At 39.3% G+C, this 67,265-nt stretch overlaps 2 protein-coding genes and 2 long non-coding RNA genes across 4 annotated transcripts; 1 reads left to right on the forward strand and 3 right to left on the reverse strand.

Moving 5' to 3' along the window:
* Nucleotides 1–4,126: 4,126 nt before the first annotated feature.
* LOC148731595 (uncharacterized) lies at nucleotides 4,127–12,741 on the reverse strand. The gene is made up of 3 exons (XR_016001588.1): nucleotides 12,700–12,741; nucleotides 10,191–10,277; nucleotides 4,127–6,621 (listed from the first exon to the last, which is right to left on the reverse strand). It is a non-coding gene; the product is annotated as an uncharacterized LOC148731595 (long non-coding RNA).
* A 13-nt stretch (nucleotides 12,742–12,754) lies between these two features.
* LOC148731596 (uncharacterized) lies at nucleotides 12,755–29,050 on the forward strand. The gene is made up of 7 exons (XM_088760954.1): nucleotides 12,755–12,955; nucleotides 13,715–13,778; nucleotides 18,166–18,314; nucleotides 18,413–18,483; nucleotides 21,676–21,716; nucleotides 21,798–21,875; nucleotides 22,478–29,050. The coding sequence occupies exon 7, from the start codon at nucleotides 22,491–22,493 to the stop codon at nucleotides 27,777–27,779; it is 5,289 nt and encodes a 1,762-aa protein (XP_088617080.1). The 5' UTR covers nucleotides 12,755–12,955; nucleotides 13,715–13,778; nucleotides 18,166–18,314; nucleotides 18,413–18,483; nucleotides 21,676–21,716; nucleotides 21,798–21,875; nucleotides 22,478–22,490; the 3' UTR covers nucleotides 27,780–29,050.
* Nucleotides 29,051–43,235: 14,185 nt separating this feature from the next.
* On the reverse strand, nucleotides 43,236–50,846 carry LOC148731597 (uncharacterized). Its single transcript, XR_016001790.1, has 3 exons — nucleotides 50,818–50,846; nucleotides 50,010–50,114; nucleotides 43,236–43,773 (listed from the first exon to the last, which is right to left on the reverse strand). It is a non-coding gene; the product is annotated as an uncharacterized LOC148731597 (long non-coding RNA).
* Nucleotides 50,847–53,195: 2,349 nt separating this feature from the next.
* LOC148731598 (uncharacterized) lies at nucleotides 53,196–56,919 on the reverse strand. Its single transcript, XM_088761346.1, has 4 exons — nucleotides 56,595–56,919; nucleotides 56,021–56,176; nucleotides 55,168–55,479; nucleotides 53,196–53,500 (listed from the first exon to the last, which is right to left on the reverse strand). Exons 1-4 carry the CDS (start codon nucleotides 56,872–56,874, stop codon nucleotides 53,334–53,336), a joined length of 915 nt encoding a protein of 304 aa, XP_088617472.1. The 5' UTR covers nucleotides 56,875–56,919; the 3' UTR covers nucleotides 53,196–53,333.
* Between the last annotated feature and the right edge of the window lie 10,346 nt (nucleotides 56,920–67,265).

A 67,265-nucleotide genomic window follows, 5' to 3' on the forward strand; every position in this document is an offset into this window, starting at 1 on the left:
GATAGGGTCTCAGGCTAAATCATAGTATATAGCGCAATGGTTGTTGTTGCATCCGAACTCTTGGGGATGTCATCAAAAATTTTGGAAATATCTTCGGAAGTGTTCGGGTGTCCTCGGATATGATCGAGTCACTTGAAAAAACTCATACGTCTTTGGAATTTTTAAAACGTCCATGAAAACCTATGGGTGTCTTCGGGTACAATCGGGCCTCAAGCTTATTGTAGTGGAGAGCGTAAGAGATGAGGCTGCATCAGAGCTTCTCGGGATATCAGAAGTTTTTGCAACATCCTCGGTAGTCTTCAAATATCTTTGGATATGATTAGGTCCCTTAAGATAAATCCCACGCTTTTGCGGCCAGTTTGAATAGACGATAGATTTTATTCCGCGGTATCTCCTAATTTCTTAAATTTTCCTCAAACATTGGACAGTGATAACTCTTATAAACTACTATTTGGTTTTCAGAAGAGTCTTAAATGCATACTTGTTTTTGAAATCAGATCAATGTTTAAGGTTCTCGTCTCCTTTGATGCAAGACGAGGAATCTAAACATTTCTTCGTTCCACTGCCGGGCTTCAAAAGTAGCTTTGGCAGAACAAGAACTCACCACTTTTGAACTTGATAAGAAAGTTATTCGGCAAGCTCGGTGAGTGTCAAGTTTATTTTCGCTATTGCATAAATAGCGCTATCTACTGCGAGGATCGTGCATCAAACGTATCTAATACCGCAGTTCAAAATATAAGAACTTCTTATATTCATTGCATCTCATTAATAAAACAATATAGTTTATGTTCGTGGGCATACCTATGTTTTAGGCCCAACTCAGAGTCATTTCAAATTTAGGCTCAAGAACAAAAACTTTATCACCAATATTCAGTATCATCGAGGAGGGCGAGTAGAAAAAAAATACTTTAAAAAAAGGACAACAAAACGGTCTGATCAATCACACGAGCGAGCGGGTTAAACTATAATTAGAGGATTGTGAAAGTGTAGTGCGATCATCCGGGAGAGTGTAGTCATGAGAAGGACTGTTTGTCGGTGGTGGTGACTGACGTTTTGACAACCTGTGCGGAAGTGATCATCAGATTCAAGTGTACAGTTGTTGTCAGTAGAATGTTGTTAGTCCAGTTTATGTAAAATGTCGCTCAGTTTTTCCGTGATGTTATTGGCTGTAAGACTCACGTAGCTTAAAGGTTTGAGATACAGCGGACATTCGTTAAAAAAAAAATGATTTTATAGTACTTTTGCTAAGGTTGGGCTATAGTGCACTGATATGTTTTCTTCTGCTCTCTTGAAAAGTAAGAGATGCCGAAATTTTGGCCAAGCATGTAAACAGAGAGGTATGAACTTCGCTACTACGATAGTATTCCTTCCTTGTTCTCTGAATTTACTGACTTATTTTCCTCTTTCCCAGTTGAAAGAAACGAGGGAATCAGAAGAATAGATGAATAAGAAGTGAGAAAGCTTTTAACGATTCCTAGTTATCTGCGTTCTGTGTTACCTTCATGTCGCAGCTCGAAGGTTGGATAAGGTGATCTACTGGATAATTGTGACGGCTTGCATCTGTGGGTATACGTTAACTACCCTTTGAACAATGGGGCCCAGATCTTTCTTCATTTGTTTTCTAGATATTTCACTTGACGATTTTCCAGGTGAAAAAAAAAAAAAAATTGTACAGATGACCTTCATGACTCGAGTTCGTAGCCAATGATGATGCTCCATCTAAGATGAATTCAGCCTCAGATGCAATGGATGTTGCGTGAAGTTTTTGTCGTTTATTTTCAGTCAGCAATGGTAATGTTGTCAGGCTACAGAAATTTTCAGTCAAAGTTCTTGTTCGGAAAAATTATCTCGAAATTGTCTGTCGAACACTCGCCTTACACCGCCTTACATTCGCCTTACACCGTCTCCCGGTTAGCTCAATGAAAAGAGCGCTGGACTGTTGTGCGGGAGGTCTAGGGCTCGAGCCCCGGCCGGACCAACACTCAGGGTCTTAAAATAATTGAGAAGAATTTGCTACCTTTCTGTAACATCAAGAAATGGTCAGATATTCTAGTTTTCTCGGATAGGGACGAATAAATGAAGGTCACGTCTCCTGTAGGGTTGGGGTAGGAGACGTTAATTTCCCACACACGAGATTACTGTGTGATGGATGTCCTCCCCTGGGGTGGGATGGGTGGGAGGGTGGACTAGCACGTATAGCTTGTATGTTCTTTTCTAGCCCCTCCCCACTGCAAACTAATGCAGTGAAAATGGAGTAAATAAATTGACACTCCATTTTCAGTTTAATAATCTGTACTGTAAGCAGTTTAATAATCTGTGTTGAAGAAAGACCTAGAGAATCTGCTTGCGATGAGTACGACGTTTAAAGTTGTACAAAAAGAAAGCAGTAGAGTAAACCAAACTTTACGTGTAAGTTGCGGAATGTAACACTTTTATTCGTCAAATGAATTTGGTGTCAGAATAGTAAAGCCCAGCACTTCCTCAAACAACACGGCTTGTGGATTTGTAAACATGCTGGTGTGCAGTTAAATTTCGGTGCGCATGCGTCGCTTAGATCCCTATATTTTGCACTTTCTTTTAAAGGTTCAAGAATGGTGGACTGAGCTCAGCCAGGGCAGTTGAATCAATCACAAATCAATTCCTTAAGAAAGAAGCATCAACAGAACATGTATTGGAAAGAAAAATTAGAGGAAATTTGAAGTTCGCGAATATAAAAATGTATACAAAATCGTTCCCCTTGCTATTAGTACACATGCATTATGATTTATTGCTTGTTGTTCTATTTCTTCAGGAAGAAAGAAAAAAAAAGGGATCGGTAGGTGTTCCTTTATTAAATCCTCTCTTGATTTGTAATACTAAATAAAGTTTAACAAATAAGTCACTCACTATTATTTACGCTCTCGATATTACGGTGAACGGAATAGAAAACGAGCCTATTTTGACTGGGACCCTCAAAAAACAAAACCAAAACGTTGAGTCCTTGGACCTCTAACTTAAGAATGACTGCCTCGTATTTCTCCTTACAGTATCACCCCCGAATTATGCATTAACGTCACAGGAATATAGGAAATGGTCACCATTTGGAGAAGCTCTTGAAATTGATTGTTGAGCAAATTCTCCTTGACAGAGTCTTAAAAAATGAATAGAAAACAGTATGGAGAATATGTATTCTGATGTTATAGTTTAAAAGGTTAAAAAAGCTATTCAGAGCCAAGGTGAATATCAATGGGTAGCCTAGCCTTCATTTTATGAACATGCGCAGTAACATGTTTGACAATCTCAAACATTTGATCTAAGAAGTTCAACCGGTTTTTCTTCTCTGATTTCCTCTTTGAAATAGAAAAGATGCCGAGCTAAAATGTGCAATCTCCAGGCTGAGCAACGAAGGCGGTTGGCTTCAATCTGGTGTAACAAATTTAATGAACAAGATCAACGAGCATAACGATCAAATAGAAAAACTGCAGACTGCAAAGGGTAGGGTTGGAGATAATGCAGACCAGCAAGAGATATCCATAACTAAAATGAAACTGAAGCTTGGCAAGGAAAGTGAATCAAATGTCAAAAGAGCACTCTTGAATTAACCCTTCGATCCCTAAAAGTGACTAACTTCTAATTACATTTACAATATTTCCACTCTTGAATCAAATGTTAAGGTCACGAGAGTGAAGAAAATGATCTCAAACAAAAGAAGCACTTGACTGTTAACCAAATTCTTCCCGTGAGCACAAGGAAATGAATAGATAACCGATGTAGGGATGTAAAGTGTTAGATATCAGAAAATCATCTCCTCGTCGTAGAACGCGTTTGGTGGGAAAAAGCGCGCTAACAGTCGTTCGATTGACGTCTGTGCATGTGTGAACGTTGCAATGGCTAGGAGGGGGGATTTCAAGGAGTCAGAACCAAAATATCTGACATCTTTGAGGAGTTTTAAGCTAATAGACAGGCCAATGAGTCACAGTTTGTTACAGCCACATAGCGTTCTGGCAAAGTTCAACTGGATACCCTTTATTACATACGCTTTATGTTTAAAAAATCTATCTAGTTCTCTTTTTCCCTAGTATTTTTTTTCCTTTTACAGACCTATTTGAACCTTTCGCGCTGTTTTAGTCTCACGATTACTTTTTTTTCACTCTAAGTGACAATTTTGTAGTTTATGTATATCTTTTAGATGGAAATTTCAATGAGAACAATAAAATGTAAGTGACATTTGATATCGTCTTTTCCAACATGCAGGAAACGTTATAGATAGATCATAAATGTTACGCTTGTCATCTGCCCTAATTCAACTGAAATAGAAAATGGAGGCCTCATTATTATTGCCCAGAGGGGAAAGAGGGCTAGAATATTTTCGATGATCACGGTTAAAAATTCACCTGACTTAGTCCTTCCCATAGGGCTCTGTAGTATTGGAATGACCCTCAATTTCCTAACGTCCCCCCTTTATATCCCGTTAGCGACCAATGATCCCCCTCTGTTCCCTCTAAAAACTTTATGCACCCCTTAAAATCCTCCTCGCCCTCCCCTGGTGATATATAGTAACGGGTCCTTAGGCGAGGGAAAGATTGGGGATGAGTCTGGTCTCGCTCTGAGGTGATATGGTGTGACCATTACTTTGACCGAGAAGGACAGGTTTTAATGTTACAGCTGATTGTCTGACTGCTTCAGTCCCCACGTTGACTCATTTCATGTCTCATTTATCCACAGAGTTCGTCAAAAAAGCGACACGCAAATAAACGGAAATATCATACAGGTAAATTTTCTTTTTTTTAAAGTAACCCTGTCAAAAATACTAAGCATTTTGGTTAATATTCGACTCCTTAAATAAGGTACGAGGTTATCCTTTTTCAGCCTGTTACTTACCAACGTTGTCGGGCTCGTAACCTTTTAGAGGGCTGATGTGAATTCATTAATGGCAACGACTTTGTTTAACGCGTGCGTAACTGTTCTAAATCTTTTAGCTTCAGAGTTTATAAGAACTTTTTGAATGAAACATTCTTTCCCATTTTAAATTGTAGGGCCTGGAATACGAAAATTTCTGATGAACAAAAAGAAAGAGTGAGTGATAATGTTAATTAGAAAATGTTGTTATTTATTATGAGATTAGAGTCCACTCGTTATTGATCGCAGTGGAGGGGAAATTTGGGGGATCACATTTTTCAGGAGGACGGAGAAGGAGTCAGTCGTCGCTAGAAGACTGTTAAAGTAGGGCGATCAAAAATTGACTGCCAAAGAGGGGGCTCACTGATATACTAAGGCCTCAGAGGGGAGGGGGTGGGGTTACCTTCTATAATGTCGGCCGAGTCTGCTGTAATATCAGCATGTGATTTTTTAAATCATGTCATTCAGTACCCAGTTTTAGCTTAGGAACTTTTGACACGCCCCCTGAGATCTGATGTCATCCGTGCTTTAGCGCGGCCGTAATTCATTTCATCATAAGCAACAGCATAATAAAGCAGCGTAGTTAATCAAAAACGCTGTTGCTTGTAAGCAACAACGTAATAAAGTAACTTTACTTAAGCGCTAAGGAATAAGTAAATTTTGTTACGACACGGCATCAGGAGCGAAACATCCTGGTGAACTTTGGAAGAAAATGAAGACTCCTCTTCCTAACTTTGGCATAAATAAACTAAGTAACATAACTCTTGTTGAGAACGGTGTGGTCACGACGGAACCCAGGCAGGTGGTGGAAATGTTTAATAGCTATTTCGCCAATGTAGTTTCAACAAATCAACGTGAAAGTGACTTCAACGATCATCCAAGTGTAAATCTAATCGCTAGCAAAATGCTGCTAGATTAGTTTGTCTTCCAGCCTGTAAGCTGTGGCTGTGTTCGTCAAATCTTAGACAATCTAAATCCCCGGAAGGCTGTTGGCGTAGATTGAATTTCACCGCGTCTCTTAAGGCTCGCTGCTCCCATCCTAACTGAGGAGATAACACAGCTGATCAACCATCTGATTATGAACCAATCATGGCCAACCGAATGGAAGAGTGGGAACTTGACACCGGTATTTGAAAAAAAAAAGATGAAGATACACGCAAAGAGAATTATCGTGCTGTTTCCATTCTTACCGCCATTTCTAAAGTGTACGAGAAGATTATGTTTGACCAGCTGTACGGCGCTTTCCATGAACATCTTTCTCCGAATCTATCTGGGTTCTTGAAGAAATACTCTTTTTGCACCCCACTCTTGAAGATGACTAAGGACTGGAGGCGAAACCTTTACAAAAGGGAGGGAGTTATAGCCGTGGCAGTGGACCTGTCCAAAGCATTTGATTCTATTAACCATAACCTCCTTTTGGCTAAAGTAAAAGCGTATGGCTCCTCTCCGTCTGCATTAAACTTGATTTCTTCCTATTTGTTGGGGCGAAGACAGAGAGTTAAGTTGTCCGGTGTTTGCTCCAACTACTCAGAAGTAATGGTGGGCGTTCCCCAAGGGTCCCTCCTCGGACCGCTGCTGTTTAACATTTATATAAATGACTTGAACTACGCCATACCGGATATATCTCTGAGGTTATACGCCGACGACACAACTATGTATGCCTCAGACGTCTCGCCCATGGTTCTCGAATTTGTAGTGAATAATGGTCTTGAGCGGTCATCGTCGTGGTTTCGAGAGAATCATCTGGTGATCAACAACACAAAGACGCAAGCATTACCCATTGGTCCCTGTAAGTAAACAACTCACACAACCTACGTGGCGAACGGATTCTTGTACAACCCAGAGTCAACACTACTAAGCATGGGCTAAATACTTTCAGGTACTTTGGTCCAAAAATCTGGAACTCTTTAATTAATGACTTAAGAACTTCACGAACACTAAAAGAGTTTGTAACACGTATCAGGAAAATTACTTTTGACGTATGTAATTGTACCCTTTGTAGCTCTTAGACTTAATGTAATTCTTACCCTGGATGTAGGTTTAGTACTCTATCTTTTCAGTAGCATGTATTTAGTTATATTAGTGTATTTAATAATGTTATTAATTGATTGATTAATTAATTAATTAATTAGTTAACCTTATATTTTACTTATCATCTCTGAGCTTTTCTTGTAACTTTTTAGTATTATATTTTCATTTATTTTCTACTCGATTCATTAGCTATCTAAGCTAGGTGCCTGACAAGCTCCATAAATTTCGAGTATAAATAAATACCTGGCCATACACAGCTCTGTCATTGAGACACTGCCATCTATCAAAATACTTGGCATTGAACTTGATAGTATGCTATCTTTCAAGGATCACATTACTAAACAGCTTCAAAAGGTATACGCTAACAGTGGCGCACTTAGGAGAATCAGGCGTTTTTTCCCTGGCAATGTTATGTTAAGGCTCTACAAAACTTTCATTCTCCCTCATTTTGAATACTGTTGCCCTCTCTTTCTTGGATTGGGGAAAGTGCAAGCGAATCGGCTAGAAGATGCCAACTATTATATTCTTAGATCACTGCTGGGTTATCTCAAGTCTACCCTTTATGATGAATTGCTGCGAATCTTGAATATGGAAACGTTAGACCATAGAAAAAAACAACAATACCTTATTCTGTTATATAAATATTTGCATAACGACGGTCCCAAATATATCAGGGATTTTTGTAGTTTTAGGAAAACTATGTACAATTTGAGAGGAACCGGCATTAATTTGTGCGCACCTAAATTTAGTTTAAATTTTATAAAAAAACTTCCACTTATATGCGTGCGCAGCTGTGGAATGGATTACCTACAAGTGTAAAACTGGCCAGTAATATGTATATGAGAACGATCCTTCGCAGTAAAGCACTATTTGAGCAATAGTGAAAATCAGACCTGAAAAAAATTTCAGGCCTGTACGGGATTCGAACCACTGACCTTTACTGCGAAGGATCGTTCTCATATACGTCTCATAACCGCAGTTCACACATATGTTTCATATGTTTGTTGTTGTTCGATTTATCATCTACGGGTTTATATCGAATTAATTTGATGGCCTGCTCCCATTTGGCTTGTTAGCTCAATTGGTAGAGCGCTGCACTAGTATCGCAGAGGTCAGTGGTTCGAATCCCGTACAGGCCTGAAATTTTTTTCAGGTCTGATTTTCACTATTGCTCAAATAGTGCTTTACTGCGAAGGATCGTTCTCATATACGTCTCATAACCGCAGTTCACACATATGTTTCATATGTTTGTTGTTGTTCGATTTATCATCTACGGGTTTATATCGAATTAATTTGATGGCCTGCTCCCATTTGGCTTGTTAGCTCAATTGGTAGAGCGCTGCACTAGTATCGCAGAGGTCAGTGGTTCGAATCCCGTACAGGCCTGAAATTTTTTTCAGGTCTGATTTTCACTATTGCTCAAATAGTGCTTTACTGCGAAGGATCGTTCTCATATACGTCTCATAACCGCAGTTCACACATATGTTTCATATGTTTGTTGTTGTTCGATTTATCATCTACGGGTTTATATCGAATTAATTTGATGGCCTGCTCCCATTTGGCTTGTTAGCTCAATTGGTAGAGCGCTGCACTAGTATCGCAGAGGTCAGTGGTTCGAATCCCGTACAGGCCTGAAATTTTTTTCAGGTCTGATTTTCACTATTGCTCAAATAGTGCTTTACTGCGAAGGATCGTTCTCATATACGTCTCATAACCGCAGTTCACACATATGTTTCATATGTTTGTTGTTGTTACTGGCCAGTAATATGAAACTTTTTAAGAAGCTATTGATAACATTCAAACCTAGCTGCTTCTCAATTTTATACTTGTATTTAAGTGACTCTCAATTTCATCGTACAAACATAATTTTTAATCTTAATTTTAAATTATTTAAGCTATTGCTTCACCATTTTATACCTGTATTTAAGTGACTTTGAATTTTACTGTACAGACTTAAGTTTTAATATTAATTGCTAGTTATTTTAATTTCTAATCAATTAGGTCTCGACAGTATGTATTACGTTTTTTAGCTTCTTAATTTTACAGGCACGTACGTATTTTGAACAAGCTCTATGAGCTCCTTGACGCTACGTGGGTAAATAAAGTATTAATTGATTGATTGATTAATTGATTGATCGATTGATTGATCATTGCACTAGGCTGAAAAGGATTCATGAACAAAAAAAAACAAACAAAATTTGTGCGCTGATTAAAAAAAAAAAGAAAGTTACCGAGCGGAGTACGAAAGGAAAGAAAGGATTGTAGAGGTAAATATTGATCAAAGTAGTTAAGAATTTAATTTCATCGAGGTTTACAAAATCAAATAATTAAGGTGCTACGCTAGTCTCGTTTCTAAGACTTTAAAAAACGAGGCGGAATGTCAGGTAATGCTTTGCGCGCGAGCAAAAGGCATGACGTGAAAGGATCTGCCTCTAGATCGAGTTAACCTGTGTCACAGTCCTAATTCATTACTTTTAGGCAAATAATAAAAGTAAAAATATCGACAAAAACAGTTAAGCTTGTTTACCCTCTCCTTAGGAGACAGATTAAAGTATACCCTGAAACAATCGCACTAGACTATGTCTTAAATTCCTTCAGTATTACCTGTTTAGACCGACATGGAAAGAAAGGTAAATATTAGAGGGTAAGAAAACTTTTCTATTCTTTAGGCAAAATTCAGAGTAAAGAATAGAAAGGAAATATTGCTAATAGGATAGTCCTTCGATACAATGTGTTTGCCAAATGATTATATGTCAATTTAGGGTCATTCATCGAATTTTTTGTCAGTAAAGGCCCATGGTTTTTATACGATAAACAAAATGTCCATGATCCTTGTGGAAAACAGTATGACAATCATGTATAAAATGCGCTTAATCCACCCGGCAACATTTATGTTCGTACCTAATAAATCTTATAGTTTTACGAGGCCTTGTTCACCTGGCGCAATGGCGATTAAAATCATCAAAAAAGTGAGGTGGCATTAAGGCAACTGCATCGACTATTTTAACCCCTTTACTCGCACGATCTGTGGAGGCGCGGTGACCTCATGGTTTGTACGCTCGACTCTGGATCGAGTGGTCCGGGTTCGTGCCGGGACATTGTGTTGTGTTCTTAGGCAAGGCACTTTACTCTCACAGTGCCTCTCTTCACCCAGGTGTAGAAATGGGTACCGGCAAAGTTAATGCTGGGGGTAACCCTGCGATCGACTGGCATCCCATCCAGGGGGGAGTACAAATACTGCTTGTCGCTTAATGCTACAGAAACCGGAGTTAAGCACCGACCTAATGGGCCACTAGGCTCGCAAACAGACTTTACTTTACTCCCACGATCTGATGGTGAATTCTCCCCTGTAGCTGTTACACGTTTCCCTGTGAATTAGTTACAAGAATTTGGAGTTAGATCAAGATAACAACATCTTCCTAATAAGTTTGGTATTCTCATTACCTGTTTCCTGGGTAACATTTGAAAAAAATAGGGAAAAGTTACCTGCTAATCAGTTCTTGGGTTTTGAGGGTTGAACTTTTGTATACCCTGATTACAATCCCATCATGACAATACATGCTACTTATTTGTTTGAAAATAACAGGTAAATCAAGCAAGTGTGAATGGTGTTTCTTAAGGGCTGCATCATTGCTACGGTAACCTTTCTGTAAGGAAAATTACAATAAGAAAAAACTTATATCGATGCTAAACGAACAAACCATTGGGAAATGGACACCAGAAAGGAAATTGGAGTGTATTGAGACATAGCAGTGGGGAGGGAGGGTAGGGTCAGTAAATATCAAGTCAAGCATTTGGCCCTGCTCAAAATTCTGCCTCAGAACTTACAATACAATACTTTTTGATAGATAACTCGAGTCTTCCACCTTACATCATCGACATGAGAGGTGCTTAAAATTAATAGAGTTTCTGTGGTAGTAAAAATTCTGATTATATCACTGTAATTTTGGGGAAAAGATTAGACATGAAGATGACGCAAGGAAAAATCCCCAAATTATTAGTATAAAGTTGAATATAAAAATATTTTAAGTCACTCTTTACCTTTAAAAATATTTGAATCAAAGGATCTTTTGTGATATTAAGAATTTGACGGGACTTAAAAAAATCAGAGATGCTTAAGAAACTCAGCGATATTTAACAATTATTCCACCACCACGCGTTGGATATGAGATGATAGATAGCCAACGAGGTGTGTAGCGCCGAGTTGGCTATAATCATCTCATATCCAACAAACGCGAGTGGAATAATTGTTTTATTAAAACGCTACATTAAATTATTCAATTTTATTACATTTTTAGCACCCTTTCAATTTTAAGCTTATGCGTACGCTTACCATATCGTAGTTTATGATATATTGGGTCATATACCATAATGGCTAAGCCAATGAAAAGTCTTGAATTGCATTATCGAATGATCCAGTTTTTAATAATTAGAGATATCTATAACTTTTGAGGTCATCAGCCTCGAATTCCACACTTATGGCAAGCGAAAGAAGTTTAAAATATGATACAGATCAACGGTTCAAAGCACATTTAAGCGTAGTTTTTCTCACTGGGATAATGATGACCAAACATCATAACAAATCAAGTGAATTTAATTAATAGTTGTCAGTAAAACAATTGATATAGCCTGCAGGGTCCAGCTATTTAGAGACGTCATTAATGTGTTTGGTGTCGAAGCCAGATTAGCTTTCGCTTTCATGTTCACCGGTGCTTTTTTGATCACGGAGAGCAGCCTCTATTCTTTATCGCAAAAGGAGTACTACTATCTTGCTATGAGGTGTCTGAAAGTTTGACAACGGTAAGATGACTTTATTTCAGTTACACCTAAGGATAACCAAAACTACAACTGCTTTTAAGCGAGGTTAAATTAGTTTGAATTAAACCAAAAAACTTTCCGTCCTAAGATGGATGCGACATTCGCTTTAAAAGATTTGACGACTGTTTGGAGCAGAAAGATTAGCCAGCTCAGCAACAACGTGAAGTTTCACCACGCTTTCTTGTCCCATTCTTGAAATATCGTTTTGTGAAAATATAAGTGATGCTATTTTGATACGCTTCACGATTTTATGACAAGATTTACTGAGTGTATCAACCTATTGGATGAACTCGAATGACTATGGAAAATAATTCTGAAAAAGGCTTGAATAGACTGCGAAAAGTATATTTTCTTTGCCGATAATAATCAAAGTCCTGTCCCCGTTCCGATTTCAAATTTTGCAACTATTATGATCCACCTCAATTGTAATCCTTGAGTGATCACAGGTGAGTTTGTTTCAAGTCTCACCAAGTGAACGAAGCGAACTGCAGCAAAAAATATTTCAACGATACGTGACTTGCTCGGGCTCTTAGTACCGGTTCCCTCGCAACACTCTTCAGATTTTTCATTCGCGCTTACATCAAGCTAATCTAATCTGCGGTTATCGTGTCAGTTTTGCGCTTTGTTATTATTCATGTCTGCAGACTACGAGAAGAACGTCCATATTCTCCTTGCGTCGGTTTTTAATAATTTAATGTAGCGTTTTAATAAAACAATTATTCCACTCGCGTTTGTTGGATATGAGATGATTATAGCCAATTAAATCTCTCGAGGTCTCTTGTCCTGTCTTGCTTAGAGACGTGATTAATGTGCATGGCGACGAAGCCAGATTAGCTTTCGCATGCGAGTTCCTCAAGTGTTTTGTTGACTACAGAAAGCAGTCTATATTCGTTACTGCTGATAAAGTATTATTACCTCACGAAAAAAGTTTCAAGAACTTTGACAACGTGAAGCAAACTTTAATTCACTTACCTGAAAGTTATGCGTAGCAAATACAACTCGTTACAAACTAAGTGAATTTAGTTAATAGTTGTCAGTAAAACAATTGATATAGCCTGCAGGGTGCAGCTATTTAGAGACGTGATTAATGTGTTTGGTGTCGAAGCCAGATTAGCTTTCGCTTTCGTGTTCATCGGGCACTTTTTTGATCACGGAGAGCAGCCTCTATTCTTTATCGCAAAAAGAAGCACTACTATCTTGCTATGAGGTGTCTGAAAGTTTGACAACGGTAAGATGACTTTATTTCAGTTACACCTAAGGATATTAACCAAAATTACAACTGCTTTCAAGCGAGGTTAAATTACTTAAAATTAGACCAAAAAACTTTCCATCCTAAGATGGATGCGATACTCCCTTTAAAAGACTTGACGACTGTTTGGAGAAGAGAGATTAGCCAGCTCAGCAACAACGTGAAGTTTCACCACGCTTTCTTGTCCCACCCTTGAAATATTGTTTTGTGAAAATGTAAGTGATGCTATTTTGATACGCTTCACCATTTTATGACAAGATTTACTGAGTGTATCAACTTATCGGATGAGCTCGAATGACTATGGAAAATAATTCTGATAAAGGCTTGAATAGACTGCGAAAAGTATATTTTCTTTGCCGATAATAATCAAAGTCCTGTCCCCGTTCCGATTTTAAATTTTGCAACTATTATGATCCACCTCAATTGTAATCCTTGAGTGATCACAAGCGAGTTTGTTTCAAGTCTCATCAAGTTAACGAAGCGAACTGCAGCAAAAATTATTTCAACGATACGTGACTTGCTCGGGCTCTTAGTGTAGGTTCCCTCGCAACACTATTCAGATTTTTTATTCGCGCTTACATCAAGCTAATCGAATCTGCGGTTGTCGTGTCAGTTTTGCGCTTTGTTATTATTCATGTCTGCAGACTACGAGAAGAACGTCCATATTCTCCTTGCGTCGGTGTTATTTCTTACTTATTCTCTTTCCGATTGCTTAACGCACGCATTTTTTTGTTTCAGTGTTTCTATTTGTGTATGTTGGGAGAAACCACTGGCATCGATTTCATGTGAATCACATTTGGAGGTAACTATCACTTAGTGATAATGAAAATAATAACTATTATTTTACATATATAGCGCATTACGATGCGCTGTACAATAGTCTATCGGGATGGTACAATAGCTAATGATACATAAGGAACTTTAATATAATGTGGAACAGGGAGGGAGGGGGGGTTGGGTAAGCTCCGTCGTACCCGCCTTCTCACTTTTTACGCTATGTAAGGTTATTACACCCACATTAACGAAGAATTTTCCAAACTTTTGTTAAGCGAGAGAACTTTGAAAAATAATTAAGATTAACGTGTCAAGGCACATCCTAGTGTTGTTTTGCTGCGGACAGATAATGACCAAGAATCAAACCAAAGCGAATTCAATAGTTGTCAGTAAAACAATTGATATAAAACCCGCAGGGTGCAACTATTTAGGGATGTAGATAATTTGGTTTGCCTCAAGGCCAAAGAAGTTCTCGCTTTCGAGTTCGTAGAGCGTTTTGTTGACTAGTTTTTGTTGACTGAAAGGAGCCTATATTCTTTATCGCCAATGATAAAGCACCACCTCACGAAAAGTTTCCAAAACTTGACGGCAATAAGTACCTTAGTTTCACTTGCATGAAAGTTATGACATGCAGATAAAACTCTTTTCAAACGAAAAATACTTCCTAGAGTTCCTATATAGGAAGAGAAGGAGCTTCATGAGACCGTAACAAGATGAAATTTGACCGTGATTTCTTCCATCTTCCTTAGCACAAATTCCCATAAATCAGTAAAAATGTTGTTGATGTTATTTTGATACGCTTTGTAATTTCCTAATCTAATATTCTGAGTTTATCAACTCAACAAAAGAGCTCCTATGTTTGGTTGGACACCAAATATCAATGCTTCAAAGCAGGTTGCTTGTTACTTCAAATGGATCTCTTAGCTCAAGTTAGAGAAAGTCTTTACCAGCTTTATTTTCAGTTTACTTCTTCCTTTAATTCAAGTTGACTTTTCTTCAACGATGAAATTTTGTTTAAGCGAGTGCAACGAAACGTAACCAGGAAAAGTAAACTATTTCCACTTAATTGACGTAACCACAAAAGCCTGTCTTCATTACTTCAGCAAAACAAAAGCAGTTCAAATGGCCCGTTGATATGACGTCATGATCATTTGATCAACGCTTTACAAGTATTGTGCGGCCTTTCATATAAAATCTCTCGAAGTGTCTTTTAAATTTCTTTATTGTCTTCTGGATATATAAGCCTCCTCTAATATGGTGATTTATCATTGGCGCACCCGCCAATAACGTAGCTCTATTTTCTGCCTTGAAAAGCACACACAACCCACAATTGATCTATTTGCGAATTCTCGCAAAAGAAACCTCAAGGAACAGAAAACTGCAGGAACATAGTCATGGTAGCACTAGATGCAAAAGGCTTACAATAACTGCTTTCGCTAGTAGGAATCCAGAGTGTCGAACGGCGAAGGAATTTTCTAATGTCCGTTAATTAAACGGGTCAAAGTACTTTAAGTCTATTATTTTGCAGTAGGGACCGAGGGACCGAAAATCATAACAAACTATACACAAAATTCAAGTTAAAAAAAAAAGAAAAAAATAGCAAAAAATATTAAAACGATAAGTGAGTCGTGCGGGCTCTCGGTGCGGGTCCCCTCGCATTTCATCCGCGCCGATAACAAGCTAATCGTGTCAGCTTTGCGTGTTGTTATTATCCATGTATCCAGACTACGAGAAGAACTTTCATGTTTTCCTTGCGTTCGTTGTCTTTTCTGCTTTTTCTTTCCAGTCTCTCTTTTCAATTGCCTTTGGCACGCATTCTGTTTTTTTCAGTGTTTCTATCTGCGTACTTTTGACAAACCACTGTAAATCGCATTCGGAGGTAACTATCACTTAATAATAATGATGATTATAACTTTATCATTTTACTTAAATAGCGCTTTACGGTGCGTCTAGTGAATACCGATAGTCTTTCGGACTGGCCATGGCATAGAAGAAAATATTACTTGAAGAATTGTAATTAAATGTGAAACAGGGAAGGAAGGGAGAGGAATGGGGTTGAATCACTATCACTAGTCGTTCAGACTATTGTAATGGACTTTTGTATGGCCTTCCTAAGTCGCAAATAGCCAAATTGCAACCTGTGCAGAAAGCTGCGGCTAGACTTGTACTGAGTTCAAGTAAGTATTTACATATTTCTCCTGCGCTTTGTCAACTTCACTGGTTACCAGTACAACATCGTGTTCATTTTAAGATCATAATTTTAACATTTAAAGCTATTCATGGATGGGCGCTTTTTAAATGTAAGCTGAAACCTTATTTATTTCATGCAGCTTTCTCAAAGTACCCTGTCTGACATTAATTTTTATTAGTATTACTAATTAAGTTGCTTATTAAGATCCTTATTCCTGATTAAGATCCTTATTATGGATATTCCAAATTATTCTTATTTTTAACATGCATTGTTAAGATTAATGTACATGTACTTAGTTTTATAAATTTGAATTTGCTGTAGTATTCTAAGTTATTAAGCGCTGTTGATCATTGAATGAAAATAGCGTTCTAGAAGTTATTAAGTTATTATATTATTATGAATAAGCTCCATCTTTTCCTCCGATCTTAATTCTTTACACTAAGCAAGGTTATCGCACTCACGTTAGCGAAGAATCTTCCAGACGTTTGTAGAGCGAAAAAGGTTTGAAAAATGATTAAGATTAACGGATCGCGGTACATCCTAATGTTATTTTGATGCTGTAGAGTGCATTTACTGTAAAAAGATGGGATGATAACTTGGAGAAAAGGAGCTTCATGAGACCGTAAGAAGATAAAATTTGTTAGTGATTTCATCCATCTTCCTTTGCATAAATTCCCATAGATAAATGAAAATGGTATCTATGTTATTTGATACGCTTTGCAATTTCCTTATCTGATATTCTGAGTGTATCAACTCAACGAATGAGGACACGAAAGAAAACTGCTACAAACTTCTCAAAGCTGAAGAGTTTATGGCGGAAGATACAGCTCTATTCCATAGTTATGGACCTCCTGCGGCGCATTAGCGTCACTTCAAGAGTTCTCGCAGCGAACTAACGGCATTATTTTTACTGAATCTTTTCTGTTTTGACTCGCACGACGCACCTCGTGGAGGAAAAGGAAAGAAGGAACTTTATTTTAACTCGGGTTGTATAGGCTGATTAGGCATATTAGCAATACATGCTAATATGCCAAGGAAACTAAATAAGTGCTTAAAAATCCCCACCGTCATGAGGCAGACCAGTGGGCTATTTACAGAGTGCAGTCGAGGAGTTGAACCAGGGGCAACCGAGAACAAATCCAGTGAGAGGGAGGGTGGAGGACTTGAACCCGGGACACCGGATTACAAGTCCAGCACCCTAACCACTTGGCCACGCTTACCACGCGGCCGAAAAGGAGGGACTTCTCGTAGTCTAGATAACTGCCTCCGTTGTCGAAAAGAGTAATAATTTTAAAATTCATTAAACAAGCGGTTCAAAGCGCCTCAGATCTCTGTGTTATTTTGCGGTCGGGAGTGATGGACCAAAAATCATAACAAACTATACACATAGAGAGGTAAAAACGAGCGATATAATATCCCGACGTTTCGGCGACTTCATGACGCCATTATCAAGGGTACAAATGAAAATAAAATTAAAAAATGCGAGTTCAGGAGTTACAACTAATTTACATAGGAGAGGTAGCTACACAAATACTTTAGCACGGATAGAATCCGTTTGCACGTTCCAACTCGGTGTTAATTGTTTAATGTAAAGCATCTCGTTGACAAGACAATCGAATTTGCTCATGTACTTCTTGAGAACTTTGAAACAGCTAAGAAGGTCCTCAGGGACAGCACCTGCGTGGTGGATGTCGTCGTGCTTGCGTACTGAAGATGACGTGCTCTTATGGCTATCCACGTGGGCATATAAATGCCCGCGTGTGTAACCAACATAGCTCCCTGTATCACACAGGTTACATTTAAATTGGTACACTACGTACTATTATCACTAAATTATTACACTACTACTACTACTATTAGTACTAAGTACCACTGTTACTAGTTTTCCAGTATTATAATACACTATACTATAACATAGTAACACAGATTTTACTTCTTCTAGTATTGCAATTAGCTTAACCAGTTACTTATTTATTAGCCACTTTTTATGAAATTTATCTCAAGTATTATTCTTCATACACACATATTTTTCTATTTTAAACTTATTTTTAACCTTTACTTTGAAGCCAGTTATATAGGGGAGCCAGTTATATAGCCAGTTAATATTTGAGATCTTCTGCAATCCCATAAATAGAAGTATAGAAGTATAGAGGGTATGTTGCTCTTCATTCGTTTATATTGAAGTTTTGTCGCTTAATTCACTTTGTTTTCACTTCCGATATAGATAAGAACGTTTCGATTGCAAGCAATCGGCTTGGAGTCTTCTTCGTGCGAGCCGATCACGATCCACAACAAAAGTGAAAAGATCCTAAGACAAATAATAGCATTAATCAGCATTATTTGTTCCTCAAGGCACTGGGACAAGCCTTGCTGGTAAGTACATTGTGTCTTTATGTAATTTAGTTGTTTCTGTGGCGGACCAGGATTGCTTATTATGAAACTGAAACGAATTATCTACCGTTCCCTTTTAGACAATAACGAGAGATATCAGTCTTCGCTCGGGATAGAGGATCACGTACTTCCTTGCCATTCAGTATATTGGGTATGTTTCGACGATGATGTAAGCTTAGACTGGAAAAACTATATTTCTTTGCCTATAATCGTTAAAGTCCTATCCCCGTAGATACTTATGACTCAATCGCCTCAATTGTAAATCTTGATCCTCTATCAGACTCTCACAGCCGTGTTTATTTCAAGTCTCATGAGGTTTACGAAGAGAACTGCAGCAAAAAATATTTCAACGTCAAGTGAATCGCACAGTTTCTCAGTGCGGGTCCCCTCGCATTTCATCCGCGCTGATGTCAAGCTAATCGTTTCAGTTTTGAGCGTTGTTATTATCCATGTATCCAGACTACGAGAAGAACGTTCATATTGTCCTTGGGTCGGTTTTCGTTTGTGCCTTTTATTTTCAGCCTCTCTTTTCGATTGCCTTTCGCACGCATTCTGTTTGTCTCAGTGTTTCTATCCGTGTACATTTGACAAATCACTGGCAACGATTTCATTGCATAGAAGAAAATATTACTTAAGGAACTGTAATTAAATATTAAATGTGAAATAGGGAGGACCGAGAGAGAGAGGGGGGAAGTGGATAAGCTCCATCTTTTCTCCCTTTCACTTTTTAAGCTAAGTACGAGTCATTTCACTCACGTTAGCGAATAATTTTTCAGACTTTTGTAGAGCGAATCAAAGCGTTATTTTGCTGCGGACAGATTATGGAACAAGGATCAAACCAAAGTGAATTCAATAGTTGTCAGTACAACAATTGATATTAAACCTGCAGGGTGCAGCTATTTGTGCTTTGCCTCGAGGCCCAATAAGTTTTCGCTTTCGAATTCGTCGAGTGTTCTGTTGAATACAGAAAGCAGCCTATATTTTCTATAGCAAATGATAAATCACCACCTCACGAAAAGTTTCCAAACCTTGGCAGCAGCAAGTATCATAATTTCATTCGGATGAAAGTTATGGGTAGAAGATACAACTCTTTTCAAACGAAAAATACTTCCTAGAATTTCTATATTGGAAGAGAAGGAGCTTCATGAGACCGTAACAAGATAAAATTTAACTGTGATTTCTTTCATCTTCCTTAACACAAATTCCCCTAAATCAATGAAAATGTATACTCAACAAAAGAACTCCTGTGTTTGGTTGGGCACCGAATATCTTCAATACTTCAAAGCAGGTTGCTTGTTATTTCAAATAGGTTTCTTAGCTCAAGCTAGATAAGGTCTTTACCGGCTCTATTTTCAGTTTAAGTCGTCCTTTCATTCAAGTTGACTATTTTTCAATGATCAAAGTTTGTTTGGGTGAGTGCAAAGAACGTAACCAGGAAAATACAAACTATTTTCTTTTAACTGACGTAACCTAAAAACCTGTCTTTCTTACCTCAGCAAAACAAAAGCAGTTCAAATGGCCCATTGATATGGCGTCATTATTATTCGATCATCGCTTTTTAAGTATTGTGCGGCCTTCCAATTAAATCTCTCGAAGTCTCTTGTCCTGTCTTGCTTAGAGACGTGATTAATGTGCATCGCGACGAAGCCAGATTAGCTTTCGCATGCGAGTTCCTCAAGTGTTTTGTTGACTACAGAAAGCAGTCTATATTCTTTACCGCTGATAAAGTATTATTACCTCACGAAAAGAGTTTCTAGAACTTTGACAACTTGAAGCAAACCTTAATTCACTTACCTGAAAGTTATGCGTAGCAGATACAACTCGTTTCAAACGAAAAAGAAACAAGCGAACATTGTAGAATACTTATCTTGATACGAAACACGCTGCAGGAGAAGCAGCGTAATACAGAAAACTAGTTTCGCAAAAAGATAAAATTGCACTGCGACTTCTGCCATCGTCGCTTTAAGTTAGAAAAGAGATTTTTGTGACCTTACGTTCTTTTGATACTCTAACTGATATGATCCATTGTCTAATATGCTGACCGTATCAAATGAACGAAAGACGGAACTGTTTAGTTAAGTTGTCAGTAATTATGAAAAACGCAAGGGGCAAAAAGCAGCGGACTACGGCTGCCACAGCTTTATTAAAGCTACAGAATTTTTGTTGGGAGAATCATCCATTGTTTTAAGGACTAGAGGTGGAAGAGATAAGAGGACCTCAGGAAATAAAATTTTGTTTAGTGCCACAGTATACCAGCACTGAAGTACCACAGTATACCAGCACTGCAGTGCCACAGTATACCAGCACTTCAGTGCCACAGTATACCAGCACTGCAGTGCCACAGTATACCAGCACTGTAGTGTTAGTTCCAGTACTCAGTGAGATAAACCAGCTGCGAAAAAACTGCCAAAGCCTTTGAAGCTTTTGAGATCTAATGTCCGTGAGATGAAGAAGAAACGAAATAAATAGCGAACAAAACAAGTGGTTTTCGTGAAATGTCTTCTTAAATTCTTTCCAAACGTCAATATTGCATAAAAGAACGCTTATTATGTCAAATGTATTTCTTGGCTAAGGCTGAAAAGAATTCTGTTTGTCTACCAATTTTTAACAGAGACCCCGCTAAGTCATTTTCACTTATCTTTCATTACGCATGACTTGCTGCGAAAGTAAGCCTCGACTGATAACAGTTACATAAGCCGTGAACAAAAAGTAGATACATTTGCAAATTCTTGCAAAAGAAACCTTAAGCAACAGAAACCCAGAGCAAATCTGTGGCAGCACTAGATGCAGAAGGCTTCCTTACGCTGTTAGGAGCCGTCTAGATTGTCAAACAGCATGGGAATTTGTAATATTCATTTACTAATCAGATCAAAGTCGTTCAAATCTCTGTGTTACTTTGCGGTAAGAAGTGATGGACCAGAAATCATAAAAAAACTATTCTTAATACTTCTCAAACAAAAGAAAAATAGATGACATGTTGCCATGTATGTGTTTAATAATAGATGACAAAAGTGTCATGTGAGGCGCAGCAGAGTGTGTCACTGATGTTCTTACTATTTTGACGTCTTCTGTGATCTATTACTAAACAGACCAACGCCATCATGGATGATCTATTATTCAATTGATTATTACTTATATAGCGCAAAATACATGTGGATATGATCTAAAGTACTAGAGTTCTGATTGTTTTATATGATAAATGCGTCTGTCCTCCAATCGATCATAGATAAGAACCAATCACAATGCCAGCTTTACTTAGCTTATGACACATAAAACACCGGATATGCTGCTGTGTGCATCTTTAAATGCATGTGATTCTTAACTATTCAACCTTTGATTGCAGACAGTTTAAGTATACCAAAGGTTTCTCAAGCTTCCAGAATGGTATGTATTATCTAAGTTACTGATTCAAGTGAGTTCCAGATAACTTTTTTCTCTGAATTTGCTTTTGTTATCGAACTATAGCTTCAGAGTGATAATTTCCATTCGTGGAGAAACCTCCGTTCACGAGTTGACGTACATTAAAGTTAACCGTCAAGTGTGGTGAGTATCAATTTATACAGTACACTGGGAATTTATTTCGGCTCTTTATTATAGGCAAATTCATTACCTGACGAGGGATTCGTGCGATATCAGTTTTTGCAGGAAAGTTAACGCGAAATTGACGAGTTAGGTGATCGATTTTCCTTAAGTCGCATATTTGAACAAAAACTAGTAAAATCAGAGTTAACTTCGTTTGCTTCTTCGGATGAGAAAAAAAAAATAGAGGCTGATAGTTTCTAAAAAAATTGTTCGGGGCTGCGTCGGTGGGGGTAACGAGATAATTTGAATACATCAACAAAGTTGAAATGGTCAATTGGCCGCCTTTACGATTATAAAGGCTGACGTTTCGAGCATTAGCTCTTCGCTCCGTCGAAGGGCTAACGCTCGAAACGTCAGCTTTTATAATCGTAACGGTGGACAATTTACCATTTCAACTTTGTTGATATATTTAAATTATTTTGAGAAAGGAAATAGACTTCCTTGCTTCTGACCCACCCCTTTCCTACAAAAACATGTCTAAGCGCGTATCGGTAGATCTTGACACATATACTATTTTCAAAGACAACCCTAATGCGTATTAACAAAACTTCGGTTTTGCTCAGGTTCAAACAAGAAATGGCCGCTGCATTTGAATACACAGAAGAGCAGCAAAATTACTTCAGGATGTGTTACGTTGTCACTGATATTATAACAGAGGGTCTGCGAACAATCTTTAAACAAGAATGGGACAGTCGCCACAAGACCACACTAGGAGAATGGAAAGATCAACCTAAAAATGGAATGGACTTTTGGAATGGCGAGTCCCCTAAGAAGAGAAGCAAAAACGCTCGGCTGTTATCAACCATGAAGAATGGCGATAGAGCTGATTGGGATTGTACCATGCTGTTTTACGCTATTCGTTTTTCAGATTGTATCCACGGTCTCAATTCAGTGGTTCGATCAAACATAGATAAACTAAGAAATATTCGGAATGAAATCGCACATGACGAAGCAGGCCAACTCTGTGACGGAGATTTCAATATTGTTATATCGCGGGTGAAAACTGCATTCGTCGCCCTGAGTCTTCCCACATTAAAAATCAATGAGGTCCAAAATCAAACAACCTTCCCCACAGAGGAGTTAAGTGAAGTTTTAAGAGTGGTTAACGACCTGAGACAAAAACTTAAGGAGAAGGAAAAGGAACTTAAAGGAAAAGAAGAACAGAGGCTTGCCTTGCAAGAACAGTTACTCGCAGATGTCTCTCCATTTTGCATTCTCCCTCCTAAACCAACGCACGACATCGCTGCTCGAGAATCTGAGGTTGATGACATTATGCGAAACCTGCAAACATTAAAACGCACCGATGATGGGATGAGCATACTGTATTTGTCAGGAAATCCAGGAAGTGGCAAATCTCAGCTGGCCCGTTTAGCAGCCAAGCGATTCTACGACGAAGTCAAAGAAACACCTTCCGCAGCTTCATTTGTCATGACACTGAATGCTGAAAGCCCACAAACAATTTTGAATTCGTATGTCCTTTTTGCTCAACATTGCAAATGTCCCGGATATGAAATAACAAACACTTACGGCTCGAACGATTTGAACACAGACGAGAAGATTTCATATCTCAAGACCCTAATAAGTGCAAAAATTAAGCATTACACTTCATGGCTGGTGGTAGTTGATAATGGGAACTCTCTTTCAAGCGGTCATTTGCCTGATACAGGAAACGAGGTGTGGGCAAGGGGCCAGATGCTAATAACAACGCAGGGCACTGCGTCTATGCCGTTAACAAGCTCTTCCGTACAAAACATTTCTGTCAGTGCAGGAATGCAACCTAACGACGCATGCTCTTTGTTGAGCATTCTTTCTGATATCCCAATTAATGACATAGAGAAAGAAGTTGCTAAGGTATTAGACTACCAGCCACTTGCCCTAGCGGCTGCAGCCACGTATGTGCGACAAGTTCGTCAGAGTAAGGTATCCTCGAAATTTGGCTGGAGCGACTACCTGAAGAAATTGGAAGAGGGGAAACGAAGTGCTACTGAAATCAGACTTGCTGAGAGCAATCCAAGCTATCCAAACTCCATGAGCAAAGTAATAACACTCGCTGTCGAAAAGGCGATGGCGGACGATATAATTTTCCATCACATGTTCAATTTTCTCTATGTGTGTGCATTACAGCCGATCCTTCAAGAAGCTGTTATCGAGTACATCAGAGCAGTAGATGAAGATTTTGAAGATGAAGAGATGATGAGAATGAGAATGAATCAATGTTCTTTATTGCTGATTGAAGAAAAAGAAGAAGAGGAAGAAGAAGAGGAAGAAGAAGAAAAAGTGAGTGGTATCTATATTCGAGCTCATGGTATTGTTCACGATGTTATTAAATCTGCGGCGAAAGATTGGACAAAGGATGAAGTTTACGAAGTGGTATATGGGGCTGTAATGTCATTCTCAAAATTCGAAAAATTAGCTTCTATTGATGGGGGAAGAAAATTAGCTCCCCATTTAAAGATGTTAAGCTTAAAACTTGAACATGTGGTAATTAGAATAGAAAAGCCAGAATTCTCCGAAAGAGCACTTAAGTCTTTAAGTTCTTACGCTGGTGGCCTTTGCACCCTCGGTGACATGTGCCATGACCACAGTGAGTTTGGAGCAGCGATGGTCTTTTATAAATTGCAGTTAAAAATGATTGAATCAAATCACGAAGGAGGGGACCTGAAAAAAGCAGCATGTTACAGCAAATTGGGTATTGTACATAGGGAGCTGGGCAAAACAGATCAAGCAAAAGACTACCATAATCATGCACTGGAGATTCGTCTAAAGAAACTGGGACCTGATCATGTTAATGTTGCAGCCTCTTACAACAATCTGGGTAATTTACACAGTGACCTGGGCGAAACAGATCAAGCAAAAGACTACTATAATCATGCACTGGAGATTCGTCTGAAGAAACTGGGACCTGATCATGTTAAAGTTGCAGCCTCTTACAACAATCTGGGTAATTTACACAGTGACCTGGGCGAAACAGATCAAGCAAAAGACTACCATAAGGGTGCACTGGAGATTCGTCTGAAGACGCTAGGACCTGATCATGTTAAAGTTGCAACCTCTTACAACAATCTGGGTAATTTACACAGTGACCTGGGCGAAACAGATCAAGCAAAAGACTACCATAAGCGTGCACTGGAGATTCGTCTGAAGAAACTGGGACCTGATCATGTTGATGTTGCAGCCTCTTACAACAATCTGGGTAATTTACACAGTAACCTGGGCGAAACAGATCAAGCAAAAGACTACCATAAGCGTGCACTGGAGATTAAGCTGAAGAAACTGGGACCTGATCATGTTGATGTTGCAGCCTCTTACAACAATTTGGGTACTTTACACAGTAACCTGGGCGAAACAGATCAAGCAAAAGACTACTATAAGCGTGCACTGGAGATTCTTCTGCGGAAGCTAGGACCTGATCATGTTGATGTTGCAGCCTCTTACAACAATCTGGGTACTTTACACAGTGACCTGGGCGAAACAGATCAAACAAAATACTACTATAATCAATCACTGGAGATTCGTCTGAAGAAGCTTGGACCCGATCATGTTGATGTTGCAGCCTCTTACAACAATCTGAGTAATTTACACAGTAACCTGGGCGAAACAGATCAAGCAAAAGACTACTATAAGCGTGCACTGGAGATTCGTCTGAAGAAGCTTGGACCTGATCATGTTAAAGTTGCAGCCTCTTACAACAATCTGGGTAATTTACACAGTAACCTGGGCGAAACAGATCAAGCAAAAGACTACTATAAGCGTGCACTGGAGATTCGTCTGAAGAAGCTAGGACCTGATCATGTTAATGTTGCAGCCTCTTACAACAATCTGGGTACTTTACACAGTGACCTGAGCGAAACAGATCAAGCAAAAGACTACTATAATCATGCACTGGAGATTCGTCTGAAGAGGCTGGGACCTGATCACGTTGATGTTGCAGCCTCTTACAACAATCTGGGTATTTTACACAAAGCGCTGGGCGAAACAGATCAAGCAAAAGACTACTATAAGCGTGCACTAGAGATTTATCTGAAGAGGCTTGGACCTGATCATGTTGATGTTGCAGAGTCTTACAACAATCTGGGTACTTTACACAGTGACCTGGGCGAAACAGATCAAGCGAAAGACTACTGTAAGCGTGCTCTGGAGATTTATCTGAAGAAGCTTGGACCTGATCATGTTGATGTTGCAGACTCTTACAACAATCTGGGTAATTTACACAGTGACCTGGGCGAAACATATCAAGCAAAAGACTACTATAATCATGCACTGGAGATTTATCTGAAGAAGCTGGGACCTGAGCATGTTAACGTTGCAGCCTCTTACAACAATCTGGGTACTTTACACAGTAACCTGGGCGAAACAGATCAAGCAAAAGACTACTATAAGCGTGCACTGGAGATTCTTCTGAAGAAGCTAGGACCTGATCATGTTGATGTTGCAGCCTCTTACAACAATCTGGGTACTTTACACAGTGACCTGGGCGAAACAGATCAAGCAAAAGACTACTATAATCAATCACTGGAGATTCGTCTGAAGAAGCTTGGACCTGATCATGTTGATGTTGCAGCCTCTTACAACAATCTGGGTAATTTACACAGTAACCTGGGCGAAACAGATCAAGCAAAAGACTACTATAAGTGTGCACTGGAGATTCGTCTAAAGAAGCTAGGACCTGATCATGTTAATGTTGCAGCCTCTTACAACAATCTGGGTACTTTACACAGTGACCTGAGCGAAACAGATCAAGCAAAAGACTACTATAATCATGCACTGGAGATTCGTCTGAAGAGGCTGGGACCTGATCACGTTGATGTTGCAGCCTCTTACAACAATCTGGGTATTTTACACAAAGCGCTGGGCGAAACAGATCAAGCAAAAGAGTACTATAAGCGTGCACTGGAGATTTATCTGAAGAGGCTTGGACCTGATCATGTTGATGTTGCAGAGTCTTACAACAATCTGGGTACTTTACACAGTGACCCGGGCGAAACAGATCAAGCGAAAGACTACTGTAAGCGTGCACTGGAGATTTATCTGAAGAAGCTTGGACCTGATCATGTTGATGTTGCTGACTCTTACAACAATCTGGGTAATTTACACAGTGATCTGGGCGAAACAGATCAAGCAAAAGACTACTATAATCATGCACTGGAGATTTATCTGAAGAAGCTGGGACCTGATCATGTTAAGGTTGCAGCCTCTTACAACAATCTGGGTAATTTACACAGTAACCTGGGCGAAACAGATCAAGCAAATGACTACTATAAGCGTGCACTGGAGATTCGTCTAAAGAAGCTAGGACCTGATCATGTTGATGTTGCAGCCTCTTACAACAATCTGAGTATTTTACACAAAGCGCTGGGCGAAACAGATCAAGCAAAAGACTACTATAATCGTGCACTGGAGATTTATCTGAAGAAGCTTGGACCTGATCATGTTGATGTTGCAGACTCTTACAACAATCTGGGTACTTTACACAGTGACCTGGGCGAAACAGATCAAGCGAAAGACTACTGTAAGCGTGCACTGGAGATTTATCTGAAGAAGCCTGGACCTGATCATGTTGATGTTGCAGACTCTTACAACAATCTGGGTAATTTACACAGTGACCTGGGCGAAACAGATCAAGCAAAAGACTACTATAATCATGCACTGGAGATTTATTTGAAGAAGCTGGGACCTGATCATGTTAAGGTTGCAGCCTCTTACAACAATCTGGGTACTTTACACAGTAACCTGGGCGAAACAGATCAAGCAAAAGACTACTATAAGCGTGCACTGGAGATTCGTCTAAAGAAGCTAGGACCTGATCATGTTGATGTTGCAGCCTCTTACAACAATCTGGGTACTTTACACAGTGACCAGGGTTAAACAGATCAAGCAAAAGACTACTATAAACGTGCACTAAAGATTCGTCTGAAGAAGCATGGACCTGATCATGTTAAAGTTGCAGCCTCTTACAACAATCTGGGTATTTTACACAAAGCGCTTGGCGAAACAGATCAAGCAAGAGACTACTATAAGCGTGCACTGGATATTCATCTGAAGAAGCTTGGACCTGATCATATTAAGGTTGCAGCCTCTTACAAGAGCCTGGGTAATTTGCACAGTGACCTGGACGAGCTCCAAGAAGCGAAGCATTGTTTTGATCGTGCACTGCTAATTTTTATTTCCAATTACGGTCAAGATCATGTTAGGGTACGAGAGGTCAGGAGGAACTTATCTCGGCTACAACAGAAAGGGAGGTACGTCGTGGAGTAAGGGTTAAGCTGCGTTGAAAAGAAGAAAAGATGGACGTGTAGATAATCTAGAAACTGTGCTAATTTATGAACGGTGAAGGCCTTTAATTCTGTTTAGACGTTGCTGTCCCTTTTGCTGGAGAAGTTTCGCCAAAATCTATACCGTTTTGATATTTTCGTTATATTTGATATCACTTGAGCTTCTTATATCCTGATCTGCAAACTCTGTGATCGGACACAGTTTAAAGACGTTTCCTTGCTTGCGGTCCCACGGTACAGGACAAAATCGTTTATGAGTCGCCATTTAGTGCTGCTTCTTCTGAATTATGACTTTTGATTGATTGGCTTGTGTACATATCACTCTCTTCTTATCAGCAACGTATATTTATAAAGTAAAAGGTAGCCTTGTGGTTTCGTTATGTTTTATATTTGATGGAACTTAAACCAAAAACAGGCTCCTCCTGTAAGAAGGAGTATAATTGACAAAGTTTCCAAATGAATAGCTCAGGACTTAATAGCAATGTAGATCTCAGTCTGAGAAGTTTAAAAGTATTGTAATAGATTAAGAGACTCCTTGTGGTATTACCTTAGAATTTCAAATTTCGTTGAAGTGGAGACAAACGCTTTATCTATTATTTTTTTAAAAAAATTCTTAGATGAAAGTCGCGCGTTAACTACAAGGTGTACGAGGTGCTTCCTTTAATCGGGATGATTAGATCTAGTGATGGTTGATTTCGACTCGGTGAATCTCAGTTCACCGATCTTTAGAATAATGACGGACTACATATACATTAGCCGTTTGTGAGAGCTTACGTAAGTTTATATATTCGTTTTGCGGTCAAATGTGATTTCGTAAGAGATGATGTTTTATTCAAATACGCAGACATTTTTTTGCATCAAATAGATCCTTGTGTGGTTATTATCTTTCGATTTTACTTTTGGAGCGTGCAGTGGCCCCTCCCCACCCAGATTATTCAAGCATGATTTGTTTTAGCGTCGCCCCTTTGGCAAGCTCGTTATCTTTTTTATATATTGAGTGAAACCCGAAGAGATTGCCAAACTTTAGCAGCGGCTTCAGTTGCGTATCCCTGGCGCTTGTTCCATTTTTTCCCCCTTCCCCAGGCCGAAAATCTTTATGTACACCTTTGGTCTAGATCCGTTGGTGAGGTTGCCGTGTACGTCGTTCCCTCCGGTTTGATGACTCTGTTTATGACGTAGACAAGTCACATGGACTTTTGTTCGATCATAAAACAGTAAACGTATGTGTTTTCTGAAGCTTTCGATTACAATGTTCTTCTTTACCTTTTTCATTTTCAATTGTGAACATTTGTAAAAAAAGGAAAAACTCACAGCTTTGAAAATGGCTTTTCGTCGCGGAAAGTAAAATGGATAGAGCAAAGACGCACAACACACAAAGAATAAAGCATATTTTATCATGAATTTGCAACTCTACATCACACTTATAGGTCGTGGCAGTACAGACCCTGCAGCGTTCTGTCCATCCAAACCCAATGAGGGCCAATATGCCCCAAGACAGTTGGAGCAAGTGAGGTTAATAAGAAATGATTTATTAGAGGGCAGTCTGACCAAAATTTGCCGATTTTCGAGAACAAAAATACACGGTGTTCAGGCGGATTGCAATTTGAAAAAAAATTGATCGTTTATTTAAGGAAAACGACAGTAAAAGTTTAAAACAAACATGGAGGAAAAGCCAGTAGAAAAAACCACGTGGTAACTCACTGAACGGCGCATGTGTGCACGCGATTACATAATAATACGTCAGAACACACGGCCTACGACCGTTTCCGCGAAAACGGTCCGTATGGAAAAATCCCAACCGCGTAAAAACTAATCACAGCGCTCGGATTTACCTCAAGTCTACTTGGCCGTATGAAACTATCAAAGTGACCCTAAGGGGGGGCCCATAGATATATTATGCAGAATACAATTGTTTATTTCATGCGGTCAAGTCTAAGGTTAAAAATTAAACGTGATATTTAATTCTTATACCCCGTTAACGATGAGTAAGTTCTTAAGAGAGAATAGTCGGTAGTTCAAATTTTGGTAATTGTTTATCCCACCTACATGTCCGGCACAAAATTAGCCGTCATCCCTACAACAATAGCTTTACCATCATTGGTAAGGTACATGCCATCGGTGCCATGAGGCAGTTTTCATGAAGCAGAATACAAATTAACATTTGAATCAGTGTCTGAATGATTAACATATCGTGTTTCGATGAATTGTTGTGCAAACTTTGGTAAGAAGCAGAAACATTTTTCAAAGCACTTTGAATGGATAATTAATGGCTAGTGTTTTGAGACAAGGGCTACCTGAATTTAAACTGATAAGAACGTCTTGGGCAGAGATTCGATGGCCCGAAAATGTAGGCAGCGTAAATCATAGATCGCGAGTTATGGATAAACCCGAGAGGAACATAAATGGTTTAAATGGAAGCTTGTTTTAAACAGTAACAAGGCGACACCACAACATCGGGAGCTACATTCCCTACACTTTGCGAAAAGTCATGAGCTACTTAAACGCGCACCTGCTCTTTTATACAGAGAAGATGCAGCAGACGGGGCCTTTTGTGTTAATTGTCCTTCTCTTAGAAGACTAGAATGTCTAACCCTTTGCAGATGTCATAGCAAAAGTAGCTCATGGTCCTGAGTTATATCAAGATCCTGAGTGTTAGTCTGCCGTGGGGCTTGAACTAGACCTCTAGCCTTAGACCTCGGTGCTAAAGTCGCCCAGGAGCCATCAAACTTGCCAAATTGAGAAGCACTCTATTTTTTTTTTACTAGATATGAACAGACTATCCTGCAATTGTCCTGCTCGTGATGTTGATAATTTACAGAGTCGCATACTAAGAAATGTTATGTTTACAACAATGAGTAGTGGAAATATGATAGTTTTGTTGTCTTTATTTGAAAATGATGTGGTGTTCCAAAGATTTTTGGACGATTGTAGTTTGCTGGTGCATGAGGCTAAAAATCAAGGAGGTAACAATGTATTAGAAGGAACGAGAATGGCGATCATGACGAATGATATAAATTAACATACCTTCCAAGGCAAGTAATGTAGCGGCCGAGTTCTGATTTTGGACGCTTGCGGCCAATATTCTTATTTTGGAAATTGGTGCATGATTCTTTTTTTCTTTTTCTTTTTAATTTTGACGGTAGTGTCTGATTTTTGAGGAAGGGGCCGATTTTTCGATTTTGGACAGCAAATGATCAGTTATCCAAACAAGTCAATTGTCCTAGACACAAGGCGCGCCTCCAACTAGACCAGCGGTGGCCAAGAAGAAATGAGAAGAAAACTCACTTGTGATTTCAATGGTGAAGTTACAAGTGACATTGTTTCCTGATTGGACGATTGCATGACACAGAATAACACGATTCCTTTATTGAACGATTGAGGAGGTTGGTGGATTTGCTGATCATGAGTTGTCCGTAGCAACCGGTTTCGTGCAGGTAACCGACGATAAAAATTTTTCTCGTTCAGCAAAAGATGTGACACCAAACGTGAGAGGAACAAGATGGAAAAGAGTTTGTTACTTTCACGCGAAAGAACAAACATAAATCAAGCTGACATATCACTTGATGTCAACTCTAACCTGACCTTCGTACAGAGTTTTAGTATTTTTCACAATAGAAATGACCCATGGAACACTCATCGATTTCCCAATTTTTAAGCTCGGAATTAATTAATTTTTAACAGCACTTGCACAAAATATCTCCTTGGCTTGTTATCAAAATGGCAGAACCTATTATCAGTCGGGTCAAATACTGGCTTGGTTAACGGGAACATACAAAAGGCTTTCAAATCTTTCCCGAAATAATTTTTAACTGGAAAATAACAGTTTCCCATAAAATAATGAACAATTAAAACTTATGATCACACGAACACAATAACATACGCGAAAACGTTTTTCGGACGCAAAAAGCTCAATATAGTATGAAGGTGGCAAGTTATGGGTAAACAAGTTGTGTACACTAAACTTATTGAAAAGAACTGCTGGACACAAAAATAAAAACTGCGGACGTAACAGAAAGTTCGTACTGATATGGAAACTAGAAGAGAACTTAAGTTCCATAAAACATGGTTAGGTAGTTGTTTAAAGCCCTCTCTATTCAATTATTTCTTAGAGGGAATTTTCTGTGTAATAATAATGGTATAGGATAAAATATGGACTGGACAGGACTGTGTTTTGGACGATTTTTTGGACGATTTTTTTGAACGATTTTTTTGGACTCAGGGAGGAGTGGGTGCAGTCGAAAAGTACTTAGGGAGGGGTTGGGAAGAGTTTTGTTACTCAGGGAGAGGTGGTAGGTGGTTGTAATTGTAAGCACTACTGGTTAATGGAGTTTTTACTCGATCGTACAGGTTATTTTAATCGGTTTTTCGACTGCCTTCAATCAAAATGTTTGCGCTGGGCCGCGGTGTTTCTTTAATTTTTAGTAATGCGAAAATGCCACGTATACAGTGGACGTAAATTTTTATCGAAAAGATCGCGTTTACGATCTTCCACTGTAGAGTTACTTGTTTGGCGTAGGTTATGCGTGTGCCTTTCGAGTCGACTTGTGCACCATCAGTTTTCCTTTGGGTATATAGTGTGTAATTACCAGATTTATCTATCTTCCTTTTGTCATTGAAGTTATCAGACGAGATCACGAAATGGTCTTTGGCCTTTGACTAGAATTCAAAGGCACTATCGTAATTTTTACATTTGTACGTTTAGTATATGAAATCATTTTTGGTACAATCGAGTGTCTCGATTGCATTTAGCGGGTTTTGATTGTTTTTAAACAGGCGCGTGGAAGAAAATTTAGTGGTGAACGATAAAGACAATAGAGTGTTTTTGTCTCGGAACTGGCATAGGGTAAAATATGGACTGGACTGGACTATATTTTGGACGATTTTTTGGACTATTTTGGACGAGTTTTTGGACTATTTTATTGGACAATTTTTTGGACAGTTTTATAAGGGAGGAGGCACACCTTTAGTACTCAGGAAGGGGTGGGTGCAGTCGACAAGTACTGAGGGAGGGGTGGGGGAAGAGTGTTATTACTTAGGGAGGGGTGGTAAGTGGTTGTAATTATAAACACTACTGGTTAATGGAGCTTTTACTCGATCATAATAATTATTGATTGTTTTTTAACTGGCGCGCGGAAGAAAATTTAGTGGTGAACAATAAAGAAAATGGTGTTTACGTCTCGGAACTATCGGTCTGATAGTTGCCCCTGGGAAATCTGATGTTCTTAAAACTAGCATATTTGCCCGAGAAGCGAAGCTTCTCGGGCAAATATTTCTTTTAAGAACATCAAATTTCCGCGGGGCAACTAACAGCTGATAGTTCCTCGACAGAAACACTTTATTGTTTAACTAGGTATTTCGGTGTTGTGTGAAATTCTGAGATCTCGTCTGATAAGATCACTGACAAAAGGAAGATAGATAAATTCACTACTAACATACTCTATACACAAAGGAAAACGTAAAGCAACTGATAGTGCACAAGTCGACTCAAAAGGCACACGGATAACTCAACAGTGAAGGATCGTAAACGAAGTATTTTAAATATAAATAAAGTTCAGTGTTTACGTGGCAGTTTCGCTTTCGCATAACGGAAATTCCGATATCTCGTCTAATAAAATGAATGACAGAAGGAGGAGAGATAAGTCTGGTAATTACACACCGTATACACGTTTTTCTAGGTGTGCGTTTTCGAGGCGTGCGGTCTGCGGTCTGCGTTTTCGAGGTCTGAGAGAATATTGCTTTGTACGATTGTACCAAAAATGATTTCATATAGTAAACGCACAAACATTAAAATTGCGATAGCGCTTGTGAATTCTATATTTACGGCTAAAGTCAAGGGCCAAGGAACGGAAATACTGTGATCTCGTCCGATAAGATTAATGACAAAAGATAGATGGATAAATCTGGTAATTACACAAAGGAAAACTGACGGTGTGCAAGTCGGCAAAGGGCACACGCATAACCTATGCCAGATAACTCAACAGTGGAGGATCGATAGTAAAAGCGATATTTTCAATAAGAATTAAAGTCCAGTGTTTACGTAGCATTTTCGCTTTCGCATGGCTAAAAATTTAAAGAAACGCCGCGGCAAAGCGCAAAATGTTAATGTAGGAGAAGTCAGTCGAAAAACCGATTAAAATAATTATTACGATCGAGTTAAAGCTCCATGAACCAGTAGTGTTTACAATTACAATCACCTACCACCCCTCCTTGAGTAATGACAGTCTTCCCCCACCCTCCCTCAGTACTTGTCGACTGCACCCATCCCTCCCCGAGTACTAAAGGTGTGCCTCTTCCCTTATAAAATGGTCCAAAAAATGGTCCATGAAATGGTCCAAAAATAGTCCAAAAAATCGTCCAAAAAATAGTTCAGTCCAGTCCATATTTTACCCTATGACGGTCACCAGTGTGTCGCCGTACCCGCGACCACAATGTGACAAAATTAATAAAGATTTTGTTACTCTTACTTAGCAAACGACGAAGGGAGACGCGATTATTTAGATAACGCAGAACATGCAGCACTAGCGACACCTTTTTTTGTTTCTTCTTCGTGTCCTAAAAGCAAAGGTCGAAATTATTGTAAATGCATAAATTGAAAAAAGATCAAAGCGGTCTACAAAAAACATTATAGCAAAGACAGTTTTATCGCCGGAAACGAGGAACTGGACGAGAAGTCGCTTGATGTTAGAAGGGTTTAAAAAAACAGTAATTATTAAAAATAATTAGAGATATTATGGAAAAAATCACTTAATAAGGTTTTTGCGACATCATGTCGCCGTTATCACATGATTACTGCGATGGGCAGTTTGCAGTCAGCTATCGCTGTCATGAAGGTTAAAAGAGGGAGTTATATACAGACCTATGGCTGATGCAAGGAGAAATTTCTGATACCGATGCAGACTGCTTGAGTGAAGATTACGGGCGCTGGGATTTCAACTGGAAACGTTCAGTTCATTTGATTCTTTCGTTTTCTAAGAGAAGAAAATTTGTGAAAGATTTGATGCCAATGCCTCTCAGATATTTAACAAATGGTAAACACCACAGCGAACACTATTGAGTTATGGATGCACTTGGGAGGTTTGCTTAGCACTCAAGAAGCTAGAGTCGCTCACGGCTATCGCCTCGAGCTACTCTTACGCTTCTTACGTGCTTAGCAACCTCCCGCGTGCATCCATAACTCAATAGTGCACGCTGTGGTGTTTACCATTTGTTTTATAACATAACATTAATACATTGTAGCTAAAGAGTTCCCTTTTATTTAACAAATCTTACGTGACCAGAAAAAACAAGCGCGCGCGGAAAAATAGTCTTTGCATTTCCTCACGTCAGCAGAGTACACCCATGGGCAAATGGGGGACGCTAAATTGACCAATCAGAGCGCGCGCTTTACTTTGGTTATGTTATAATAAAAAATGAGCTTGTCGCCATGTTGATGAAAGTGAATGGATAGAAAAGTAGCGACAGATTACTTGGGTCTAACTTAATGTTTGATGTTTTGCATCTGACCTTTCACAAATGTTGAATGCATTCCAGTAATTTTGAATCGGAGCACTTTCAGATCGAGTGTTGAGAAACCAAATCAAGGAATTTAAAACAGCAAATCAGAAGAAAGGAAAGTTCCCAAGAGCCAATGAGAACTAAAAGTGAAATTACGACATTCGATTGAAATTGCTCTAAAGGACAAATACAATGATCTTATCCTTGATTTTTTCACCGTTATTGAGCTCCTGGACAAAACTACCCCGCTCTCATCTCTGTCTCAGTTGAAACTTCCATCACCTCGATAGCGCGAAACTAAAAGGTATCCAATGTATCTTTCACGTTAGTTCACCTCCAGAATAGCAGCCCCCGCTTCTTTACATGGGACATTTCAGCCAACGGAATTCTCCATGAAACACACTAAAATGTTACATACCTCATTTGTAAGGTTAAGCCTTGAAGTATGCGATCATTTCCATGCAAAACATCTTAACACTAAGAAGGATCTAAACAGTCACTGAATCTTTTTAATTTTTTTTTGTTTTAGCTTCAAGGCATTTACAATCGAGTTGAAAGAAACTTTCTATTCTAATCATTATTTCAATATGTATCTTAGAGAAAGCCCGATTTTGATCCACTTTTTCCGTCACACAACGGTGCAAAATCAATGTTGCGTGACAGAAAAAAAGCGTGACAAGAGGACTACGATTGCGCTCCCTGCTGTCAAAAAGGCTGCTCAATACCGTTTTAAATATTGTATATACAATAAAGGATTAATCAAGTATAACAAATACGTTGATATCATGTTTGAAATAAAGAATCAACATAACTGAAAATAAATTGAGCCGGTTAATAAACTCTTCAACCTCAGTCACTAACATCTAATTTCCCCTTACAATATCACTTCTAAATCAAACGCTACGGTTATGAGTAAAAAGAAAATGATCTCAACTGAATGAAGCTCTGGATTTTAAAAAAAAAAAATTTCTTCGCGTCAGTAGCATCACTAATGTAAAGCACACAGTATGGGGAACATGCCTACCGATGTTCAGGGAGCGTAGAGGGCTAAAGGAAGTCTTCCTTGAATCTCCCAAGATTTTCTACAATCTAAATTTGTGCATAAGTGGGATGATAGTGTTTTCCATTGTTGATATAAAACCTTGTTGACGCAGTTCTCAAAATTTGGCTGAATTGAACATAGCGAAAACGAAGTTTAGCTAAAGAAGGGCAAACTGTTGGTTTCACAACCGGCCGACTGTTATTCAGGTACAAGCTACAAAAAAAATTATGAGTTTGGTTACGATATCTTTCTACTAGCAAACATGGCGATCAAACATGGCGGTACACACACACACACACACAGACACACACACAGACACACACACAGACACACACACAGAGACACACACACACACACACACACAAACCATAATTGCATCGATCTTTCTAACACTAAATACCTCATCTTCGTTTACGCCAAAAAAATTAAACTTCAAAAGATCGTTTTTGATAATTCAAAGACAGTTTGTCTCACAATTTGTGGCAGGTGTAACTTGGGGGAGGAGAAAGGGGGGAGAAACTGCCTGGAAGGGAGGTAATCTGGTACTCTCTCCCTTTTTTCCCCCTTCCTTTCCCATCTCCTATCATATCTACCTCACGGAGTAATCTGTAATCCTCGTGACTTTCGATGGTCTAGCATTTAAATACTCAGGCATTAAAGGGATACTCTCCACCAAATTTTAACATTTAATTAAAATGTAGATATTTTGCCAAAACAACTACTGGAAGAAGAAAAAGTTCCCTAAAACCTTTCATTCGATTGAAATCCTGGTGCAAAAGCGCGAAACTCACTCAATTCAATGACCGGAAGTTCAAATGGCTCCTAGTTAAACATAGCCTGCGAACATGCTCCCCGTTTAATCAGACGTGGGGACACAGAAACCTTCCCCTTCCTTCCCCTGCTTCGCGCCCTCCAAGCCGGGAGCCTGTTCGCAGACTCAGTTAAACACGTAATCAATGACGTAATAGGAGAACTGAAAAACATACGAGCGATCGTATTGGAGTCCAACTCTAGAGATTCGAGTTTTCCTTTTCGGATTCATGGTCGGTGATCGAGAGTGCAGACGCTCAAGGAACTGAACCATATATGTGTTTGAGCCTTAAGACAGTGAGGCTAGTTCTGACTCCTCGAAAGAACCAGATTAAGCCGATCCATTCGAGCGATTACGAAACAGACTGGTAAGCGATTTCTCTGAGTTACAATTTTCGCTTTTCGGCGAAATCTCTTCGTTTGTCACTTCACAAAGTGAAGTGATCGTTAGATTTGAGAAATGCAGCAGTGTTTGGCCTTAAAAATGTAGGACCTCAACTTGATTAGACCGGCATTTGTTTTTAACACAATAAAGCTATTCTTTCACATTCGCTGCACGTGTTATGTAAATCTTAAACTTGCGTAATTCCTCATTCTTTTACTTCTTCTTCACCTTCTTCCTCTTGATCCGAATTTTCCTCCTCACTCTGAACCGGGGTCGACGTAATAAACTCCTTGAGCGAAGTGCGTTGTGTGCTTTTACTCTTTACTGGAACGGACGTCTGACAACCTGCCAAGTTACTTTAGCGTGCGGTTTGGTTACTTTCTTCGGGACGGCCAAACTACTGTCACAACAGATTTGTATTTTTATGTATTTTCAAGTGACTAAATTTGCCTCTAGCGGTACGACTGCTCCGAAATTGCACAGAGAAATCTTTCCCTATTTTGGGAGTTTGGGTGCTGACATCTTGAGCTTGGGGTGAATGCTACCGATGCAAAACCTAATTGTTCGGTAACTCTCTTTGGAAAGGGAGAGCTGTTCATTTTCTATATGTGCATCGAGGATCTGGAACACGCACCGGGTAAATGAGTTGGGTTATAAGTTTGAAAGAGCTTTTTGCTACATTTTTCATTCAATGAATACAGGTTCATATTTGATATTATATATGCAAGGCTAAAAAGATTAAGAAAAGTTATTAAAATGCTAAAACCAAACGTTTTCGGCTGTTTGTCATCATCAGGGTTGAAAGTGTTGACCGTCTGTACATACATATATATCTTATGTGATTCCCGATGGGAAAAGTTTGGAGACATAAGAAATGACTTGTTTGTTCAAACTGGGGTGGAATTGTTGGATCATTAGCCCCTCGACGATCCTACGCTTGTGGAATGTTTCTGCTGAGGGGAGAACACGCCAAGTGAAAGAATGTGATGGATTTTCCCGCAAGTGTTTTGCAGGTTCGGAGGTGTGAGTAGGACAGGTCTATATTTCTTTTACAGGTAATACATACCCCTTTGCAGTTTTCCATTTTCTGTATGCTCCACGTAGTTGTTGTCGATTTTGTTTTGATAATCCCGCGCTCGTGTCACCACTTGTGAAGATGAGAGTTTTTTTTTCGTCCTCGAGCCTTTGTTTCTTTTTTACAGGCGGATTAATATAAAAAAATTAAGGGAACAGCATTGTATTTTAGAAAGGGCTTTCATCTTTAAACCCATAGATTTCGCCAGAACTGACTGTTCCTCTAAAGAACCTGCAGTGAAGTAGTGAATGCTGCATAGACGGCTAGAGTTTGTTGGGTTCTCAAAATCGGATCGCGTGTTTTTCATGGCTCTCATCTATAACCTAGCGAGATTAGGATCTTTGGGTCATTTATGAAGGCTTACTCCATCGCTACGCGTATTGGAACATCCACTGGCCACACGTCGTTGCGGTATTATTGTATTTTTGGGGTGCGTTTTTTATTGAAGAAATCTCGATGCTCTTGTGAAAGAAATCTCAACAGAAGTTAAATGAGTTCTCCCTTCTACGTCACTTCCTTTGGGGGGGCAAAGCTCTACGCTCGAACCACGCGTTGAGAAAAGTTTCAAATTTAAACGAAAACAACAAAGGATTTACCCTTTTTTTCAAAAGATTTATTTTTATTTAAGTTGTTATCCGTCTTTTCTCAAAAATTCATCACAGGCGAGAGAGTATCCCTTTAAGCTTGGATTAACAAATGGTGAACGGCATAGCGTATACCATTGAGTTATGGATGCACGCGGGAGGTTGCTAAGCACGAAAGAAGCGTAAGAGTCGCGCGAGGCGATAGCCGAGTGCAACTCTAGCTTCTTGAGTGCTTAGCAAACCTCCCAAGTGCATCCATAACTCAATAGTGCACGCTATGGCGTTCAGCATTTGTTTTATAACATAACATCGATACATTGGAGGAACAGAAGTCCTTTGATTGAGCTACATCGCAAAAAAAAAGTTTTGTGTAGTCTTACATGACAAGAGAAAACAAGAGCCGACCAAGGATAACATCAGAAGCAGAATTGCCTCCACTATACAATCAACGTCACTAAATGACAGCAACTTGACTAAAGACGAACAACGCGCACTGAAACGACTGAGAAACGACGAGAACATAGTCATCCTACCAGCCGACAAAGGACGAGTTACTGTTGTTATGGACAAAACTGACTATCACGACAAAATGGACGCACTAGTTAACGACAAACGAACCTACGAAGAACTCAAACGTGACCCAACTCCTGCACTTCAACGTAAACTCAACAGTAAACTACTGAAACTCAAGAAAACGAACGCCTTTGACACCCAACGGTACTATCGACTGAGGTGCTCGGTACCGCAGCCACCGAAACTCTACGGTTTGCCGAAACTACACAAACCTGGTTTCCCGATGCGACCTATTGTTTCTTTCTGTGGCTCTCCCACATACCAACTATCCAAGTACCTGACGACAATACTACAACCGCTAACCGACAAATCCAGACATAAACTACAATCCACTGAAGACTTCATTAACGCTACCAAGACTGTTGAGATACCTGACGACTACAAACTAGTGTCATTTGATATGAAATCACTGTTCACAAGTATTCCACGTCAATTGGCATTACAATGCACTGAGACTGCAATCCGACAATCTACTGACCCACTACCGCTACCGACAGACGACATTATGGACTTGCTAAACATTTGCCTAACGTCTACTTACTTTCAGTACAACGGTAAACACTACAAACAGTTACACGGCACTGCCATGGGGGCTCCAGTTTCTGTTGTTATAGTAGAAATTGTGATGCAGAACATCGAGGAACGCGCCCTTTCGACTTGCCGACAAACGATACCGCTTTGGTTACGTTACGTTGACGACACCTTCACCGCCGTTCGACACGACGAAATTGACGCATTCCACCGCCACCTTAATGAACAAAACACTGACATACAGTTTACCAGAGAAGTCGAAGAAAATGGCAAACTTCCTTTTCTAGTCTGCCTGGTAAGCCACAACGACAATTCATTACGGACGACCTGCCTTAACAAAAATTATATGTATGTATGTATGTATGTATGTATATGGAAACCGACACACACCGACAGATTACTAGACGAGTCATCCTACAACCCTACATCACACAAAGCCACAACTATCACAACTCTAACACGACGCGCACAACTAGTATGCGACTCGAAAGACAGCTTATCCGACGAGAACAAATACCTTCACCGTGTTTTTACGAAGAACAACTACAACAACGACTTCATCCGACGAAACACTCACCGACCCACTACCACTACCGAAACAAACGACAGCGCAGCCCCTACGACTACAGCAACCATACCGTACATAAAAGGCATGTCTGAAAACATCTCGCGCATCTTACTACCCTTCAATATCCGCGTCGCCCACAAACCCATCACCACACTACGTCAGTTACTAACCAACGTTAAAGACAAAGACGAACCGAGGAACAGACAGGGAACAATTTATAAGATCAATTGTTCCGACTGCCGAGCCTCCTACATCGTTGAGACTGGCAGAAACCTCACAACAAGACTGACTGAACACAGACGGGCGACGAGGAAAGGTGATGTCAGCAATCACATTGCTGAACACCATCGACTTACCAACCACAACATTGACTGGGACTCTGCGCAATGCCTAACCTACAGCACTGACTATTTTCAACGACTGACTCTGGAAAGCTGGTTTACTAACTTAGAACAGACTCCCCTAAACAGATGTCAACAACTACCCTCTCCATACAAACGACTCATTCACGACATAAACATCACAAACGACCAAAAAAGAACGACCTAACTTTACCGACAGATCGAAACAGACCAATCACGACCGACTTACGTCACTTGAGTCTTACAGCCAATAACATCACGGCAAAACCAACCGATCATTTCACACGACCTGGAATAAGAACATTCTACTGACAACAATCATTCACTTGACTATGATGATGACTTCCGCACAGGTTGTCGAAACGTCAGTCACTACCACCGACAACAGTCCTTTTCAGGACTACACTCACCCGGACGATCAGACTACACCTTCACATGTTACCCCCGGGTTCAAACCATTTACTGCGAGAGAAAACAAGCGCGCGAAATTCCTTAAAAAGCTAAAATTCCTTAAAAAGCTCAAAGCCCTACCATCAGGTGTACTAGAAGAAATATATTTTAAAGGGATTGTCCCAAGCATCACATACTGCATTGCTATTTGGGGGTCCTGTTCACCATCTACATTTAATGAATTGGAACATTTACACTTGAAAGCAGCCAAACTAATCCATAAACTGCCCAGCGAAACTCCTGACTCTGACGTCCTTGACCTAGTTAAATGGAAATCATTAGGCTATATTTACAAACGTAGACTCGCTTCTATAATGTATCAAGTACATTATAATAGTTTACCTGATCAACTTACTGCCCTTTTCACAAAACGCAACATTGATAGTAATTATAATCTAAGGCGTATTAATGACTTTCCGCATGTACGGTGTAACAGTGACCTTGGTAGAAATAGTGCAAGGTACAGAGGGCCCATTGTCTGGAATTTGCTGCCTAAAGCCATCAAGGATGCTTCCTCTCTACAGCTTTTTAAACAAAAACTTAGACAGGCCTCAAGGACATTAGATCGCATTCAATTCGAAAAGGAGGCCTGTGTGATAACATCAAAGCAAACGGATTTTTTATACTTTTAAGTCCTTGAAATTTCTTTACTTTTTCCTTAGCATTGTCCATATATTTAAGTAGTTCCTTTTTAGTTCCTGGCAGGTCCACACCAGCCTTTGGGTTGCCACAAACCGACCTGCCTTAACAATAATTATATGTATGTATGTATGTATGTATGTATGCGAAAATTCATTCATAACAAATAACTGCACACCAGCAACTCGATAAAGTTTAATCACGCTTCCTGAAATACCGACCAAAACCCTCTTTAATTTATAATCTCTGAATCCAGCAACCGGTGAAAGAGTTCAGCAGAACTATGAACAAACTGTGGTTGTTACAATATGCCATTGCATATTGCAATTAGTCCATAATTGTTTAGATCGTTATTCCCAGTACGCAGCACTCTTTTATTCATATGTGATTAGCTATAGATTGGGCTAAAAATTATTATTCATAGCGAGTGTGAGCGGTTAGGACGCGAAATAAAATTTAATTCTCATCTCTAAGAAAGGTTGTCTTGTGACGATATATTTCTTCATGCCGGAGACGGAAACCACATGAGGAAACAGTGGTGTTTACCATTGTTTTATTAACATAACATTGCAACATTGTAAGAAGAGTTCCCTTTTATTTAACAAATCTTACGTGATCAGAAAAAACAGGCGCGCGCGTAAAAATAGTCTTAGCATTTGCTCACGTCAGCAGCATACACCCACAGGCAAATAGTAGATGATGAATTAAGCAATCAGAGCGCGCGCTTTGCTTTAGCTATGTTATAAATGAAAATGGAAAAATCAATAGACGAAACTTCTAAATATGTCTCTTACGACTTGTTCCGATACCAGTGATGAAAAAGAATAAACTTTCGACAGCACTAGCATAACAGCTTTCACAAAAACAGTATTTTCAAATAAAATTGCAGTTTCTGTGCTATCTTTAAGCCCTCTAATAAAAGCAACAAAAATGACTGGGATTTGCCACACACGTACAGTGCGAGTAACCATTCTAAGCAACAGGGGCTCTCCCACTTTACGCGTGCGCACCTGCCCTCTTGTGCCAATTCCATAGTCTGTGAAACTATAACTAAAATCCATTCGACCGTCAACCCTAGGAAACACAAAACGTTTGTATGTAAGACTGAGAAATTAATACTTGTGTCATCATAATGTAAGATCCACACAATGGGGTGAACAGCGGAGAAGGCAATAAATGCAATGATGTCATTTACTTAAACTTTACAAGTCTCTTTCAAAAACATGGACCATCTTATGTCAAAAGCCCTCTGTACATAACTCTATCAAAACGATATGTAGCACAGAATTTCAGCTTTATGTTGCTTAAAGTATTGAGAGAATTTAACTGTACATACAAAAATCATGGTAATTGTACTTTTTGTTGTTATCTAAAATTCAATTCTCCCTATATACAATTTGGTGTTTGATCAATTGATACCTAGATAGATAGATAGTTTATGCGTAAAAAAAAAACTTGCAGCCACTAAGCTGAATTGTGTATTTACAATGCAGTGTAAAATCAGATACAATGAAATATATGAAGTTCATATATTTTGAACTGCGGTATTAGACACATACGGTGCACGATCCTCGTAGTAGATAGCGCTATTTAAGCAATAGCGAAAATCAGACCTGAAAAAAAATCAGGCCTGTACGGGACTCGAACCACTGACCTCTGCGATACTAGTGCAGCGCTCTACCAATTTAGCTAACAAGCTTTCACAGGTTTATTACAAATCAACTTAACGGCCTGCTCCCAATTGGCTCCCAACAAGTTTTCACAGGTTTATTACGAATCAACTTAACGGCCTGCTCCCAATTGGCTTGTTAGCTCAATTGGTAGAGCGCTGCACTAGTATCGCAGAGGTCAGTGGTTCGAATCCCGTACAGGCCTGATTTTTTTCAGGTCTGATTTTCGCTATTGCTTAAATAGCGCTATCTACTGCGAGGATCGTGCACCATATATATCTAATACCGCAGTTCAAAATATATGAACTTCATATATTTCATTGTATCTGATTTATCACTTTCACGGGTTTATTACGAATCAACTTAACGGCCTGCTCCCAATTGGCTTGTTAGCTCAATTGGTAGAGCGCTGCACTAGTATCGCAGAGGTCAGTGGTTCGAATCCCGTACAGGCCTGATTTTTTTTTCAGGTCTGATTTTCGCTATTGCTTAAATAGCGCTACCTACTGCAAGGATCGTGCACCATATATCCAGTGTAAAATATAATATAATTGCCAACGAGCAGCTGTGGCCAAGAGGCGGCAGCATTCTAGAGCCGTGTGTGCATGAGCTGCAGGGAGAAAAAATCTCGATTTTGCGCAACATAAGATTACAATAGAATCGTTTTGGAATGCAGTATATCATGGTGTTAAACAGATATGCGCAAGTTACGCCTCCTTGTAAGACGTGATTTCTCAGGCGCCGTTTTACTAATTTTCTTCGGAAAAAATTATCTAGCTTGTTTTCAGTTGATATAATTATCACATCTCGATAGCGAAACAAGTACAGGACGTCCTTACCGCGCGCTGCAATTCGGAAGGGCGAAGTTTTGGCAACAAGTTGCAGAATCGAATGTTGTCCTACGCTTTTTTGTTTCACATAAGTAGAGGCTGTTTTAGTTAGTTCTTCAGTCAGTGGTTATTTTGAGTAACATTGGAAATTAACATACAATGTCCAAACTGAAACCATCACAGATATTGTTTCCTTTACAAACAACCATTATCTGAGTAAACAATGTCTTAATGCAGCAATTAATATATAGCCAATTGCCATTGAACAATTGAGGCTGCAATAGTTCGCTGAACACGTTTTCGTTTTGTTATGTTTTTTTTTGTCCTGTTTCATTACGCAAAAGCTTTGATATGATGCAATTGACTATGTAAACCATGTCTTCCTACAGTAATCCAGATAGAGACAATGGTCATTGAACAGGTAACAATGGAACATTTTGGTCAACATGTTTTTGTTTTGATATACACGATGCAGTTGACTATGTAAACCATGCCCTGATGCAGCAATTCACATAGAGACAATTGCCATTAAACAGTTAACAATGCTACATTTCGCTCAACATGTTCTTGTTTTGTTATCTACGATGCAGTTAAGTATGTAAACCATGTCTTAATGCAGCAATTCACAATTGCCATTAAACAGTTAACAATGCAATAGTTTGCTCAACATGTTCATGTTTTGTATAGGTATCATATGATTTCGAGTGCAATTTGGAATAAATTAGCATGAGTAAATTTTTTCAAAGACTAACAAAATTCCATGAGCCCGTAGGGCAAGTAGAATTTGTGGTCTTTGAAAAAATTTACAAGTGCTTATTTATTCCAAATTGCTGGAGAAAAACATGTGATTATCTATTAATAATATGCATGAGAACTACGAGGTAGCTTCTCATAACTACGCACAAGAAGAGCGCGCACATCACGTGCAAAAATAATTTATTCAAACCCTGCAAGTGACATTGACCTTCACATTGACCTTGACATTGACATTGATCAATCATTCTGACCAATCAGCATGTCTGATTTGTTTCCTTCTTTGCACTGAATTAACTCTCTTCTGCACTGAATTAACTCTTTTCTGCACTTAATTAACTGAAAACAGCATTCATCTTAACCAATTAGAACTGAGAAATTTTTTCTTGTATATTTAACAATTATTCCACGAGCGCGCGTTGGATATGAGATGGTGACGATAGTCAACGAGGCGCCTAGCGCCTCGTTGGCTATAGTCATCTCATATCCAACAAGTGCGAGTGGAATAATTGTTTTCTTAAAAACGTTAAATTAAATTATTAAATTTTATTAAATTTTTAGCTCTCTTTTAATTTTAAGTTGACACATACGCTTACCATATTTGTAGATTATGGTATATTGGCTGATATACCATAATGGCTAAGCCTATAAAAAGTCTTGAATTGCATTATCCAATGATCTAGTTTTTAATAATATTAGATACAAGTTCAATACAAATACTAAAAACCTTTGTATTGCCAAGTAAGTTACTTTATTTTCCCAGAGAAATTATTAAGTCTGAAAAACCTAATGGGAAAAGGTTAAAAAGATACTGGTAGCTGCAGCCGTAAATGATGTCATGATGAAAATAGAAAATTCCAGATATAAGCCCGCGCTCGTGCTTTTAAGAAATGCCTTCGGGTTTGTTTTTACAAACGACTTAAGAAGAACAATCAATAACAAAAGTAATTGAGAAGAAACTGCTGTCGACTGGTTGCTGTAAATTTCTAAAAATTAAACACAGTTCTTTTAAGATTATACAAATTTAAAAAATCTGAGCGCTAAAAATAAGCTTAAGGATTCGAAAGTTATTAACATCTCCTACAAAATGGTATTTAAATTTCGATCTAAATGTTAAGATTGTGTCTTCCTCGTTGGCACCTAGCGATAGGTACTACTAGTATAGTACAGTAATATCTAAAATAATATCTTGTAATAGTGAGTATAATATAATGATAGTAATAAAGTCTTATATAAATAATATTGTTCAAAACTGGATCATTGGATAATGCAATTCAAGACTTTTTATTGGCTTAGCCATTATGGTATATCAGCCAATATACCATAATCTACAAATATGGCAAGCGTACGTGTCAGATTAAAATTAAAAGGGAGCTAAAAATTGAATAAAATTTAATTTAATTTAACCTTTTTAATAAAACAATTATTCCACTCGCGCTTGTTGGATATGAGATGATTATAGCCAACTCGGCGCTACGCGCCTCGTTGGCTATCCATCATCTTATATCCAACGCGCGCTCGTGGAATAATTGTTAAAATTCCTATAAATATAATGAAAGCTTGAACTGTTAAATTATATACGTCATCGATCTCATTTACAAAACTCACCAAGCACTAAAGTTCGTTGTTAATACACGATCTTACTAAAAAACTATTTTTGAAACGCTTGGTCTTTCATTTGGAAATCGCAAAACGCCTTTTGCGCCTAAGACTATAGCACGACGGCCCTGATGATTGAAGCATTTTATGTAAGCGATGAGCCGGGTAATTAGCAATCGAGAGGAAGATCGATGGTTTTTCTTTCTCTTTTTACAAATAAACTATCTGTCTATCTATCTATCTCAACCTTATTCGAATGTCCTCTTCTAGAATGTTCTGATTAAAGACTCTTTTTCAGTACGGCATTGTAACAATCATGAAGTAAAAAAACCAAAAGAGTACTAACTGAGCCTTTCACCGGAAGGAAAATTTTTCACCGAACAATTTAGTATTCAGTTTACCTAGAGTTTACATGTACTAGTTGATATTTTACTTTCTTCAGTTTTCTTTCTTTCTACTGTTTACATGTACTAGTTGATATTTTACTCTCTTCAGTTTTCTTTCTTTCTACAGTTTACATGTACCAGTTGACGTTTTACTTTTTCTTTTACATGTAATTTATTGCTTGCTCATGAACTGATCAATTAGATTAAACAGAAACTAACTACGTTTTCTAATTCGCCGGTAACAAAACGAAAAAGGGGCTGGGACTGAAACTGCGATCGCAAAGCATGCATGGATTGTTTGGCTGGACAGAAATCAAAATGGCGTCCATTGCGAATGATAGTAAGCTCTCAGAAACTAAAGAAGAAGGCTTTATTTTAACTGAAGACGATATACCTGGGGCTGTTTTGCAAAACAGAAATGTAGAGGCATGCAGTGTGGTACAGCTAAAGCGCTGGCTGATTTGTAGGGGAGCGAAAACAAGTGGTAAAAAGTCAGCTTTAGTCAGCAGGTAAAGGGTCAAATTCAGCTTTTTCGTAGCTCTTTCTTTTGCTCACATAAAAACCATTAATATTTCTGATGGAAAACATATTCACTTAAAGATTCTAGATCAGAAGTACTTCCTGGAAATAGTTCACTAACAAAACAGACAACTCCACTTGGTGTGATTCCTAATAAAGCTTTCATTGTGTTAGTGCTCTTATAGGATGAATAGCAGGCAGATTGGGCATCGAGTGACGATGGCTTTTCCATCTGGAACTCAGTGCAGTCTACAATGACAACAGTGTCAGGACAGATTTCTTTGAAGACTTTCGGCATATGAAATTTCAAAACATCATCAGGTGGTATCTGTATAAGTGGCTCGAACTCTGACCTCAAAAATCTCAGCCATGAGTTAGTTATCCTTGAAACAGACATGCGAGAAACATGAAACCTATGGCCCAAGTCTCTCTCAAACAATCCCAGTCGTATTCGCACCAAAGTCATTATGAATTCCTGGAATGCTGATAGTGCTCTAGGTCTGCCAGGTTGTTTTGTACTTTCTAAGTCACAGTATATTCTTTCATAATTGTAGCTTATATTCTTAGCTGAGTCTTTCACTAGGTTGTAACACATCATTAACATTTCATAATCAGAGAGTCCAGTGTAGAATGCAATGTCATCAGGATTATCTTTGTACTTCTCAATATTAAAAACTTCACTATTACTTGAAATAAAGTTCAAATGTTTGTTTTCTTTTGTTAACTGGTCACATTTATCTCTCAATTTTTTGTTTTCCTCTTTGAGTTTAGATACCTCATTCAATACCTCTTCCAATGATGCCAAATCTATGTCAGTTTGAGTGTGTTTAGAAAGATATTGATGTTGTTCTTCTCGAAAATTATTCAGTATTTCCTCAGGTTGAACTTCTCTCGTATAGTATGGATCCTCGTGCAGTTATTCAGTCGAGGTCGGTGTTGTTTGGGTTACAATGTTGGCATTGTTGTCAGAGTAACTGCTGTCAGTATCAGTAGTAGATACAACAACTGATGAGACTTTCCTTTTCTTTGGCACAAAGTCATGCTTAAAGATTTCTCTCCTTGATTTTCTCTCTTTTGTCCATGGAAATATTGTTGGCAGATGATTTCTGCTGAGTTTTTGGCCACCTTCGAAGTGTTCAGAACAGATTCTCGTTTGGGAAGAATCCAGCTTTAGCGATTCGTTTCTAAGCGATACTTTGTAGTATTTCCGAGCCTTTTCGCACTTGGGAATCCTGTAATATTCCAGATTTGGTTTGTTTCTAAAGTTGTTGGTACACTGGGGCACACAACAGTTAAAATGATGTGGCATTTTCCTTCAAAACAGCTTTGAATTAGTCTCTTTTGAACAGGATAAATTACAACACATGTATGTCAACATGTCTTCCTGTCCAGCCAATCAATCCATGCATGCTTTGCGATCGACATTCGATCCCAGGCCCTTTTTCGTTTTGTTACCGGCGAATACAACTACATGACTTGTATATTCTGTATAAAAAATGGAAATGAAATGCATAAAGAGGACCTATTGAATCATGTTCATTACTGTTTCAAACCTTTTTCTTTGACCTTCTTTCTCTTTTCAGCAATGAAGATGATTAACAAAAGAACAAGGGCTTCAACAACGATACCAATAAAAGGCCACAAAGGGCCCAATGGATCTGTTAAAACAAAACAAAAAAGCAAACGATAAAACAACATGATAACATTGACGGGTCAAACCATTTGTTGAACAAAACCTACAGGAGGCTGAGTGACTCTTTAGGATTGTGATACCTCTAGTATAACTTGCAATCACATATTATGTTGTTGTAAGAAATGCCATCATTCAATTATATTTTGAATCAAATGAAAGCAACTGGGATTTCAAGAATCGTAATGCTCATGTTAAAATAACCAAAAAAGTATTAAATAAATATAGATACTGATAATTATAGTGATATTGATAATGCTCAAGATGATGACAATGATAATAATGGTAAATAATAAATAATGGTAACATGACCAAGTAGATTCCAATTGGGTCTGTAATCGTACCAGTGATTAACAAAATCAGACAAACATGCAGAGCAGGAGTCTGATTTGTCAATCACAGCTGAAAAGTAAAGCTGTAAGTACAAACATGGTTGTTGCTATGGTTACTGCAATTAATTTTGTCATTGGTGGATATCTAAGCTGAGTGGACCTAGTATGATTAGCTGCTTTAGCTGTCTGATTACAGCCAACTGTCTGATTACACTGTCGGATTACAAACCCTGTAAAGGAATAATAAGTGAAAAATAAAGCGAAAAAAAGCACTGATCCCATTTGAGGGAATTGCAATGGCTATGATCACACTAATAATAATGATAAAAACAACATTACCTGTTTGCTACTACATGTAAATGCAGCTGATAGTGATAATTCTGAGGAAAACATAATTGTACATGTAAACCAGGACATAATCCTCTGATCCCTAACAGTGACTTAAAGTGCACCTGACCCCTAAATTTTTTTTTCACTTAAAAAAAATGTTCCTGCTTTGGTGAGTATTTCCTCGAAAAAATTGTAGGATTTGGTTAAATCCTAACTTTTTTATGCCCTGTTGAAGTCGAGATATGAATGGACCACGACCGCGTAAATGGGCATCTGGGCAGAGTAGACCTGTGACGTCACTTCGAGAAGACGCTCAAGGAATTCTCAGCCAGTGGTTGACCTGCGAAAGCCTTTCTAGCACTAGATTCATTCTGCGGCATATTTGCGACCAATATCGATCTAACCTTCCAAACATAACCTGTGAACTGTGCAAAATGGCGCGAAATACAGATTGTTGGGTTCTCAAAGTGACGTCACATTAGTCGCCAGACTCTTGATCCTTGAAACGCTGTCGTGAGTCAAAATGGCGGTGATTTTAATGCGATTTTCCATACTTCACCGGGACACAAAAATTTAAGGATTTGACCAAATCCAAAAATGTTTTTGGAAGGGACACTCACCAAAGCATAAAGATTTTTTTAACACGAAAAAGAAATTTAGGAGTTAGGTGCACTTTAAGCATCTACACATAGAATGTAATTTTCCCCTTACAAGACCACCCTGAATCAAACATCAAGGTAATGAGAACTAAGGAAATGATCACCAACTAAAGATTTTCTTGATTTTTCGACAAATTCTCTTCGTCAGTAGAAAACGAAATATCTACAGAAGAGAATGAAGAATCTAGATGTTGTCAGTCAGTTGCTTAAAGTGTTAAGCAAATAAAATGATCAAAACACACGTAGAGCCTCACCTCCGACGCCCAGAATGAATCGCTGGCATTTGTCTTCTACATTTTGGGAGCAGTTCGAAGGAAGACAACAATAATAATATCCATGATCAGTATAATCCACTCCAGACACGATCAGAATCGATGGGCCAAATGTGTTTTGATGAATCTTGTAGTGTCCACCTGATCCATCTGACAGGAAACACAGCCAAGGTAAAGTGAGACAAATTCATTTCCTCTAGAACAGATAATTTCTTAGTCTCCCTCGCAGCCGTTTTTTTCGGATGTCACGCAACGCTCTCCCAAAAGAACGGCTGCTGACAACCGAACTACATTCCTTTCTCCGAATTGGCCAATCACAGCTCGGGTTCCATTTTCAGGAACCTTTTCGCATCAGACTCACCTTTTGAGACTCGTCCAATCAGATACCGTTTTCAATCGCGATCCTCGTGTGGAAAACACAAGACAAATGGCGGTGCTTGAAGTAGCTTTTCGCAAAGCGTCGTCAAAGTTCCAAATTCTCGAGCTTAAAGCTCACCAGAAGCTTGCAATTAAAAGAGTTTTAGTCGAGAAAGAGGATGTTTTTGCTAAGTTGCCCACAGGATCCGGGAAATCGTTAATAATTATATCAAGCACTCCCGCTCGTGTTTGAACATGTTACCGATGAAAGTGGTCATATTATTGTTATTGTCGTTGCGCTGTACCAATGTGCGGAAACACTCGATAATTCGGGCCGATTTCCTGTACCGGTGATAAGAAGCCAGGAACATAACTAATCGGGTTCGCTCCAGCTAGCAGCGGACTGGCAAATGAAGAAGTACAAGTAGTGTAGGAGACGTTGGCCGACCTAAATTGCAGTGTTCTCGAGGCTTCGCCCGGTTTAATGACGGAAAGCACGTGCTTTTTTCCTCCTGATCTCCATCTGTAGGTCGAAGCAAGCGTTTAGCCCTTAGCCTAGATTGAAAGGGGTCTTGTATTTCCTTTTGATTATTGATGTAATTTACTGTCTCTTATATACTCTGACTTTTGTAATCTGTAGTAACCTCTTGAAATAGTGCGAATAAAGAGTTTCAGTTCAGTTTTTAGCTTCTTCTGCTTTCTCAGTTGCTCGCTGAAACTTTAACAACCGCTCAAACAATCTAGCGTCCGTCTCGTTGGCGTAGCAGTTGACGTCTATGGTAAGCGTAGATTTTATAATTTCAACGAAATTGTGAGACGTTTTCCCAAAAATATATACTCTATCTTTACCAGGGCACAACGATGAACATGTGAAACATTTCGAGCTCTCATCGACAAATTTCGCCAGTGTTTCTCCCAACATCCACATTTTCGCGTGAAACCTTACGTCATACAGATTTTCTGGTATGTGATTGGTCTGTTCAATAGACCGCGACCAAACCGCAAGGACAATGAGAAAGGAATGTAGTTCGGTTGTTAGCAGCCGTACTTTTGGGGGAGCGTTGCGTGACATCCAAAAAAAACGGCTGCGAGGGAGACTAATAATTTTTCTGACTGTTTCTGTTTTATCACAAAAAATAAATAAAGATAATAAATAACTTATACTGGCAGATGATGACGAACCCACAAAGATTGCGTTGAATTGTTTTAATAGGAGCCCTTGATGAAATGAGCATCTTTAAACCTTACTTATGTAAACCTGAACACTGTCTTCATTCTGCTTCTTCACCTTCCATTCTACCTCCAAAGGAAATCCTTTTGGAGCGCACTCAAACGACACAGTGCTTCCTTTAGAAGCCTTCTCAGTCCTCAATGTCTTCCTTTGGCTTGGAAACCAAGGTGCAACTAGAATAAATCAATGACCAGGTAACACTTGAATTGTCCAAGTAAGGGGTGCAATCTTGGATTAACAACAAGACATACACGTACATTTACCCTGGTTTACAAAGAAAAAATGGTAGATAGAGATCGAAATACCGTCTATGTACAGTACATGTAATGTAAAAATTGGGCCATTGAAAGTTCACCAGGAAACTGCTAAGTAGCCTTAAAATTATCTGATCTCTAAGGCTGAATGAACCTTCCCAGGTATGCTGTACCAAGGAAAATGTCTCAGCTTACCAAATGCTTTCCCTTCTTCTCCCAGAAGTGACTGCAATGTAACCTCTCCATACAAATTTAAAACTCAGTCTATTCAGCAAACAACTGAAACAAGATGTTTTTTCTCTTCTTGTGACAAGCGTTAACGAAAAAATATCCTGGGATTACTAGGTTCATACAAAGCAATTTATCAGTTTAAAGGTGGTAGCTATGATGTAATTATAACAAATTCTCTAAAATAGCTATCGCCTCCCGGTTAGCTCAATTGGTTAGAGCGGCGGATTGCGTTGTGTGGGAGGTCGAGGGTTCGAGCCCCGGCCGGACCAATACTTATGGTCTTAAAATAAGTAAGGAGAGTTTGCAACCTTTCTATGTTCAAAAAATGGAAAGATATTCTACTCTTCTTGGATAAGGACCGATAAACCGTAGGCCCCGTCTTCTGCAGGGTTAGGGGTAGGAGACGTTAATTTCCCACGCACGAGATCTCTGTGTGGTGGATGTCCTCTCCTGGGTGGGATGGGTGGGTGTTGGCCCTGAAAAACCCCTATGGGGAGTGGTCAATTAACCATGTATGTATGTATGTATGTATGTATGTATGTATGTATGTATGTATGCATGTATGTAGGTATGTATGATGAGAGACTTAGTCATTTCTAATCAGATAATCAGATCCGGGTGCAGGTATTTCTGGAAATATAAAACGGTGTTTTCATCTTGGGTACTTTACTTTCTGTTTAATAATGGTATGGCTTTTAAAAGTCAGGGTATTACAGAATTGATTGAATGCTTATCAGTCCATGCAGATTCATAGTGCCCATACAGAATGTACAATGCAGCTCTTTTACCCCTTTAACCAAGACAGAATTTTGTTTTTATAATATCAATACAATATCACACAGACAAGTCATGAGAAGAAAGAAAAATATCAATTAGGAGATTGTTGGTTGATCCAATAGTAAATTGACCGAAGTAACAGCAGAAAAATTGAATGGCAGACAGTAACAAGAATTACAAATGAGATCTTGCAAGTGAAAGGGTTCAATTATGCAGACTTTTAAAAATGTGGCCCAGGTTTCTTCAGTTTGTTGATTTCTTGTACCACACATAATGTACAATTAATGTACCACCACAGTTAAACCTTTAATATACTGCTACGAGTGACCAAGACAGAATTTCTCCTTACAATATCAATACAAAATCAAGCAGACAAGTGATGAGAATAAACAAAAATGTCAATTAGGGGATCATTGGTCAATCCAATACCAATTCAATCGCCCGATTTTAATTCGTACGCATGATATGGCAGACAGTACTTATGAGATATTTCGAGGGAAAGGGTTAAACTCTTCTTAAAGAGCTTCTTAAAAAAAAAAATTACTGTCAACACACATGTAGTAGTGCATTGTACTTACTCTTAATAAATATGCCATCTGTAACTTTGTACTCCTTAATATGCCTCAGCTTTACTTCCAAAAGGCATGTGTAATTTCCTCCTTGTTGGACACCAACCTTTGTAACTTTCAGTGGGGCTATAAAGTCCTGTTGCACATCTGGATCTGGATACCGCACACTCTCCAACAACTTCCCATCTTTATACCAGGAAATCCTCCTCAGTGAGGTGCTGTTCTCGTTTCCTCTTTTAGTTAGGTTGCAGAAGATTATGATGTCGTAACCTGGATTAAGAACACTGGAATCTGTGACTTTCACTGTTGGAATTTCATTTCCTGAAATACAAGAATGTGTAAACAATTACATGTAGGTGAAGATTATTGGCCAAGTGCTCAAGCATCAGGTGGATTGATTTTTCTGTTAACTAATATACACATTTTGTTTCCTTGTTGGAATGAAGATGGTTCATATAGAAATATTTTGCTGAATACGGAACTTTGTGAAAAGGTACTTTTCAATCCAAGATGAGGGCATAACTTTTTGATAATCATTCAGCACCCACACTACCTGTAAACTGCACATTCGAAGTGAAAAATAACAGGAACTTTGACTTTATTTGAACAATGGCAAGTAACCACACTACAACAGCTCATCCTATTCTCAGTGGTTTAAAGGAGATAGCAGTAGTGTTTTTCCCCACAATAAGATGCCAGTCGTCAGAAAAGTTACCCCCATCCCTTGCATTTCCTCCTGTTTTCTGACAGTTTATTTTTACTCAATTCTATACTCAATGGATAGACACGACATACATAATAGACCTATTTATGCTGTGAGAGTACAAAGTAATGAAATTTCATCTGCAATGCATAGACTTACTTGTAATAACACTAACACTAAAGCCATGCCTCTTTAGTACGCTTACATTTTTTGCAAAAGCATGGCACTCATAGCTTCCAAGATCACCATACTGACTGTCATCCTGAATTGTTACATTCTTCAAAGTCATGGTAGTGTACAATTTAATGTTTCCTCCTACAACGAAAACAATTAACTTGTTTGCAGGAGGAGAAGAATATGGCTTTGTACTGTACAGATTATAGAGGGGGAGGGGAGAGGGAGGGGAGAGATCCCATTCCAGGCACAAATTGATAAAAAATTATCATGGCATCAAGTATCCAAAAAAGGAAAAGTTCAAATCTCTCTTGTTATATGTGCAAGGTTTCAGGGAAATCTTGATGTTCTGACAAACTTTAAAGGAAATAGAATTCATGGGTCACATATAATTCAGGAGGGAAATCATGACTCAGCCTCGTTCACACTGTTTATGACGATTTTAAGAATCCTGCTTTGGGAGTAAAGTTTGAGGTCCAGCAGTTGTTTTGTTTTTATTTTTTTCTGGAGCCAGATAGTTTTTTTTTTTACATTATCTGTAATACAAAGATATACTTACTTATATTCTCTGTTCTTTGATTAAACACAAATCTATCCCCCTCTAACTTTCTGTATAGGTTAAGGTCATCTCTCCTATAAAACTCTATTCTATCTGGTTGAAGTTTACCAGATGCTTCAAATGCAATGCAAGTAACGTTTGCTGAGGTGTACTCTAGACGGTAGATGTTCTCTGGGAAAGGTTGTATGACTCCAAATGATGGTTCCCCTGAACAAAAAAAAAAAGAAAAGAAAAAAAAAACTTGTACACGTCCATTTATTAAACTGCAGGAACTGCACATACATGTACAGTATACTTGTTTCTAATATCCTAAGCACCTCCTCCAGAAAATGCCATACACTGCAGGAAAATTAAGGAGATTCAAACTGGGACTACTCAAAAGGCTGCAAGGCTGGGGAAAAAAGGCTAGAAATGAGAAACCGGTGTGCTTTTCTGCATGGGGAGGGGGGGACAGATTAATTTAAAGCTGTAATGGATTTTTTCCCATACTGTACCTTACCGCTATGAAGCTGTTATGTACATTGTAACTATACCTAAAATTCGCAATCTCAGAATTGCTGCTCGATCAGCAAAAACATATGATTCTCAAATTAGTATATTTTAAAGCCTATGTAATGCGGTAAAAATATTTAGTGCATGAAAACACTGTCTAATTTCACAAATTCGACTTCAAATATCATTTCCAAATTCATGTATACAATTCTAAATGGCCAATGAGCTAAATTTTGTAGAACAAACCACACAATTTTCATAATTATTCAATAGAGTGTTTCTGTTGAGGAACTATCGGCTGATAGTTGCCCTGCGGAAATTTGGTGTTCTTAAAACAAATATTTTCCGGAGAAGTGATTAGCTTTCATAGCAAATAAGCTAGTTTTAAGAAAATAATATTTCCAAGGGGCTGCTATCAGACCAATAGTTCTGAGACATTAACACTCTATTTTCTTTGTGCACCACTAAATTTTCGTCTGCGTGCCAGTTGAAAAACAGTCAAAACCCTCTAAATGCAGGGCAATCAAATATCTATTTATGCATACAGCCCGTCACAAATGTCAATAATTCGCAACTGTACATTGGAATACGTTATACCTGTCAGAATTGAAACTTACTGTTTTTCCGATCTGCCTAACTTCGCGGCCGACAAACCATTCAAAATTTTTCACGGATGAGTACTATCCATCCAGGTATTTTCCACGGATGGGCATTATCCATCCAGGTATTTTCCAAGGATGGGCATTATCCATCCAGGTATTTTCTGCGGATGAGCACTATGGGCTGACAGTGTCTCTCCACAGATGAACACTATCGCATCAGGTGATTAATTTAAACCAATAAGAATTGGAGAAAATTTAGTGGTGAACTATAAGGGCTGATAGTGTCTCTCTACGGATGAACACTATCGCGTCACGTTATCAATTTAAACCAATAAGAATCGGAGAATATTTAGTGGTGAGTTATAAGTGATGTTAGCACTCAGTCACACTGAAAGATTTTTCGATCACTTCATTATAAACTTGAGATGATTCCAGAATTATTGAAAAGTTCTGATTGCAAACTTCAAAGAAAACATCGAAGATTCAAGACAATACCTTTCATTTGTAACCACAAAAATAACCCCGTGAGTATAAGGTTTTCGTTAGAGAAAGCACAGGTAACCCGGGCTCACTGTTTGTATCACGTACACATGGTTAACTAGAGAGAACATACGGGGCGAAGTTTCATAGATTTTTATTTCCATTTTCAAGCCAATTTTCAGACCTAAACTTCGCCCCATAATTGTTCTCTCTATTTAACCATGTGTACGTGACACAAACAGTGAGCATGGGTTACCTGTGGAGAAAGCTCGTAATTTGCATCGGGAGATCGAAATGTATTCGTTCATGCATTCCGACAGATAATTATACGCTCACAAAGCTTCAAAGAAAGTTAAAAAACAATGCTTAATATGAGATCGCAAATCGTCTATTTGAAAGCTTCGGTTCCCTTCAAAGGTTTCAGCCGACGGTTTGGGGAATGCGGGTGATCCTCGGTGCAAGAACCTGACGAGGTTTTCTTTGTTTCATGAGGTATTGTTTTGCTGCACGCTATTATTTTTTTAGAACATAGCTAGCAGAGTCGCGCAATCAAATTCATTATACGTAAGCGTGCTCAAAATCCCGACAGTGCACGCTGATAACGTCAGCAAATCCAACTTCGCCAGAAAATTCTTTTTTCGCGCGAGCGGCCATTGTTAGCGCGGGGAAAAATAATACATTTCGCGACAATAATGGATACAAACAGAAACTCGGCCTACTAGTCCAAAAACGAAGACAATGTTTCGACCTTTTCCCTTGGGCTAGAGTTCTCAAATGAAGGAGAAAAAGAGAAAAACAAAGGAAAAGGAGACTCAGCATCAGCGCCGTCACGATTCGCTTCAACTGATATTGTTGTCCGTTTTTCGCGTCGGATTTTGATGCACAATTCCACCGGCTATGTTCTAAAACAATTGATTCATGCTTTCAGCTGTGCACTATCGCCTCGGGCAACTCTTACGCTTCTTTCGTGCTCTTCAAACTTTCCGCGTGCTCCATAACTCGATAGTGCACGCTAAAGCATGAACCAATTGTTAAATGTTTTGTTCTCTTTGTTTTACGCCACTCGTGAGCTTTACAGGTTTTCACACCGAGGATGAGCCCCGTATGCACTAATTTAACTTCACGAACACATTCTCAGTAAACCAGCATGTTTACGTCGCTTTCTGTTCAAGTTTCATTGGAAGAATGAGATTTGTTTCGGAAGCCCTCGCATGGCAAGTGAAGTTCCCTCGGAGCTACCACTATATCATCATTATAGGGTTCTTAATACATATTCACCCTTACCTTGAGCCTTCACTGTTGCAAAAATGATGAGAATCAGAGGAATACTTTTTTCTAGTACGGCCATGGTGTTCGCCAAACCTAAATTTATCGATAGCGCAGAAATCCGCGGAAATCGAATCACAGTCATCCCAAGCCCACGTCTCGAGGAAAAGGGAAGGATTATGAAAGCGTCATGCGTTGTGTGATGCGGTGTGACGTTTGATATTAAACAGGAAAAACAGTGACTGCAAAGCAAGCCCAAAACGACGGAAATCTCCCAAAAGAAAAACAACATCCGCACAAGGAAAGGGTAAGTTTTATAGTTTTATTAATCTAGCGTGTAAAATGTTCATGTTTCGGAAGATTTAGTGTATTAAATGGACCATATTTTGTTCCCCATACTATTCCTTATAACGCATTTAAATTATCAACAGTTACTCACGTAACTTAACATTGTTTCACATAACGCGTAATGCTTTCATGAAATAATCCATCGCTTTTCCTCGAGACGTGAGCTTGGGACTCCTGAGCGGAAATACGTGTTTTAATGCACGATCGTCGTCATGATCGGCACGATACAGTATTTTACTGGTCAGCGGACAGCCTAACGTGACCTTAAAAAGCTGATAACTATTTCCTCATTGGGTTTTTTTTGTCTCCGGCATGAAGAAATATATTTGCACAAGACAACCTTTCCTAGAAATGAGAATTAAATTCTATTTTCTGCGTCCTAACCGCTTTCTTGATGCTTAAATACAAAATATTCACATTCGCTATGAATAATAATTTTTAGCGCAATTTATAGCTAATTGCATATGAATAAAAGAGTGGTGTGTACTGGGAATAACGTTAAAACAATTATGGACTAATTGCAATATGCAATGGCATATTGCAACATCCCCCCTTCTTTTAGAGATGATGACATCAGAAGACTTTTGTATAGGATTCTTGTACCCGTGTACTCTGAAATTGAAACATAATTCGCATCCTTGTATGCGTAAAAGTCGAGGTGCTGATCCGAAAACTTGTCACACGCTTACGAACAAAGAAAGAGAACTAATGACATTCGTGATGAAAAGCTATGACAGCTACATTTACCCATACGACACACTACAAATACATTTCTCTTAAACTGTTATAGTGTCCCTAGATTTGTTCAATTAGTCTCGTAGGTGGTTTAATAGTTCTTCGTGGACGAGGCAGTGCAATTCCGACAGGGGTCTATTCAGAAACACACTGTTTAGGCAATGGTTTTGTTGATGGCTGGTCAGCGACATCAGCTGCTGCTGAGCTGGGATGTTTGACATGTCCAGGTCTTGGTGACTTTCGTTCTGTTCCGGGAATTACTAGGGCCTGGTTTAATTCCTCTGGTGTGCTTTCAATCGCTAGACGAATATGGCGACGATTCCTGAAGTACCAGGCACCGGATTCAGTCTGTACCTCATATCGCCTGGGCGAATCTCCGCTTGGCTGTTGTACTACCGTGGCTTTCTGCCAGATTGGTTTCTTGGGATCCAACTGGAACCGGACACTCTGAAATTGTTGTAGATCTTGAAGCTTTTTGGCTGTCCGATCGTAGTCATCACGTCGGGCTTGTTTCTGTGCTATCTGTGCCTCTCTGCTGATCTCTAGATTAGGATGTAGCCATTGATGGATAGGAAGGAGTGCTCTATATTTCCGCTAGGAAAGCATCTCTCCTGGGCTAAGCTGACCTGGTCTGACTGGGGTCGCACGATAAATCAGCATTGCAAGATGTGGATCAGAACCTGAGTCTTCGGCCTTCTCCATTATGCCCTTTACGACTTTGACCATAGCCTCAATGAAACCGTTCAATTGAGGATACCTTGGGCTAGAGTGTTGCACTTCGAATCTGTACTGAATAGCAAATTGTTTGAATTCTTGGGACACAAACTGGGTTCCTTGGTCTGTGTACACCGTTGCTGGTATCCCATATTCTGCAAATATTTTCTTGAGAAGACTTATCACGTGTCCCGCCGTCTGATTGGTCAGTTTCTTTACAACGGGGAACTTGCTAAAGTAGTCGGCAACCAGCAGGTAGTGGTGGGAACGATACTCAAATATGTCGACTCCAAGTTTAAACCATGGCAAGCTGGGCACATCATGCGGTACTAGTGGTTCCTTCTGTTGAGCAGGCTTGTATTTTGTGCATACGTCACATGATTTAACTACGTTTCTCACATCATCCGAGATCCCGGGCCAAAAGACTGTCTCCCGTGCCCTTAACAGAGTTTTCTCCTCTCCTAGGTGGCCCGCATGAAGATCCTTTAGATATTCTGCTCTCAGTGAAGTTGGAATCACAAGTCGATGTGCTTTGAATATCAGGCCATCTTGAACTGCAAGTTCTTCACGGTAATTCCAATAATGTTGCAGTCCTTCTGGGAGTTGCTGCCTCTGAAGCGGCCAGCCGTGAAAGATGCAATGTCTTAACTGGTTCAAGGCCGAATCAGCAGTGGTGGCAACTCTGGTTCTGTCAAGTCGGTTGTCTGTAGCAGGAACATTTGAGGTGATGTGGTGCACTGGAATCACATCCATCTGCTTGGAGTCCATAGGCTTTGGACTGAGAGGGTCGACTCGCCTAAGGGCGTCTGCGATTGAGTTGTCCTTCCCGCAGATGTACTCGATTTGAATTTCGTATCTAGCAAGCCTCAGAAGAAGTCGTTGAAGTCTCGGGCTGGCTGTGGCAATACTCTTCTTCCAAATCGTTTCTAAAGGTTTGTGATCTGTCTGAACTCTGACTGGCTCACCATACACATAGTTGTGAAGCCTCTCCATGGCGAACATCACTCCTAGCAATTCCTTTTCAATGTTGGAATAGCGTTCCTCGGCAGGAGTGAGAGTTCTGGATACGTAGATCACTGGTTTTCCTTCTTGCAGCATTACGGCACCCAACCCTTTCATTGAAGCGTCAGTCTGAATAACGTGCTCTCCTTTCCGGTCAAAGTATTCGAGTACTGGGGTCCTGGAGAGCTCTTCTTTGATGGCATTGAAGGCATCTTGATGGGAAGAGTCCCAGGTCCATTCCATTTCTTCCCGAAGCAGCGGTCTGAGCGGTTCGAATAGTCTCGTCAACTTGGCTGAGTAGCGCTTCAAATAGTTGATCATTCCCTGAAAACTCTGGAGAGCTTTCTTGTCTTTTGGCGCTTTCATCTGTTTGATGGCCTCGACCTTTTTGTCGTCGCTCTTCATACCCTCTGGCGTGATAATCTGCCCGAAGAAATCGCACTTAGTTGTTTTGAACTCTAGCCTCTTTGGATTGAACTTAATTCCGTTCATCCGTGCTGTTTCGAGTAACTGGAGGAGATTTACATCATGATCCTTGGAATCCACCCCTCTCGTGAGGATATCGTCAATGCATCCCGTAATTCCTTTCACTTCCTTTAGGACTGCATTTAACCTCTCCTGAAATACGTCTGCGCTGACTTTAAGGCCAAAGGGAAGGCGGAGCCACTTGTATTTCCCCCATGGAGTGTTGAAGGTAGTTAGAAGTGAACTTTCATTGTCCAATTCTACCATCCAATAACCCGACTTGGCATCAACAAGCGTAAAGTATTTTCCTCCATGGAGTTCAGCACTAACCTCATCGATAGTCTTCGTGTAGTACTGGTTGCTTTTGATGCTCTGGTTAAGGTCCTTTGGATCTAGGCATAGCCGAATTGATCCATCAGGCTTAGAGACAGGAACGACGCTGTTGATCCAGTCTGTGTGTCCCTAAACTGGTTCAATGATTCCCGAACTGCACAATCTCTCAAGCTCTTCTTTGTATGCTGCTTTCTTCTTCTCAGGTACTGCCCGTGGAGGATGTTGCGCAGGTTGTGCGTCTGGCTTGAGTTGAATGTGATACTTGCCCCCTGGTAGTTTTCCTATACCCTTGAATATATCTCTGAACTCGGATAATATGTACTCCTTTGTTAAGGGCAAACAGTGTCTCTTTCCATTTAAGATGACTGCGTCATCCAACACCTCACATGTAGGCTTGTTAACCTTACTGGAATCTGGTCGCAGAGCGTTGACGCTTGTATGGATTTGTGGCGTACTTGTTAAGGAGGGCGGGGTTACCTCTAGGAAGGCAATGTAGCCGACTTGTTGGACTGTTTCTCTGCCTAGAATGAGATACCCTCGAGTGTCAGTCACTTGACAAGTCGCCATCTGTGGTCGTTGTCTATCACCAGTATGAATCGCTATGGTACAAGCCCCCAGGTTCGCCACAGGGGATTCTCCGTACCCGAATATTTGTATAGAGGTAAGGGTAAGACTCTTGTCTCCAAATAAGGATTTGTGTAGATACAATGGCATTACGTTGCATCCTGCGCCTGTGTCGATCTCGCATTCAACCTCATATATGGGTCCTCCACTTGCAGTACTTAACCAAAGAGGCTTGATGTGCTTGCTTGAAGTATCATTAATACTCTTCACATGAAAAGTCTGAATATGGTGAAACATTGTGTGTTGGCTGTCCTGTAGTACGTGTGGACCGAACATCATGTGGTAGTCCTGAGGAGAATCACGAATTGAAACGTTATTGGCACTGGCTTCTGTCTGCGGTGCTTGTAAACCATGTACTTGAACCTGCCTAGGTTCACCAGTTGTACTTTGTTTACCAGTTTTGCTCTTGCAGCACTTTTTGTAGTGTCCTTTCTTTCCACACTTGTGTCAAATAACATCCTTGGCTAGACACTGCAATCTGGGGTGAGCCGGCTTTGCTCCACAACAGAAACAACTTTGCCTTTTTGTCTCACCATGCTCTTTATCTTTAGACGTCTTGTCTCTATTTGACCACTCCGTTGATTTCCCGCCTTTTTGATACTTTGCTTGCACTTTGTGAATCTGTGTCGATCCTTGTTGTATTGCAGTTGTTGCTGCGGTTGCTGTACTGAGAGTCTGCATAATTGATCTTTGACAATCGCTGTTGTATAGGAGAGTCGCAATTTCGATCACTCGTTCGGCGGTAAGGGAGTCCTGATCTTCTTCCAAACACTTTTGATAAACAACAACAAACATATGAAACATATGTGTGAACTGCGGTTATGAGACGTATATGAGAACGATCCTTCGCAGTAAAGCACTATTTGAGCAATAGTGGAAATCAGACCTGAAAAAAATTTCAGGCCTGTACGGGATTCGAACCACTGACCTCTGCGATACTAGTGCAGCGCTCTACCAATTGAGCTAACAAGCCAACTGGGAGCAGGCCATCAAATTAATTCGATATAAACCCGTAGATGATAAATCAAACAACAACAAACATATAAAACATATGTGTGAACTGCGGTTATGAGACGTATAGAGCGCTGCACTAGTATCGCAGAGGTCAGTGGTTCGAATCCCGTACAGGCCTGAAATTTTTTTCAGGTCTGATTTCCACTATTGCTCAAATAGTGCTTTACTGCGAAGGATCGTTCTCATATACGACTTTTGATAAACTTTTGGATTCTTTAGACCAAGGAGAATAGCGTTCCTGAGAGCCATGTCCTTTGCGTCTTCTGGCCATCCGCATACATCAGTGACTTGCCTGCACTTTTCGATGTACTCTGGTAATTCCATATCACCTTGAGTGAGCACTTTGTACTGTGTAGCCGCGACTAGTTTGCTCCCTCTAGGTTTGCATTGTTCCTCCACCTTTCTGAGATGTATCTCCCATTTCTTGCGATCATCGGCTGGAATTGTTGCCTTGTACAAAATATTTTGTCCGCGTTCACCCGACCACTGATAAATGCATAGACAAACAAACTCTGGGTCTGCCTTGGTCATTACAAGACCTCTGCATAAAATCGATACCTTCTTTTTCCATTCTAGGAAACGTTCGTGAAGTTTTCCGTCGTTTGTCCAATCCAAGATTGGTCCTTTCGCGAGAACTTCCATGGTGAACTTGAGGCCTGTGAACACAAAATATTCGCTTGAACTCTGCGATCGTCAATTATCGATGAACTTGTTCGTCTTCCAGAACGTAGACTAGACTTTTACTCCTGACACCATGTCTCCTCATGTGGCATTTTTTTGTCTCCGGCATGAAGAAATATATTCGCAAAAGACAACCTTTCCTAGAAATGAGAGTTAAATTTTATTTTCTGCGTCCTAACCGCTTTCTTGATGCTTAAATACAGAATATTCACACTCGCTATGAATAACAATTTTTAGCGCAATTTATAGCTAATTGCATATGAATAAAAGAGTGGTGTGTACTGGGAATAACAATAAAACAATTATGGACTAATTGCAATATGCAATGGCATATTGCAACAATAACTTTTATAATTATAATGTTTACGCCGTGAGTCTGGTCGACAACGTAAAAAGGTAAAGCTTAGAGAGAATACCGTAAACTTAGCTTTGAAATTCTGCAAATCTTTGGGAGGAATAACTACAGAATAGAGGGCCATTGATGTCCACCTTGTCGGCATTCTTTGAAGAACGAGGCAGAAAACAAAAGGATGCATTGTGATTCAATTGGATGTAAATACAGGGCAGTGGTCTAAGCAGCGTCCGCTGGCCCTTAGCGCCTTACTGTGGCTCTTGGGCGACTCGGGCATCTTAGTTTTTCATAACAAGCATATTCTGGCCGCCCTGGATTTCACAGTTTCAGAGCACTGGGCTCCCTTAAATTTTTCTTGGAGCACAGCCTTGAAATAAGTGGCTTTGTCTTTTGGGTAGTTCTTATGCTCAATTATATATTTTGCCAAAGCCGAACTGAAATTGCACACGATATGAAATTTTTGGGTTCTGTCCTCGTGTACCGGTTCACAAGAGCCAATACAAAAGACCAAACAATACACAATAGCTAACCGATAACTCCTAAACAAAGAAAGAACAATGGTAATTCCCTTGTGAACCGGTACACCAGGACAAAACCAATTTTTGTTTTTCGCGGGTGGCGAGTCCGTGGCAAGTAAGTTTTGTTTTTAAAAGAGCTAAGGCTAAGAATGAGACGGTTTTGAAAAGCTGAAGCGGTGATCCGAGGACGATGTATTATCAGGGTTATAAATTAAAGTGGTGGCTTGAACCGTATAAATCGGCATGTCAACGGCATTTCGGTCAGACCGTCGAGAAGACAAATCATGGGCACTCGTGTAAGTGGCACAGCCATCCTTAATCCCCAATCGTTATTACCGAATTTGTATAAAGCTGGCCAAAAACGTTCTACGTATAAACCTGGGACACACTGCTGTAACGTGTAGGATTCAAGCCCCCCAAAGTACGAAAACTGGCCTCAACAAGAGTAAGAATAAACCGAGGTATGTTTTAAGTACAAAATGTCCATTTTAACTGACAATAAATTAAGTTTTCACTTTCCACCTTTGTTATTGTTTTTCTGAGCAGCAATGATTTTACTTTCCCAACTAGCATTTGTTTCCCATCACAATTATGGATAATTTATGGCATGTCTTCTTTTTATGCTACCTTTCCCCTTCTACTTATTTCATTTTATTTCTTTCCTTTTTGCTTTTTCTTTTCTTTCTTTACTAACCTACTGCCACCTGCAACATAAAATGTACTGAGCTAGCAGAATACCCCTAGTTTATTCTATTCCCTGATTCACTAAATAGCATTGCCATTCTGGTACTAGTAGAAAACAAATTTTTACATGTAAATTAGTATGTGTAATCAAATGGCGACGAGTGAAATTAGGAAATAATTTCCCGTGCGTCTTGTCAAAATTCTGATAATTTCCCGAGCCTTTAGGCGAGGGAAATTATCAGAATTTTGACAAAACGCAAGGGAAATTATTTCCAATTTCACGAGAAAACCATTTGATTACCTTTTAATATCGTGGGTGACAAATTACGTTCACAACCGTAACTGTTTTTACTGGTTTATT

This window comes from Stylophora pistillata, chromosome 5 (assembly GCF_964205215.1).
Source record: "Stylophora pistillata chromosome 5, jaStyPist1.2, whole genome shotgun sequence".
NCBI lineage: Eukaryota > Metazoa > Cnidaria > Anthozoa > Scleractinia > Pocilloporidae > Stylophora > Stylophora pistillata.

What these genes read in the sequence shown, in the direction of transcription:
- LOC148731596 (XM_088760954.1), top strand. Translation starts at nt 22,491, where the DNA reads ATGGCCGCTGCATTTGAATACACAGAAGAGCAGCAAAATTACTTCAGG.
- LOC148731598 (XM_088761346.1), bottom strand. Translation starts at nt 56,874, where the DNA reads ATGTGCAGTTCCTGCAGTTTAATAAATGGACGTGTACAAGTTTTTTTT. An exon ending in TCAAAGAACAGAGAATATAA is followed by an intron (nt 56,177 to 56,594) that starts GTAAGTATATCT and finishes TTTTCGTTGTAG; the next exon opens with GAGGAAACATTAAATTGTAC. An exon ending in AGATGGCATATTTATTAAGA is followed by an intron (nt 53,501 to 55,167) that starts GTAAGTACAATG and finishes GATTTATTCTAG; the next exon opens with TTGCACCTTGGTTTCCAAGC.